The sequence below is a fragment of the Dermacentor silvarum genome, chromosome 3 (assembly GCF_013339745.2).
Source record: "Dermacentor silvarum isolate Dsil-2018 chromosome 3, BIME_Dsil_1.4, whole genome shotgun sequence".
Taxonomy (NCBI): domain Eukaryota; kingdom Metazoa; phylum Arthropoda; class Arachnida; order Ixodida; family Ixodidae; genus Dermacentor; species Dermacentor silvarum.
This window is the reverse complement of record NC_051156.1, coordinates 158,395,288-158,467,042: the sequence shown is the minus strand read 5'-3', so window position 1 is coordinate 158,467,042 and position 71,755 is coordinate 158,395,288. Positions and strand designations below refer to the sequence as shown.

Here is a 71,755-nt window from a genome sequence, read left to right as displayed (position 1 = left end):
TCTGCGCAATAGGGCTGCGCAAAACGCAAACGCGCAGCCTTGGAGAAACCGAGTCATCACCGAGCGCTGGCGCTCGATGTTGACTCGCCGCTGCAGCTGCTCTTGAGCAAGTGGCGTAGACCGTTCGGGACTCCCGCGACACCATATGGACGTGGCACTCTCTGCTACTTGTCGTTTGCGTGAGTTTTGCGAGCCAGAAAAACCAGCTCAGCACTGCGCGATAACGAAACTAGTGAAACGCGAAAGCGCGCGCGACGCATGGTGAAGAAAACGAATCTTCACCATGCGAAATCTTCACAAAAACGAAACCCGCGGCGTTGTCAGGGGTAACGTGAATGAGTTGCAAAAGCGAAGCTTTTCATTGCGAACCTTACCGCGTTTCGTCACCGAGGCTGCGGCCTGGCTGTTCTGTTACCGAATAGGCCAACCAATAGAAATCTCCTGGGGTACGTGACCCCGCGCCGGCGATGTCAAAGAGTGACGTCCCCCGATCACGTGCAGTGACCCTTGTTGGAAAAAAGTTGTCGCAGTTTCACCTGAAAGGCGAAGCATCAATTGCGATAGCAAATTTGTAGAGAGATAGAGAGGTGTTTATTATACAAATGGAAGAGACGCTTAATTCTGCAGCCCATCAGGGAGCACGGCGCAGCGTCCTGTAGAGAGCTATACGGAGTAATTATATTAGCTTTATCAGCTGTATGAACTTGGACATGCAGGATCACCGGCAACACGCAGAACTGTTGTCGACGCCGTCGGCGTTTTGTCCGCGTTCGCTCGAAATGCGTGCGGCGTTGGTGACTGTTGCCGGAGCCTCTGATATAAATAGGCACTTGGTGCCGCAGCTAAACGTCGCCTCCCTTCCCTAAAACGTCGCCTCCCTTCCCTAAAACGTCGCCTCCCTTCCCTAAACGTCGCCCCCAACGCCATCTCCGTCGCCGTGAGGTTCCGTATGACGTCAATGGAGATGAAATCGTCGCCGTGCGCCGCCGAACGCTGTATGTGCGAGTGAAAGGGCGCGAGGGACGCGCGCTTTCACGGGGAGTGAACGCACGGCGGAGAACAAACGAGCGTTCTGTGCCGTGCTCCCTTAAGGGCTGCAGAAGTAGGCGTCTCTTTCCTCCTTTACAATCACCATATATGTAGAGCAAACGCGCCTTCTTCTGACGCACGAAAGGCCGTGGAGGGGGGGGGGAGAGGGAGGGAAGGGAGGGGACGTTTAGCTGCGGCACCAAGTGCCTATTTATATCAGAGGCTCCGGCAACAGTCACCAACGCCGCACGCATTTTGTGCGAACGCGGGCAAAACGCCGGCGGCGTCGACAACAGTTCTGCGTGTTGCCGGTGCTGCTGCATGTCCAAGTTTATACAGTTGATAAAGCTACTATCATTACTCCGTATAGCTCTCTACAAATTTGCTATCGCAATTGATGCTTCGCCTTTCAGGTGAAACTGCGACAACATTTATTTATTGCGATAGCAATTATATGGACACTCAAAGTGGATTTCTGCCATCGCCGTCGCCGTGAGGTTCCGCATGACGTCAAACGGCGATGAAATCGTCGCCGCGCTCCGTATGCTTTATGTGCGAGTGAAAGCGCGCGAGGGACGCGCGCTTTCACGGGGAGCGCACGCACGGCGGAGAGCAAAGGCGCGTTCTGCGCCGTGCTCCTGAAGGGCGGCAGAATTAAGCGTCTTTCCTCCTTTACAATCATCATATAGAGCAAACGCGACTTCTTCCGTCGCGCGAAAGGCCGTGGGGAGACGGGAGGGAGCTTCCGGAGGGGAGGCGACGTTTAGCTGCGGCATCAAATACGTATTTATGTAAAAACGTTGCGAGGCGAGAAGGTGGTAAAGACTTCCGACGCTGCTCGACGAGTGTCCCGTTCTGATCTTGTCGAAAACCTCCGAGCCGCCCCCAGAGGCACCGGCAACAGTCACCTACGGCGCGCGCCGTCGGAGCGAACACGGGCAAAACGCCGACGGCGTCGACAAGAGTTGTGCGCGTTGCTCTGACTGCTTGCATGTCCAAGTTTATGCAGCTGATAAAACTACTACCATTACTCCGTATACTCCGTACAAAGAAATTGTAGCAGCACCAACGATGCAACGCGAAGAGCTGCTGCCGATGCCGTCCGCGTTTCCTAGCCGCGCATGCGCCGAAGCAGTAGCGATGACGTCACCTCGCGTTGCCCAGTAACCGCCGGCGCAGGTGCGCGCTCGCTTCGCCCGATACAGACACGGCTCCACCGAGTGCCCGCCATCTGCGCGCTACTTCGCTGCGCGCCGCCCGTACACTGTGCATAGCTTTCGCCCAGTGTGCATGCGCTTGGCCTCGGTGTTTGCCATAAAAGGGGCTGCACCTTGTCGTGTCAACTTTCCCTAGATATGGAGCGGCTAGCCTCCAACGCGTTCGGCGTCGGCAAGCAAAAGCGTTCTTGGCACTGTGCCAACTTTGGTTAGCCTGCCTGCGTTTGTGACATGCCAGGAACGCGGTCGCTCGTAGGCGCCGACGCGTCCAGCGCTAGTCAAGCGAAATGCCGCGAAGGGGAAGGTACCTCCGAAAACGATCGCTCGAGAATACCTTTCCTACATGGGTTGTTCAGGGCCGGTATTTTGTAGCGATGCCTTATCACTTATTCTATACTAGTTTTATCATCCACCGCTCACGGTCAGCTGACTCCGTTGATAACGCGAGCGGACCGTTACTCTGACCAATGACAAAGCGCGACAAGCGCGAAAAGGCATTAGCACCGGAAAGGCATCGCTACAAAATACCTGCCCAACTAACCCAAATTAAGACCTAGCAGTAGCAGCCAGTAAGACTTGAGGATCGACAGTTTCGCTGTGCCTAAGCTTTGCACGACGGAGTGCAAATTTGCCCGTATTTTAAGCGAAGATTTATAGGCTCAGAAGTGTCGGCGGTGGTGGTGGTGGTGGCGGTGGCGGTGTCACGCTGAAAGTGGGCCGATCCTGGCGATTGTGCAGGAAGGGTCCAAGCTCAATGGCACAAACCAGGGACAAAAAGGAAATAGAGAAAGAGAGCAAAAGAAATAAAGAGAGAAAGAAGGACCAAGAGGAAGAGAGAGGGAGAAAGACAGACTGGACTGGACAAAATCACCACGAAGGTCAAAGAAAGAAAGAGAAAGAAATATAGAAAGAGAGAGAGAGAGAGAAAGAAAGAAGCTAGGCAACCCAGGTGACTCATCACTTAGCGATGTTTTTTGGCTAGCGGCACAACTTACGGCTGGCAGAAACAGCTGCGCTGTCAAAAAGTGATGAATGACTTTTCTGCGCTATATGAAAAAACAACAGCACATCACATGAACACAATAGCGTTTACCCTGATATTTAAGTAATGCATGTTGTAAATATGTTTGACGCTTCCTGCATGCAGGCAGCTCTCACCCAGTTTACAATTTGTGGTTTTTGGCATGCAAATACTAAAAACTCCCAATGCACGTATGCAAAGGCTAACTTTACCGCTGGCTCTTAAATATGGGTTCATCTTGTCTGTTACCGTCTACGTCCTAAGCGCAGTTATCATTAAAAGAAAAAAAAATGGCAGCATATCCACGGGGTGAATGATGATGAGCGGGCGAAGCTCCGGAGGGAATCATCGGATCTCCCGCTTAAGGGGACGCTAGCACAAACGCGTTAGAAACGTGCAGTACTCTCTAGTAAGGGGGAGCGGCCACAGCGTCTTACGCAGCCATTTACACATGCCGGAACGTGCACCGCGTTTGCCGACGCCATCACATGACTGCTGAGAGAGTATACTCCCCCGTATTCATAAACGCTCCTCGACTATAAACGCTCCTCGAAGGGACCCCGACGTGCGCGCCCGCACGTCGGGGTCCCTTCTTCGCCCGCACGTCGGGGTCCCTTCTTCGAGCGCGAGCCGCCGCCGCCCTGCGCGCACGCCGCTCAGCAGCCTTGTCCATCTTCCGCAGACCCTCTGAACGCGCGCGCGCCAAAACGGCGCGTTTATTGTATTATAGAGCACCCCCTGGCGTACGGCGCCGCCGAAGAACACGCGATCGTCTCTCTCCTTCCGTAGAACACGCGATCGTCTCTCTCCTTCCGTACGTGTGACGTCATTCCTGTTTTCATAAAACTAACCTTTTATTTTTTCATACTACAAGTAACGCCCTCTAGTATCGTACCATCTTGCATTTTTCAGCGTATATACATTCGTTATATAGTACAAGTACCGCCCTCTACGGCCAGTTCAAGCACGCGTTCGCTACGCGGACGCTGGCGTTCACTCCATTTATATATACGTGCGAGCGAGCGAACGGGAGAGTGGGGCGCAGGGAGGAGAGAGAGGGAACGGCGAGAGAAGGAGCGGCGAAGCATTGCACCTACCCTCTCCTACACTCTCTCCACAGAACGCGGGAGCTCCGCCGAGCTCCCGCGATGCGAGCCCCCTCACACGCCAGAGCGCGCTCTTCCTCTCCACTCACTCTCCGCTACTCCGGAGGCGGTTACCTACGACGGGACGCTCGGGCCACGCCATAAGGAGCTTCGCCCCTAAAAAACGTTTCGAGCTTGCTCTACTAATCATCTCGCAAGGCGCAGCTTAGTGTTCGAAGGGCTCGCATTTCACTTCACTGCCCTGATGTTCAGTAATACTTGGCTGTTGTAAGCCACGTGTCCCTTTTGTCCAGGTGATTTTCAGATGACATCAATGATCCTTTAAAAAATGCAGGAATGAGCGTGTCAACCGTTTTTTTTTCTCTGCTCTGAACACGGAAGCTTCCTCACACAGGATACCGACATTACTTTAAACAACTGATGTCTGTAGATCGTCACCAATACTTCTCCCTGAGATTACTTAAAACCGTCCATGGGCAAAACATGACCGGCATGATGTTCAGGATGGCCTGTTTTCGTTGTAGTAGACGTCGAGCAGATTCACAGTGCTTGCAGAGCGTTGACATGCATGAGCAAAAGTACACGGATAAGGGACTGCGCGATTAAACCGCTTTTCTCCTCCGCATTTGATTGTAACCTGAATTGAGGACTCCAGTCCAAAGTTGTCATTGGGAACGTTCCATTGTACTAGTCAAATTCAGTTCAGGCTGGTCATTACGAAGAACTTAAGTTTTTTCGGGGACCCTGCGGTTACTATACTTTTGCTCACTGGTCGACCAGTCATCCTGTCGTTGTTGGAAGCTCTGTAAAGATAGAAAGAATGATACTATGAGATATGTAGAAGCATGACGTACGAAGACAAAATTATGTTACGATTAGGTAGCCAATCAATAAACTGGACTTTAATATCCTTGTATGGAAGCATATCTTGTAAGGAATGTGGTGCTCGTGGTAACTTCTCTGGGAAGTCATGTCGTGCAGTGAGTACAATCGCGAGCAAAAGTTTAAAACATATTTAGCAAAAATTAAGATATATTCAAGCGCAGCTCCACGACCTGGAGTTGGTTTAATACATTGTGTTGGCCAAACACGTGCACGTGGGCGTGCCTCTTGATTTCATTCGGAATGCCCAAGTTGCGAAGAAAAAAAAATCGCGGCAGCTTTGGTCCCAAAACTTATGCTCGTGACTGTACATTTGTGTTGAGACGCATCCGCAGGAAGTATGTATCACAGGTTTTCACATTATAGGCCACAAGCATGTGGCGAAAAAAATGAGGATAGCCTTGATTATTATGCTAGATTCCTTGTTACACTAAGCAACTAACACAATTATTATAAATATGCCAAGCTGGTGTTACACTAAATGTTGTGAAACAATAGGACTGTTCCTAAAGAATACCTAAACATACGCCCACCAGAAAAAAACGCCCTTTGCCTTGATTCTCAAGTGAGGCTGTTATTAACTTATTAATTCATATGCACAGTAAGCCCTCGTAACTCGAACTCTGATATCTCGAATTATCGGATAAGTCGAACTCCATCGGTTTTTTACCCCTTATCTCGAAACGCCACTACGCCGAACTCCGGATATCTCGAAACCTAGACTGCGAAAATGCTGAAAAAAAAGGCAGTATCCGAAACATTTTTTTGTACTTTTTTTGCGCAGCTGTGGTATCGCCAAAAAGTGAAACCAAGGCCAGTATTTTGTAGCGATGCGTTTTGCGATACTAATGCCTTTTCGTGCTTTTCGCGCTTGGTCAGCGGTCGTAGCGACAGTCCGCTCACGTTATCAACAGGATCAGCCGGCTGTGAGCGGTGGATGATAAAACTAGCATAGAATAAAGCACAACGCATCGCCACAGAATACCGGCCCAGGCCCCCAATGCCTTTTGATTGATTCTACTTCACCCTCATCTATAGTTCCCGGCCGGCTGTTCCCACTGTTTACGGGGGCGGAGCAAGGCGGAGCGTCGCTACTGCAGCTGACGCGTGCAAAGAGTGTGAGAAAGGGTAGCGTCGGCCAGAGGCGAGCGCGTCGCCACTTGGTAAACACGCCAGCCACGCACGGCAGTGCCTCGATGCCCGGTGCTCGGAGGCTGCTGTTGTGCGCAAAAATACCTTCTAGAGTGGCAATGCTGTTTTAAAAGTGAAGCCAGGCCGCCGCCATCTTACTCAGGGCACGAGGAGACATCAGGGAATATTATAATAGTGAAACGCCTGCTTTTCGCCTCCTTCATGTTTGAGATGGCGAATTTTGCTGTAAAGATCCTATTAAGTGTACATCTTTGTTTCACGGTTTTAGGAGCAAACCTGAATGCCGTGGTGCATTTTTTATAGTTCTTTATATGAACACTTAGCTATATATAATATTTTAACTAAAACCTACTATCTTTTATTTTACAATTACCCTAGCGTTTTACATTCGCACAACAAAAGCACTTAGGGTATTCGCGGACTGCAGCCTGCGCAGCACTCTTTCAGAGGTGAAGTCAGGGTAAGCGCTGGCTTCACCCCTGCTGGTAAACATTAGCGGGCGCCGCCACTCCAAAAGTTTGTTTGTTCTTGTTTTTTTTTTCAACCTCCTTGGTTGTGCGTGACTGCGCTGGCGGTGGTCACGTTACTAAGCATGGTAAAACAGGGCGGTGGCGAGCACTTTCCCACGGTGTTTGCTCGCAACGCGCGGCATGGCGCTTTCGAGAGTTACAGATCTTGAGCCCATTGTTCAGCTGACTGCTGCAAACGGCGAAAATGATTTTGGAAGCCGCAAATACGTCGTCGACGTCAAACTTTGGACACCACCTATTGTACAAATCTTAGGACTAACGTTAAGAGACAGGAAGAGAGCGGTGTGGATCAGAGAACAAACGGGGATAGCCGATATTCTAGTTGACATTAAGCGGAAGAAATGGAGCTGGGCAGGACATGTAATGCGTAGGATAGATAACCGATTGACCATTAGGGCTACAGAATGGATACCAAGAGAAGGTAAGCGCAGTCAAGGTCGGCAGAAAACCAGATGGGGTGATGAAGTTAGTAAATTTGCAGGCGCAAGTTGGAATACGCTAGCGCAAGACAGGGGTAATTGGAGATCGCAGGGAGAGGCCTTCGTCCTGCAGTGGACATAAAATATAGGCTGATGATGATGATGATGATGATGATAGTGTCCAAAGGTACATTGAGCTTTTGTGAGGAAGTCGGCGTCCTGTTGGCTTTATGCGGTGGTTATGCTTACATTTCCGTGAATTCGGCTATCCTGCAAACTCCGCTTATCTCGAAATGTTTTCCAGTGTTTGCTACTTCGAGGTAACGGGGTAATACTGTATTTTGCACTGACATATCTGCTACAACATGCATGCAGAAAGCTAGATGTGTCAGTGAGTCAGTCAGTCAACAAACTTTATTAAGGTCCTAAGGAACTACTAAGACGTAGTTTCGGGCCGCTCCCACGTTGGGGCCGGAAGACCATGGTCCGCCGCCCGTTCGCGGGTCCTTTGTAAAGCCCTTAAATGGTCGTGGGGATCGCCGCTTTTAAGGGCTTCCCCCACAGTCCTCTTGTTTATTAAAAGAGGCGTTTTGTAACGCAGCTAGAACATTGCCAGAGCGTGTGTGCTAAGGAGCAATACTCTTCATTGCACTCAGGACAGTGTGGGTCGATGTTCGGAGCAAAGCGGCTAAACCTTCCTCTCGACGGGAACGATCCCGTTTGTAACATTCTCAATGTGGAAGATTGAGGTCTAGTTAGCTGTGGACGGGGAAGCGGGAATTGCCTGCGCTCAAGCTGATAGTGTTTGACTCTTTCATGAAAAGAGTGTAATGGATCAGAGTTATGCTTACAATCCGGACTCTCTAGCATATCAGGACCATTGCGGAATGTTAGACCTCGTGCTTTGTCATGAACTAGCGCATTAGGGTTGGGTTTGCTGGGATGTACATTGGTTCCCATGGGCGCCGGAACCATGCGATAGTGTGAAAAACATCAGGCGGTCTTTGTTTGATTATAGCCGCCGCCTCTTTCGAGATTAGGCCAGATAGAAAGGCTCGTATGGCTGATCTCGAGTCAGTGCAGATGTAAGGCCGCGAGGGGTTCTTCATAGCTAGCGCGATGGCAGCCTGTTCAGCCGTCGCTACCGTAGTGTGCCTTACCGAAGCTGCATTAAGGGTTTTGCCGTGAGGATCAGTTACAACAGCTACAAATGAATCTGTGTGCCCATACTGGGCAGCATCTACATAGGTAGTTAGTTGTAGGCTTTTTTGCGTAAAGTCAATGAGAGAGCAGGCTCGTGCCTTGCGTCTAGCCACAGTTATATTGTAGGTGTACATTCCTTGGGAAAGGGATAACGTGAAAGGTTTCCCTAACGGTCTGAGAGAGTATGGTGGCATTCCCGCCGATGGCCAAGGGGGCCAGACCTGCGCACTTTAATATGCTTCTGCCTGCCTTCGAAGACGAGAGGCGGACGGCTTGCGCCATTATCTGTGCTTCGATTACCTCCGTGAGGGTGTTGTGAACCCCTAATTGTCGGAGCTTCTCTGTGCTAGTGCTAGTGGGAATTCCCAGTATGAGTTTGATGCTTTTTCGCATCAGCGCATCAATTTTGGCCTCCTCCGAGCGGGACGATTTGAGTGTCGATGCTACGTATTTTATGTGGCTCATTAGGAACGCATGATGCAGCCTAAGGAGATTACTCTCACTTAGGCCGCCTCTGCGGTTCGAGGCTCTCGTGATTAATCGGAGCATGTTCTCCGTCTTTGCCTTGACGCGGGCAATGAATAGTTTGTTGCTTCCCTTTGCATTTAGTACCAGACCTAGAATCTTGATCGATTCGACTCTGGGGATCATCCGACCAGATTTCACATATAGGTTAATGGGAATCTGGTCGAAAAGGGTAGAGTGTCTCTTGCCCCTGCGATCTGGTCTGTACTGTTGTGTCTGGCGGTCCTTCGGGACACAGGAGGCCGGCGCCGACTCAGACGCGCCAACCTGGCGCCCCTTTCTCGCGGCCGAGAATTGTCACCTGGGACTGAGGGATTAGCAGTTGGTCTCCGGGCTACCTCATGCGTCGCTAAACGGCAGCGTCGCCCCTTGGTGCGGTCCCGTGAATTACCAGCGCCGCCCGAACCACGACGACGCTACGCCGACTGCTGCCTTTCGAGACAGCCACCGCCCTACCTGGTTCCGCGAACTGACCGCTATGGAGAGGCGAATCTTGAAAGGGGCCCGTGTCTGGCAATCCCGGGGGAACGACATCAACGTTCGGTTCCCAAGGTGTCAACCGCTGCCTGTGTTCGGGGGCGACCTAGCAAGATTGGAGGCGGAGCCCGGCGGGAAACGACGACACATCACGTGCGGGATATGGCCACCTGATCCAAAATGCTGATTGGCTAAAAGAACTACAGTGTATTCCCTCGTTGAGTGAAAGAGGGAAACGAAAGGGATAAAATAGGGAGCTTGAGGCTTGACCATGTAGAGCAGACTTGACCATGTAGAGCACGCTTGACCATGTAAAGAGGCTTGACCATGTAGAGCACGCTTGACGATGTAGAGCACGCTCGACCATGTAGAGAACGCTCGGAGATGTAAACGCTACCACATGCAAAGATGTTAGCACGTAGACGGCTCCAATATCGTGGAGCCCTTCTTGTAAAATACCATGTACAGTGTATATAAAACAGTTTTCTAATCTCCCTGGATATCTCCTCCTCTTGGCACCTGGCACGGCATCATACATGGAGCCTTCGTGGCCGCTCGGACCATCGACATTCGCAACAGTGGTGGCAGCGGTGGGAAGGCCAAGACAACAGTGGCTGGCAGCTTATGGGATCGGCCGGCGTTGGCTACATCGGTGTGGTGAGTGCTACGTGTTTGCTTAATTCTCTTTTCGCCAGACTCATTAGCGCAGGTGACTAAGTCGGTAATGGTGTTTTGGTGTTATTTGTAATTTTGTCTCGCAGACCAAGAATATAGTGTCTCGTGGGCTAAGTTACTAAGGAGAAGAAACACAGGGTGCACTGTAAATACGGATAAGTTTGAAATCCAGGAACTCCTCAAAAGTTGTGAGCCGATGGGCATTTTGGTTGGCCCCGCGGTAGGCAAAAGTCAACAGTTGGAGCTTTTACAGAATGAGGAAGTGAGTTGGGAGAAGGCCGGTGAGGCCATGAAAATAGTTTCATAAGGAAGGAACGAAGAGAGAAATTCTGCGATCTCCTGATAGTAGCGATAAGGACGGGCTTAGTGCCTGAGTTTGCACTTCATGTCGCCAGAACTCTCTAGTACAAGTAGGTAGTTGCTAGGAGAGTAACTTTGTGTTTTCTGGCGGGCACCATTTTGGGAAATTCACCTTCTTTAAATAGCGAATTTTAGGAAGGGGGAATTTTGAAGGCAAACGAGATCGCTATGGAGAAATTCAGAGTGCAGGACCTCCTTCTAATTTGCGAGGAGTTAGGCATTTCGGTCGACTCCGCAAAAACGAAAGAAGCGGTTCTCGACGTCATGAAGGTAGAAGAGGTGACGGTCGAGGAAGCTGATGAGGCTTGGGAGACAATTGAGGAAAGAAAGAAAAAGGCAGAGGAGTGCAGGAGGCGCGAGCTTGAAGCTGTAGAGAAGCGCGAGAGGCGCGAGCGTGAAGAAGCAGAAAGGCGCAGGCACGATGCCGAAATTCGCGAGAGGCGCGAGCAGGAGGCAGCGCAACGGCACGCTCTTAGGATGAAAGAGCTCGAACGGGAAAATCAGATGCTCAGATGGCGGACAGCGCGACGCCAGCTCCACACTTTCGATACAGACGAGGGTATTGTTAATTTCCTCGCCGGTTTTGAACGAGTGTGTGAGAAAGAGGGTGTCAGCCGGGACTGGTGGGCCGAGCGATTAGGAGCACTTCTCCCGTTTAGTGTCGGCGCGTGTTTTATGCATTGCTTGTCCGAGGAGAAAGCGCGCGACTACGACAGGGCTAAGAGGGCTTTGTTCAGGCGCTTTGGGGTAGCATGGCAGGCCGACTTCGAAGGCCCAAATGAGAGTGAAAAAGTCGAGCCTGTCGAAAGTAACAGTAGCACTGAGATGACTAGTGTAGAAAGCTCTGGAAAAGGTGTGAGGCAAGTGGCACACACACAAAGCGAAGAGAGCGGCGGTTTTCCCGCACCAGAAACGGAAGGCCCTTTAGGCCAAGTGTGTACGGCGGCGGTAATTTCGGCCAGCCTGCTAGACAAGGTCATGCATTGCTTCTCGAATATGTCGGAGCAAATGCTGAGGGAACCGGGAAAATCCACCACCAGCAAGGGAGCTTTCAGGGCGAAAGCACGTGAGGAGACTCAGAGACTGATAGGCGCATTCCCTATTGAGCAGCGGTCACAGGACCATGGAACGATTCCAGAGGCAGCTGTAAGCAGTGATGAGTTAGACGGGTTAGTAGCCGGAAGCGAGGTGAATGCGGTCACCGAAGAGAGCGGTGGTTTTCCCGCCCTAGAATTCGTGGCCGACTGCGAAGGCCAGGATGAGAACAACAAAGCTAGTTCAGACAGCGCTGAGAGGGCTGTGGTGCCAGTAGTTGACGGAAACAGTGACAAGCGCGAAGAAACGCTTGTTTCGCCATTTAGTAAGGCTGTTTTGAAAACAGAGGCCGACTTCGAAGGCCAGCGAGAAGTTTGGCATGCTATCGACGGCAGTTATGGAGCTAGGCCACCTGAAGATAGACTTAACGACGAGCTAACTTGCTCAAAGGTCAAATCTGGTCCTGCTCTATTAGAACGGCAGTCGCACTGTGAAATCCAAAGGGGCAAGGAAATTTCAAGCGCGTGTGCCGAAACTGCAGACTCTACGAAGCATGCCAAACAGAAAAGGCGTAGGCGCAAAACGAGAACGGCGGACGCGGTCGAGGCGCTTGGAATCAAACATGCGAAGCGCCAAAGCGACAGGGGCAAATTCGCTAGGGTCAGAGTCCAGACAGAGAGCGTGAAAAAGCGAAGGAGGGTAAACCCCAAGCTTAGGCGTTTGCTGCGGTCAGGGACCGGCGTGACGCACGTCGCGAAAAGGAGAGTTTTGCGAAGATTCAGGCGTGGTGAACGTCGCCTAACCGCATCTCGTACAACGCATAGTAGGCAGAGGGACAAAGGGAAGCGTCCTGTAGGCTGTTACAATGGCCGATCACTCGCAGGGGAAAAGAAAGGAGTCTGCCGAGCAGATAACTGGAAAGTTCGCGCACGGGTCTGTCAATGTATCTCCCTCCCCGTACTGGGAGGCGGTTGTCCTAAAGTCACAGCTACCGGATGTGTCAGGCGAATTAGTGGCTTTTGCCTTCTTCGCGACGGCGCCTTGCGAAATCCCCGGAATGCGCGACCCCCTCGAGTGCGTTTGAAAGAAAGGCGTGCGTTTGAGGCCCGAAAACAGAGAAAACAGGAAGACGGGTAGGATTTTTTCTTCTTTTGTATTCTGTCTGCCCGAGATTGAGTTCAGTTTTGAAAGTTTGACAGGCGTAAAGAATGCCGCAGTTTTTTTTGTTGTGTTGTTAACTTTCCGGCTCAGGTTAGACCCACGATTTAAAGGGGAGTGTGTACGCGGCGACAGATAAAGAATTGTATTGCAAACAGTGTCAGGGTTACAAAAAGTTTAGAAGGTCACGCGCAGGTTGCGCAAGTTGATGACCGGAGTTTTCGCGTGAGTTAGTGTCGCGTTATGTTTTGTTTGCTTTCATGAAAACGTGACAGCTGATTTTGGAAAGCGTCGGATGGTTGTTCCGGCACGCACGTGGAGAGAACCGCGCGTTAGAAACTGGTTGCGCGGATCGCCTTTAGCGATAGATTTATTTTGTCTTCAACGTCTTACAAAGGGGTATGTCATATGAATACGGCCACCTGCTCAGATGGAGCTTATAGCATTAAAGCAGCACAATTTCGAAGCGCGCAGGGGAAAATGCAGAATAAGTTAGGCCTTGTGAGCCACTTTGGGCACGGGATAGATGGTTTTCTTATTTGCTGATTTAGTATCTCGGCATTATGTAATGATTGTGTAGCTTTTTTGTGCTAAGTGTTACGGACTATGAATTACTGAAGGCCAGCTCTCCCTTCGCCTTCCTGATCTGTGGAAGCTCTAATTCATAATAACTTAGCTTCATTACATTAACCCAGATGGTGTCTTTTCCGAAGACACATCATCGGAAGTTTTTTTGGTACTTGTCCGGATCAACGAGCACCTTGTGTTTCAGGGTTTTCTTTAGATAGGGGGTTGTCAGATTTTTAGAATTGGTAGAGTCTGGCGATGAGAGTGGCTTGCAGTGGCGCTTGCAGCATTGTGTGTGGCTGACAAAGGTCGCTCCTTGGAGCTTGTCATCTTGCATTTCTGCAGCCCAGTCAGAGCCCACCTATGAAGAGGCCTTTGGCGGGAAGATCATCATTCCTGGAAGCAGCGGCCCCATGGCTTTGAGCGAAGCAGGCATCAAACCGGCCGAGCTGCATGGAACAACTCGACCTCCCGATGCATCATCTGGCGGCGGGGGTGCTGTTGTGTCTGGCGGTCCTTCGGGACACAGGAGGCCGGCGCCGACTCAGACGCGCCAACCTGGCGCCCCTTTCTCGCGGCCGAGAATTGTCACCTGGGACTGAGGGATTAGCAGTTGGTCTCCGGGCTACCTCATGCGTGGCTAAACGGCAGCGTCGCCCCTTGGTGCGGTCCCGTGAATTACCAGCGCCGCCCGAACCACGACGACGCTACGCCGACTGCTGCCTTTCGAGACAGCCACCGCCCTACCTGGTTCCGCGAACTGACCGCTATGGAGAGGCGAATCTTGAAAGGGGCCCGTGTCTGGCAATCCCGGGGGAACGACATCAACGTTCGGTTCCCAAGGTGTCAACCGCTGCCTGTGTTCGGGGGCGACCTAACAAGATTGGAGGCGGAGCCCGGCGGGAAACGACGACACATCACGTGCGGGATATGGCCACCTGATCCAAAATGCTGATTGGCTAAAAGAACTACAGTGTATTCCCTCGTTGAGTGAAAGAGGGAAACGAAAGGGATAAAATAGGGAGCTTGAGGCTTGACCATGTAGAGCAGACTTGACCATGTAGAGCACGCTTGACCATGTAAAGAGGCTTGACCATGTAGAGCACGCTTGACGATGTAGAGCACGCTCGACCATGTAGAGAACGCTCGGAGATGTAAACGCTACCACATGCAAAGATGTTAGCACGTAGACGGCTCCAATATCGTGGAGCCCTTCTTGTAAAATACCATGTACAGTGTATATAAAACAGTTTTCTAATCTCCCTGGATAACTCCTCCTCTTGGCACCTGGCACGGCACCATACATGGAGCCTTCGTGGCCGCTCGGACCATCGACATTCGCAACAGTACGCGCCACTTTTAACGAAGTGGCATAGTTTGGCCGGTATTTTTGCCAATGATTTAACAAGCAATAACTTTCGAGAATAGACGTTTATTGAATCAACAAAACGTTCTCATAGTAAAATCACGTTGCTGAAGAAAAGTTCGATTTTAGCCATGACTGACAGGGTTTGTTTGGCATGTTTGAAACTTGTTCACTGTAATGCAATGTCAGTGTTTTAAGCCAATTAGAGAGGCCGTATATAGCAAGTCTATGGATGAATCAAAGCTGACAGGATGGCGAATTTTACAAAATGCCGGAAACTCATAATTTCCAGAATACCCTCAGTCGCGACGGCCCTCATCTTCGTACGAATTTGTCGCTTCGGCTGCATCACACCACCAACTGCAGCATTTGTCATTTTTCAGTCTTAGTTACACCTAAGCACTTATGAGTTGTGAGTACGAAACCATTAATGTCAAATTGAACGCCGCTGAGCGACCCTTCGAGTAATGAACTCCTCGCGGGCAAGCGAGCAGGTTGAGACGCTTGGCGCGCCTTTTAATTTGGCCTCACCGAGGCGCAGTTAGAACGTAAGCGACACCTGCTTTCAAAATTATCAATTCTATTCAACCCCCGACCAGATCAATTCAACTCCTATGGGTACCTGCTCATGCGGGCAGCCCTGGGAATGAAGCAGCCCACAACACAGCTCGAGCACACGTCAACCCAGCAGGGCCTGCTACAGACCCAGGCAGTGCACTTGGACACATGGTTACCTACAACGAAATTACTCTGCACTATAGGGAGCAACGGCTGCAGTATCCACCCCCAGAAATCCCTCTCTAAACTCGAGCAGGTGGCCTGACGAAAGCTCCAATTCCGTACCTTTCTAACCCCAGCTCACCTGGCCCTTATCCACCCCGGCCTTTTCTCCCCTGAATGCACCCTCTGCGGTGCAGCCAGAGCAGACTTTCACCATATCCTCTACATTTGCTCTGAGCTCTAGCCACCATCCGAATGGCAACTCACTAACATAGAGCGATGGGAGGTCGCTGTGTCCAGTTCGGACCCGGCTGCACAAACGCAGCTGGTGGGCTGGACTCTAAAAGTCGCTGATAGCCATGAGCTCCCGGCCACCCTACGGGATATCGAGTCGACCCAACAATAGGCTGTAAACATAAGGCTCAAGAATTGATAAATGTTGTAACCACCAGAGCTTGCGCGGACAAGGAACGCGCCGAACCACAGGCTTCCGAGAGCGAGAGCGAAAGTGACGTAGTGTCGCGGCAATGCCCTTTCCCCTCACGCAACACCTGACGCGCTCGTGTCTATGCTGGAGTGGAAGGGACGCTCTTCAAGTGAAGCCAGCGCCGCCATATTGTGGTGGGCAGAAAACTCGGCGGCCGCTGGATAGGGAGTCTATCGCCGGAGATTGTGTAGCGACTGCAGTGCGCGGGGACCTTTTCTGAAAAACGATGCCTCTGTGGCACCTTCGTGTGCTAACAGCCCGATTGCAACGAGCATGGTTCAATCCTGCGTACTGGATGAACCATGCTTGCCACCTCCAAATTTATCTTGGCCCACGTCCAAATTTCAAGCTGGCCCACCCATAATTTCAAGTGGCCCACCCATAATTTCAAGTTGGCCCACCCACAAATTTTAAGTTGGCCCACGCCAATTTCAAGTAGGGTCTCCCCCAATTTCAAGTTGGCCCACCCTAAAATTTCAGTTGGTCTACCCCATAATTTTAGGTTGGCGCAACCCGAATATTGAAGTTGGCCACTCCCCTAATTTCATTTAGCCCAACCCCCAATTTCAAGTTGGCTTAACCCCAAATTTTCAGTTAGCCCACCCCAATCGGCAAGTATGGTCATCCCCAATTTCAGTTAGCCCAACCCCAAATTTCAAGTTGGCCCACCCCAAATCCTCAAGTATAGCCACACCCTATTTCAAGTTGGTCCTCCCCCAAATTTAAGTTGTGCAATGGTGATCATTTGCGAAAAAAAACGGCGGCAAAAGCGCACGATATGCTACTCGGCCGGCGTCGCAGCTGATGGAAATTTAGGCTGCTACAGACGCCGCACGCCGGCTTTTTCGCCCAATGAGCCATTTCACGCTTTCAAATCAAAACTTGTCGGTTGCAATGCATTGCTTTCGTGTCGCACGCAAAGAAAGTCAACGGTAACAAGCACAAGCTGAGCGTTATTACTCATCCGTGTGTACATCCTCAGCCTGCAAACCAAGGGTGAAAGATTTCGAATGTGGCTTCGTCCCGCTGAAGCAAGGCCACTGCACTCCTCCGAAGCATTTCAACAAGTCAAAACAGCCAGTTCATAACCTAGTCTCTCGGCAGCAGAAGCCATCGAAAGTCCAATGCCTAAATTAGCTGAGATATTTCCAACGAAACAAAACTACCGCCAGATTGCGTGACACTACGTGAAGGAACCGTAAACCATTGCGTAGTTCTACGGCCTTGTAAGTTGAATTGGCGAAACAAACCATGATGTCACGTAAGAGAGGGATGTCAGTAAGCTGCTGACGATGAGACTGAGCTGAAGCAAAAACCATTGATGAAATAGATGGACGGAGTATATATAAAAAAGGATTATATGATGAGAAACTTGATTAATTTATGCGGATACTACAGGAGAGATAAAGGGTATTACGTGTTGATATTACCTATTGGCCTGACTTCCCGTGCACGCCCAAGCGCGTTGTCCTTATTTCTATAAACACTCGTGGTGTACGTAAGTTATGCCACACTCTGACACAGAACGACTATCTATGTGCATTCAGTGCATGACCGACGATCGCAATATGGCAAACAGTGATATTTAATTAATCCGGGCTGCTTATATATCATGCCGAGGTGCAGCTTACCTCTGTGCCAGGCAGCTGCGAGCACCTGGACCAACAGTAATAAATTCTTGACAGCCCGCGTTTTTTATAGGCAATGCTGCTTTCGAACATGCGTGAATTAATAATATATATATATATACATATATATGTATATATATAGCATATTTACACAGGCACTTACTAATCAAACATAACAGCGCTTCCCGGCACGGCGAGCGGTTTCTGAAAGCCGAGAGCGCATTCTTCGCCAAAATGCATGCTAGAACATCCTCGAAAATGGGAAACCCGACGTACTTTTTGGTGCACTTTTCAGTCGTTATAATAGTAAGTGTTGCAGTGGCGATAGCTGCTCTCGACCGACGACATAATTTTCTGTGGTGTGGTGGACAACTAAGTAAGTACATCGCAGCTTTGTTTGCCTCCAAAATACTAATAGTTTTGAATGCAGTCACTGTGCTAGTCAGCTGTTCTATATGAACTGGCGAAATACGAGTATTCTCGTTTTCGTGATATCCCTCTTTTCGCGAAGTCCTACCTTTATTCTAAAGACAGATTTTTTTACAGATTAACCTCAGTTGCGGTGTTGGCGCGTTGCAACTGCCCTCCAGCTCTTTGGTTCCCCATGAGGAAGGCACTTCTCCCGGCACAATTGAAAAATACAGCGAAATAGTCACAGACGATTCATTCGATACGTCTCTAGTTCCTTATTACCCATATCCGCTTGGCCCTCCCTCCTGACTCCGCAACTCAGTGACGCAGCCACAATTTTTTTATGAGGGGGGGGGGCGCATTTGACCGGCGACGGGGAGGGATAAATGGAGGGGGGAGGGTGCTGAGCAGGCCGCCTACGGCTACGCCACTGCTACCACTTCATTGTCGAGTTCTTCCTTCGCATAGAGTTCGTGAATTCAAACTTTGCCTTCATCAGGACTTCCGACGAAGCCGTTCAGAGTGAATTCGTTGACTTAAATCTCAGCCGCTATCTCATTCAGCACTTGGTTTCGTTTCGCCACAACGTCGACATGCGTAATCAGGCCATTGAGGCGTGTTTCTTCCATGGTTACTTACATGGTTACCACAGGAAAAGAGGCGCAGATATTTTTTTTAAAGCTTGACAACGGCGCAAAAAAAAAATAATAACACGGACAGAGACATAACAGGAGCCTACTTGACGGACAGGCGTCCTTTTTGTCCGTGCTGTGCTTTACTGACTTCTTGAGCTTAAATATTGGACCAACTAGCCCAGCTGAACTTTTACTCAATTATTTTTCTTTATTGTCTGTGAGGGCCGTGAACTGGGAGGGGGGAGATCAGACATTTCCTAGCTGTTCTGTCGGACTTGCATCGCGCGAGCCCATTAGTAACGTCATAGTCCTTCCATGCAATACTATAGTCCATCCAACGTGAACGGACTATGGTAGCACTCAGATTTAATGTAATTAAGAAACTAGTGAGAACGAGAGAAGTGCAGTATGAAGTTGAGCGCGTAAGTGACGCCACGTAAATAAAACCGGTAAGGAGACGGCAGCAATCTCAATCGAAACCTGCGTTCCTATTTCACAAAGCTGCTTTGCTTCTGCACATCTTTGTTCGTGCCCTCAAATTGCTCTGTACGTCTGCAGATGGAATTGCATACATTTTGTTTAATTCATACTTCAATACACCGACATAAATAAACTGATTCCAGTTCTTATGGGTCAGACAGTGCTGGCCCACCAAGGTGCCGGCATCTCACGATGCCAGATAAAGTCACACGAAAGAATCATGAATTGCTTGCGAGCGCTGCTACTGGGGGATGGTTACTGGGAGATGGATGTTCGTGAGAATGATCGATGTGCATGAAAAGCAGCAGTTCAAACTCGCGAAGGTAGGAGTCCCGATCAAATCACATGAGGATGAACTCGACGCGTATACTAACGCTTCACTCGCTAAGTTCAATATATAAAATCAATGTTTCATGGCACAAAGATATTTACCACTCTTGCGTAAGAATTTTGAGGCAGAGATAGCTCCTTGGCAATTCCAAAAGAAATTATAATTGATTTCAGAAAAAAAGGTGAACATATGTAATAAAAGAACTCACGCTTCTGCACCAGCATTTATAAGCGATATCTTGCTGATAATGCGCACTCTTCCCAAACGCAAAGTTGTAGCCTATAGCGCTGGATGCTGAAATAATGTGGAATATCTTAAAATTGCCTTCTAATTTACGCACAGGTATTTACATTGAAGGTAAATAAAATGTATACCCATTCACATAATTTTGAACTCAGTCTGCACATGTATGGTAGTAATATTTTCTCTCCGGGAGTGGTCCCGAGAACGCGAACGTAGTTCTAATATTATTATTCCTGCTTGCTTTCTGTAGATCCTTTGGAAACTGCGAAAACTACTCGAGTGGCAACTGCAGTGTTCTGGTCCTGTAAGCAAGAAACTCTGCGACTCAACATCTCGCCATCTTTTATTCAGGTATCTCGAAGCCCACAACTATAGCCCGAGGTATAACCTATCCGAAACGGCTTTCAACGGCACGTAAAACTGTCACGAATTCACCGTTTCAAAAATCTGTAGCGACCTCTAGCGTCAGAATCGAGTATCTCACGCTTCGCCGCGGGTTGCTGAACAGTCTCTCCTGGACGCATGCTCGCTAAGTTCCTGCGAGTCGTCTGGTGCGTTTACTCTATCGTTTGCGCAGGTTTGCTTCCTGAAGTTAAGCAATATCTGTAGTCGATATTAGAGGGTAACTGCTATCTCCATATATATATATATATATATATATATATATATATATATATATATATATTTCAAAGCGTTCGAATAGATGCTTACTCAGGTGCCCTGCGGTGCGAGGCTATTCCTGCCAAAGAACTCTTCCACCGACTACATTTCTCTCTCTCACTGTGGCCAGGAAGCGGGCGAACAACGCCTGCCCGATATTTATTCTGAACATTTTATGTGGTCATAGTTCACGTACGCCTAGCCACCGAGAGGGAACGAATTGCTGCCATTCAATAGCTTTTACCACCACCGAACACGCTCAAAATACAACGGTGTGGGAAGAGTTCGGCGATGCTAAAGGCGAAGCTGCTGAATAGAAACGATACTTAGTTCTGCTCACTTGTCGTCGAAAGTATCTTGGTTGGAGAATACATTTCTCGGTCACGCTCAGAAACATTTTTGCCAATGTAATGCCACAGTGGTCATAAGAAATACACAAGCTGTCATGTCAGGCTCCTTTTCTTTACCTTCTGGCATCTATCTCAAACAATGTGTACGCTGGTATACAAATTGTTATATGCACTAGCTTATATGTTGATAGTAATACATGCATAAACATTGTGAGCGTGACTGCGGAAAACCTATGCGCTCGTTTTCTCTCGCGCAAAATGTGACTGGCACTGGGGCGCTATATATAACGTAAAGTTATTCCAAACTGTTTTTATTCCATTTCTATGATCAGCACTCCACGATTCGTTTTGGGCCACCTCCACTTCGCCTGTCTGTCAGGTGACGTCATGACATCTGCCATGACCTGTACACACTGATTATGCGCAATCAGATCGAACAACAGAAAATATTTATTTGCCGTTCCACGCCTTTTTGCCGTAAGCCCTCCGCTATTGGTCAAAAGATTTCAGGCTACGCCCACTTTGTCTGTTATTCGGGGTCACAAAACCGCGAGAGCTCACCGCGTCAGAGTGATGTGTACGCATCGAAAATGCAGTAATATGCCGAACAAGACTGAACTCTTTTACAGTGAAGCTGTCTATGGCTCGGGTTCTATGGTCTTTACGTGTCCGTCAAAATATCTGAATGCGCAAAAATTCAGCTCCCGAATTTGATGCAAAATCGCTTCATTATGTGCAAAAGCTTTTACGTCTCATCACTTGGATATGCATTTTCAGTGGATTAATTATCAATAGGCACCATTTTCGAAATCAGTGGACTCTCAGGTCGATAATAAGGGTTTCTCAAAGAATTGCTGCTTCGCGACCCACGTCGGTGATGTGTACGCTCGCACCGCCCTCCTTTGTCGTCGTTCCAAGTGCTTGCGTGCCTAGTTTGCTTCCACTCTCTTGGCGTGGCGGTCCCATTGCGCGTGTCTACTTTGCACCAGGTGGCGGTCTCGTTACGCGTGTCTAGTTTCCTGCGGCTCTCTGAGGTGGCGGTAGTCTTACACGCAAATGTATGCCGCCGATCAAAATAAAAGTGTGTGTGTGTTTGTCTTTCTGCGGGATGACCAGCGTCGCCGCTTAAGAGATATAAAAGTTACTCAAAACTTTGATCTAAATTCTGTTTCACCTCTACGTCATGTGCTTAACTGCTTCGCTGGTAATCCACCTTCGCATCAGTTGAATGGCACGTGATTTTTTCGGTATAGCCGAAGACTCCCCGTTCTGAAAGGAAAAGAACATAACTGCGCGCTGATCACTCTGGCACTGGCCACTTAGAGCTGCCCGGGAGAAATGGGCTTATTTGCGCATAATAAAACATTTTTCGTAGCAGTTAAATCTTGTCGATCCCTTACGACACGCATACGAGATCGCTCTGCAAACTGTTCTTCGCTGAGGATCTGTTTTAGCAGCATTTTTAATATTTGGTTAAATGTGGCCGAGGGTTTATGAATAGCTACCGCAGCTAAGCAAGGGGAAGTATGGCCATCGTAGACCCCGGCACCACCCTCCTCACCCGGTTATCTACTTTCACTGCGCTAGCCCGGCCACAGTGAACCCCTTTCCACTTCTGAGCGCTCCTCGCCACTTTTCAGCCAATAAGATAATAAAAAAGCTGTCAAGGCAGGCAATACTATTCGCTTTAAAATGAAACAAAAATGACGTTTGATTCGGCTGCTCAAACAATGCTGTGGATCTCCACCCGGTGTTTGCGTCGGTGGTTACGTAAATTTTACGCCATAAGATTGAAATAAAACAGATTGGAAAAGTGTCACGTTATAAGACCCCTGATTCAGCGTTGATTGCTTCCAGTGACAGCTGCTTCCTCGAAATAAAGTGTAGAGTGCTTAATCCATGATAAATAAAGCTATAAAATCTCAATAGGTGTTTGAATCTAGTACCATATGCGACAGTGTGGACAGGTACTTGGTAATTATTCTCGCATCGCTTGTAAAAGTATCAATGTACCTCCGCAATGAATAGCACATCCAGATTAGATTTCCATTCTCACATGGTGTGTTAACAATTGCCTTTCTTTTAAGCCTATACTTTTCTTTTTTCCCTTTTGCTACAGGAAGCTGACCGGCTCTGCGCTGTGTGGCGTCTTTGCTACGCATTGGCGGAGGAGGCAAACAACGTGAGTGATGAACGATGACTGTTGCATTAATATTGGCGATTTAATAATGACAGGCATATGAATTGCTTATGTTTTCGACTGAACGTGTTTCACCAGGCAACCATTGTTACAAGACGCGCGTTGAAGTATCAGAACCGTCTCGTATGTTGTCTCCAATTCTATACCGAGGGAACCTTAACTAATCAGATTTCATGCGCGTCGCTAAGAGTGTTGCACATTCTGGAACTCACGCGAGCACTAGCGATAACGCTGGGACGGGCGATGAGTCATGCGTAAGTAGCCGACGCGTTTGACGCGTAGATGCCTCTTCGACAATTGACAACCATGCTCGCCGCTATCGTTGTTCTTGAGCGTTCTTTTGCGTTTCGACACATGTTCGCCCATTCTGTAACCCTAATGGTCCACCGGTTATCCATCCTACGCATTACATGGCCTGCCCAGCTCCATTTCTTCCGCTTAATGTCAACTAGAATATCGGCTATCCCCGTTTGTTCTCTGATCCACACCGCTCTCTTCCTGTCTCTTAACGTTAGTCCTAAAATTTTTCGTTCCATCACTCTTTGTGCCATTAGGGTTACAGAATGGATACCAAGAGAAGGGAAGCGCAGTCGAGGTCGGCAGAAAACCAGATGGGATGATGAAGTGAGGAAATTTGCAGGCGCAAGTTGGAATACGCTAGCGCAAGACAAGGGTAATTGGAGATCGCAGGGAGAGGCCTTCGTCCTGCAGTGGACATAAAATATAGGCTGATGATGATGATGATGATGATGACATGTACGCCCAGTAAAGAGTTAGTTGTTGTGACTCACAGTTGTGTCACTAACTGGTTCTTCACCGTCACTATACAACGTGGCATCTGGTGGAGGTGCTTCTTGTTGTACCAGACATGCTCTGCAAGCCAAAGCCCAGATCGTGAAGACAACGTCAACAACGCATGGACCAGCAAGCTAGACGCTGCCTGCAAGGACTCCTGCCAAAGTGCTGACTCCTATCCGAGAAGACCAGGATGATGATGACCAAATAAATAGCCACAATGACAGCCCCGTGCAGTGTCGCCCATCCAGCTGCAACAACCCAGGGAGCCCCCGACCTTGATTGCCATCTTTTGGCGTTGAGACAGGGTTGCCTATGCGCTTTTCTACGCCAGCGGTCCGTGAGTTCCGCGGCGCGGATGTTGCTCCGGAGCGCCACGGATGGTTGTTTGGCCGAGACGAGACCTGCAGCGAGGTTCAGTTCAAAATAGGCTCATTTCGGCGCAGCAAACTTTCAGGCCTGCGTCGCAGCACCAATCTGCTTTGCCGGTAGCCATTTCATGCTTACATCTACTCTTAATTATATGTTGATTAGCTTGCTTTCATTATTATTTAAAATAATTACCAAGATAATTTCCAGTAGCCTCAGGGCAACCGTCGACTTCAATCAGCAAAGAGGACAAGCTGGCTTCAGGAAGGTGTATTCGATGGATCACGTCGATGTCATCAATCAGATAAATGAGAAACCTGCCGAGTACAATCAGCGTATGGTATATGGCTCTCGTAGACTATGAAATTTGATTCAGTAGAGATGCCAGCAGTCATGAGGCATACGTGAATATCTTGGGAAATATCTAAAAAGATTCCACAGCAACCTTGTTTTGCCACAAGAAAAGTCGGAAATTACCTTTCAAGAAAGGGATCCGGCAAGGAGAGACAATCTCTCCAATGCTATTCACTGCATGCTTAGAAGTATTCAAGCCATTAAACTGGGAGGGCTTAGCAGTCAGGATCAGTGGCTAATATCTAAGCAACCTTTTTCTTACAGAGGACAGTGTCCTGTTCAGGAACACAGGCGATCAAATGGAACAAGTGGTTGAGTACCTTAACCGAAAAAGTGTAAGAGTGTGGTTGAAGATTATTATGCTGAAGACGAAGACAATGTTCAGTAGCCTGACAGGGGAGGAATAATTCATGACCGTAATTAAGTCTCTAGAATCTATAAAGCACTACGCTTACTGAAGCAGGAAATTTACAGAATAATAAAATTGGGTACTCATTTATTCATCAAGATTATAGATTTTCTAAATTTATTCACTTAGCACATATGTAAAATCTGCCAGACTCTTGGCCAATCCCTGTGAGCGGGTATGTGCCGATGGCGTTAAGGTCATCATCACCATCAGCTGTCGGCCTCTCCCGCATGCTGGATAAGGGTAAGGGTCGACACTCTCTATATCTGCACGTTGGTGAGTATCACTGTCCCAGGTCTAAATTCTAGCGCTCCGGCCGTCGATCCTTAATAGTGCTTTCATTTTCCGGCTGATGATACTAACATACTCGTTTTTACTTAGCTTTCTGTTGCACAGATTCGCATGAGCACTTGCGCTTACGTTTGTCACGCAGGCAACCACGAAGCTCTCCATGGTCGCTGGCGAGTGCACCTCCAAGGTCGTCCACGCAGCCGAGATGTTGTTCCCTGTGAGCGAAAAAAAAAGAAGAAAACATTCACCGACGATTACGTTACTCCTAAAGCGAATTTTGACCGCAGATGCTTAGGTGTTTTGAATCCTCGATATACGTATTGTGGCAACGAATCTGATTCTGAATGGCAGGGTCCTCTCGGCGGCGGCGCAGAGCCTCTGCTCAGGCAGCTTGTTTAGCAGCTGCGGCAGACGAAGCACTTCCACCGGTTGTGTCGCTCATTGTTCAGAAAGAACTGGCTTACATTTTTATTATTATTATATTGTCAAGTGGTACTGAGAGTGAAGAACGACACAGTGTCGAAACTGTGAGGTACAAATTTAACTCTTTATGGGGCGAACTTATGCACAGCAAAACACTCAACTAACACTCAAGCACAACGATAGCGGCGAGCAGAGTCGGCGATCGTCGAAAATCTGTTCTGCGGGTCAAGTGCGTCTGCTTTTACACATGACTCGTCGAAGATTCCATTGCATTCGCTGGTGCCCGCGCGGCTTCCAGAAAGTACTACACAATTCGCGTGCGCATACAATCAGATTACAAAAACGTTTGGTGACAACAGCCAACAGATAGAACTATCGATAACATTCGAGAAACTTCTGATATATGCAGACGGGTCGTGCATCGATAAATACATGCAGACGGGTCGGCGTTTAACATTTGTTAGGCGGTGAAAAGCAGTGACAGAAGAAAGAAGTGAACAGATGATGCGCAGTGCTTTGGCGCCATCTCGTAGCGATCGTAACAGAACACTTCTTGCGCTGCACAACACTTTTCTTCTCACGCTTTCGCCATACCCTCCTCCTCCTAGCGCTCTCTTCGCTATCACTGCCTTTCATTACCCGCTGCGTTTCGCGTTGCTCTTGCTTTCATCCTTCGCTGCTGCGGTCGTTCGCTCGGTTACACCGACGCTGGCCGCAGGAACAGGCGTCTAAGAGCTGCGCTGTGAAACAAAACGCTTTTACTTCCTGGAAGCTATAGATACCCCTTGAGAATATAGTTCTCAACTTGGAACCTTGAACTACAGGCTTCTATAATGGCGCGATTGCGCGTGTTGGCACATTTCTAGCACTATAGGAGTTCTATATATGATGTGCACTAAAACCGCGCACGCACGCAGACTATCAAACAAGAACGACAGAGAGCTGAGCTGCAGCGTTCGCACACTACGCTGACACCATTGATCGCGGACATATATTTTTGTCGTACTTTACACTTTTCTACACATTCCCCCTTCCCCAACGCCCACTGCTAGGGCCTATATATTTGAACGCACAAACCGCATTTGCCGTCCTGCCCCCCCCCCCCCCCCCCAGTCGTTTCTTTCTTTCTTTTTGTTCATTTCTTGTTTACTCGATGTTTTCCGAGGCAAACCTATTAATACCGTGTCCTACCTTCCCCTAGTCGTTTCTTTCTTTCTTTTTTGTTCATTTCTTGTTTACTCGATGTTTTCCGAGGCAAACCTATTTAATACCGTGTCTACCTTCCACTCTCGTGTTGCATAAGGCGGCGTTTATTGAGTGACGTTGGCTCTCACGCAAGCTAACACGAGCAAAACAAAAATAAAAAAAGAAACCTATAAATTTTTTATATGTTTCAACGTTGCATCTGATAACGCATAGTTGGCTGTGATAGGCTGAGTGTTGTGGTGCGTACTGTGTATGTTGTGTATGTGTAAAGTGCTCTGTGCATGTCATTTCATTTTCCATCGTAGAGAATCGCATAGTAGCGTGCTAGGCCTGCTCTCTTTCTTTCTCTGCTCAGTGCTTGCTGAAGCGCTGCTCGCTGTGGTGGTTAACCAGCAGAGAATTGACCACATACAAGGTGTTTCACTTAACTTGATCCAAACTTCGAAAATGTGCAAATGCTACGTAGCTGGACAGAACCAAGGTAATGTTGTTTGCCGTCGCTTGGAGATACTCATATTGTCTTTTGCATTCCGCCTAATTACATAATTAGTCTTAATTAGTTAATCAACTTATCAAATATTTATAATTTGATGAAAAGTGTAAATGAGAAAATTGTAGATCAACATGAAAAACTCCCGATACAGCTTTCTGTTGCTCAATACGTGCTACGTAAAAGTTTTTTCCGAGCGTGAAAGAAGACCGCGAATACACGCAAAGTACTTCGAGCGGCCAGTGGCCTATCCGTCCGTCCATCTGTCCGTACGCCCGTCCGTCCTCTTACCCTGATGTAGTGGCCAAAGTTGTCTAATTGCTTGGGCCACTACACATGTGCTGCTGGTCGCGATACCGTCGTGGTCGTTCTTTCGTCGTCGTTCCAGCTTGATGGTCTTATGGCGAATTCCATTGGGAGAACAGGAGCAGGGCGCCACGCATTGCGGAGTCGGGTGACAGCGCAGTGAGAGCAGGGACACTCGACCCGCCACTGGAATACGGCGTGCATTCGGAGAGCAGGTGGGAGGGGGACGTGTGAGGGGAAATGTACCATGTGACTAAAGCAATCGACGTCCCTCTATACTCTGCAGGAGAGCGGCAAAACGCGCGTGATCGTCTTGTAATCTGTCGGGCGTAACGCTGTCACCGTTTGCAGCCACATACTACATGCTTTTGTGCAGCGCCGACGCATCCCACAATGTTTCGGCCTGCGAAGATAATCTAAAACTGCAACTTGAATCTGAAGTTGAGCGCTCCAGCAGCTTTCGCTGCTGTCACCGTCGAGCGTCTCAAGCACTTCAGCAAGGCGAAGTCCGCTGTCCCCCGCGCATCCAACGAGAAGCAAGGCGGACTAGAAATGCCAGGATCTGTCGCTAAATCGCTGCGAAGCTCGCTCGCATCACCGACGTCAAAAACAGCGGTGCCAAAACGCCAACTACGCTTGGCTGCCGCCATTGCCGCCGCGCGCGCCGGCTGAAGCAAAATAAAAAGAAATGAGGAGGATATGACGGTTTAAGTCACGTGACTTCCTCCGTACTCCGCTTTTCAGGCGAGAGCAGTCCGGACTGCTCCCGGCTGCTCTCGGCGCAGCGAAACTGCTCTTGTTCTACCACTGGATGACGGCTCTCCCACTCCTGTTCGACCACTGAAACACGTCGTCTCTGGAACGAGCACTTTCAGCGTGCTTCTGAGTGCTCCTGTTCTCCCAATGGAATTCGCCATTACTATCGTCATGACGTCGTCGTCAGGTCTTGTACCCCAACCCAGTGGCCAAAGTTGTCCAATAGCTTGGGCCATTAAGTATGGGCTCGTGGTCCTGATGCCGTCGTGCACAACGCATCGTCTTGATTCCAGCTTTGTCATCGGACTCTCGTCATACCTTCGTCATCACGCCATCGTACGTCGCCACACATTTGCCACGAGCGACGCGCTATCAACTCGGCTGCAAAACGACGAAGAGGCCAAGTAGAGACGCTGTCACGCTCCGCTCAGTCGGTTTTGTAGCGGAGCGAGGGATGCGGTCTTCGTTCCGCTGCCGGTATGAGCGCTGTGCGCAAGCGCAATAGCGTTCGCGCTAAGCGGTTGTGTGGCATTTGCTAGCATATGCCGGTCTGAGCGGAGCGGACCGCAAGCGCTCAGCTAAAACACTCTATTGTTGGAGAGGCTTTGTAATATTGTAATCGGTGTGCAGTATGTCGTACCCTCATTGTGACTTGATTAAAACAGCGCAAAGCAATGAGAATCAAGGGAAGAAACGACACAATTGATCACCGAGTTCTTTCTTTACTTCGTCTTCAGCGCTGATTTAATTGTCGCCAGAACACCTCCCCAGGCTGTCCTTACCTATAAATTATGGTATGCTGAGCGATGATCTGTACTTTGTTTTGTCGTGCGTAACCTACAAGAAATACCGCTCATCTGGCTTGTCTCAAGGGTTTATATTTTTTTTGAGCCCGTTTACATGTTGCCGCGTTGTGGTGGCACGAAAACATTGACGCTCACGCTTACCATAGGGATTTGGCGAAGAGTCGATTGAACGACGCAAAGTGATCCGTAAAATTGTAGCTATGATAAAAATTCATGCTTTTCCAAGAAAATGTTTTCACCTTTCCTCCTGTTACGCATGAGTCATGCACCCAAATGAGGGTAGGGGGTTAATGCAAACTGTCTTGGTGAAACGAATTTGAGAACAGAGCACTTTCAAAGCCGTTTATTGATATTTAGAGAAAGTTCGTATTATGCTCAACAATTCTTCAAAGGATTCTTGTGTTTCATGTGCTTGCTCATGTAAACGGATAGTTACGTCTTCTTCGGCTTTCCAGGAATGGAAAGAAAAGTATAATTTCAAATATGATTCCTTCAAGGGTGCCTTGCAGGTGAGCTCAATTGAATCCCTGTCAATCTGATACGGCTTCGAAGTTTGTCGACTTAATTTACCTTTTTATCGCAGAGATGTGCTTTCCCGTACTTGCCGAAAGGTGTCAATTACGGCCTGAAATGCGTCGACTACTTTAGGTACTTTGTTTCCGGATAAAGTGCGCCGTAGACCTTCAGCAAGAGGAAAACTGTCAGAATACAATGCAGGCGTTCCGAACAGTACGAACAACTGAAGAAATAAATTTATGTTCCCAAGCAGTTTGTCTCTCTCCTTTTTTATCGTTCTTGATTTGTACTGATCACATTGGTAATGTGGCATTGGGCTGAGCTCGAGTTGCCAAGGGTTGATCCCTGCACCAGCCACAACATTCCTGTGGGAACGAATTTCAAGAAACCTCGTGCACATAGATATAGATGAACGTTAAGAAACCGCCGGTGTTCAAATATAATCTGGAGTCCCCCTCTAAGACGTGCTTCATAATCAAATCATGGTTTCGCTCCGTAAGTCACCAGCATTTAATTTATTTCTAAATACAGTTTTTTAACACAAAGAACCCGGAAAAAATAGAGGAGCAACAAAAACAACAAAATAAATCATTTTAAAGGGGCCCTGAATCACTTTTTATCAAAGTGGAGAAAGACATTTGAAGTGAAAATAGGGAATTGCAGAAATACTTTGCCGCAAAAAGTACTTCAATACGTTCAGCAGAAGCAGAGTTACTGGCAATCAAACACGGCTTCCGCTGTGCTCTCCTTCCTCCTTCAATGTCTTGCACTGAGAGGGCTACGGCGGAGTGGGGCGGGTCCACAACGCTCCACCTTCGAAATGTCACCGTGACGCGCAGTTCAAATTTCATTTTGGATGTTAACGTGAACGCCACGACTTCCGATTTTGGTGCCTACGACGCACTAAGCGTACGCCAACTGCAATTGCCCACAGCGAGCTAACGTAGACGTGGCCAGGATTTCCGAATTTGATGCCTACGGCGCGCTAAACGTAAGGCAAACGCGGTCGTCCACAGCGATCAGCCAGTGGACTCATGGCAGCACCCTGCGGCGGCCGCGGTGTAGCCGACCGCAGCAAATAATGTCCTACCACTTCTTGGAACCTACTGTGCTAATTTGTCGTGGCGTGGCCAGTCTGTCAAGTAAAAGCTTTACGTCTTGGCAGCACAAACTACATCAATATCTGCCGCTACGAGTGCGCATCGCCGGATCTCGAAGGCCCTGCTTTCGCCACAATGTATGTGGCCAAAATGTATCGTTAGAGCTCCAGTGGCATTGCGCGTGTCCGACTCTCATGTTGAAAGGTGTGCAGACACGCGAAAATGGCCTGAGCCGCCTCGGCGCCACCGAACGGTGACGGTTGTTGAGGTTAGGTTGTCGAGGTCACGCGTATCAAGTCGACCCAGTGAATCAACTAGTGTAATAGCTTGGGCCAGTGGGTATGTACTCCTCATTCTGATGCCGTCGGGGTCGTTGGATCGTCGTCATTCGAGCTCCGTCATCCGACTCTCGTCATAGCGGCTTCGTCAAGCCATCTCGCCCTATATACAATAAACATTTTAACACTCTTAAAGGTCTAAATCAATTTGTCGCCAGACGAGCACCTCTAGGGTGTTAATACAAGCACCCTTATTTGATTAACACCACCAAGGAAGGGTGTTAGGCTGAAGTAGAAGCGAAATGGAAAGAAAATGACGACCTCAGTTCGTCATATTTTGCAGTGTTTGCGAGTTGTTTATTAGCATTAGTACACAAACGCCAAACAACTCATCCTTAAATAGGTTGCGAAAGAAATGCATGGAGGTCCATTTGAACCGAGGAACGTCACGTGGAAACCATACACACCAACCATTGCGCCATACCGAAGCCTCGTTTCAGCTCTTTAAATATTGTGATCTATCTGTATTAATTGTCCAGAAACTCTAACTGCTTCATTTCATAAGAAACCTTGCACAAGGTCGCATCTTACATCAAAGAAAATGGGTTTGTTACGCTTGAAACCTTACATTCCTATAGCTATACAAGGACAGTTTTCAACGGTAGCGAACGTGTGAACACTACGCGTATCCGAACAAATTTATATTTAATTTTTTTTCTTGTGCACACCCTTACTATACTGGGTTTCTTGAGCCAAATGGGTGCCAAATGGGTATAACGATGGATGTAAAGCGAGAACACGCCCTTTTAACACTCTTAGAAGTGTTAAACCATTGTCATACCATCATCATCATTGCGTCGTTGCCATGTATTCGTTGCCATACCGTCGTCCTAATGACGTCGTGGCCGTTGCATCATTGTCATGGTAACTTCGTCATCCCACTCTTCTCCTGCCATCGCCTTCCCACAGTATAGTCACGCCATTTTTAAGGCCATCGTCGTCATTTCATTGTCGTAATGCCATCACTGTCAAACCGCTTTCGCCGTTCCATTGACGTCATTCCTTCTTCGTCATTGTACCATTGCGTCATCGAAATGTAGTCATGCTGTCTTGCTCATGGCCACCCTTGGAAAACGAGTGCCACAGCAACGTGGGCGGATATCAGATAACAGCACGCGCCGTGGTCGCTCAGTGGCTTTGGCGTTTCCCTGCTAAGCACAAGGTAGCGGGATCAAATCGCGGCCGCATTTCGGTGGGGTCAAATGCAAAAAACACCCGTGTACCGTGCATTGTGTCAACGTTAGAGAACCACAGGTGGTCTAAATTAACCCGGAGTTCGCCACTACGGCGTGTCTCGTAATCAGATCGTGTTCTGGCACGTAAAGCTCCACACTAATTTTAACCAGAGGTTAGTGTATGTGCATACAGCCGCAGATACAAAAGATACATAGGTACATACATGTCTCAGAAGAACCACTACAGGTTTTAATTAAACGTGTCTGCAGCAATATCTTGTGCGCTACATGGCATGAATACCAATCGTATTCCGCTCGACAGCCCTCGTGACATAGGTTCTGCCAGGATGTACATACATTCTTTTTGTGCTTTTACGCTAACCAAGAAGCGGTGCTTAGTCAGGAGGGGCCCGGGGGAGGGGGGGGGGAGAGACTCTTCATTCTTTAAGGACACCCTACTTTAAACTTTGTGTGCAGTAAATAATTGAACAGTAAAGATGCTTGCAAGCAAAATTTATTTTGAATTGTTTCCCCGACGCGCCAACCACGATTTCTTTAGTGCTCCAGGCACTGCGCCTACTCCTTTATTTTGAATAATTAAACCAATTTATTCCATATTAGACCGTAAAAATCGCGATTTTGGATGAACATTCTAAAATTGGACCAAAAATGAAAACGCATTATTGGAAAAGCAGAGTCTCGTCGTCGACTTCGATTTGACTCGCCTATATCTCTGCTGCTCGACGACGAATGGCTACAACGGGCGTTGCGGCGCCTTTTCTTGCCACCCTTGGCGCTCGAGCTCGCTGCAGACGTGCTGCTCTTGGAGCGGCGACGTCGGATCTTTCTCCTACCCGTCTTTCTTCCGTGGCTGCTCTCCAAGTTGGTGGTTGACTTTCCTCGTTGGCTGCCTTTGCGCTTGTGGCCACCAGGGCCGCTGCGGGACGAGTGCCCAGATCAACCACGGCTCCTTCCCCTCTTGGCACGGTGACTGCTGCTGCTATGGGAGTTAGTTCACGAGCAGTGTCGACGTGTGGTAGCCTTGGCAGTGGCAGAGGTGGCTTTGCTCGGGGAGGAGCTCCGCGATCGCGTCTTGCGGATCACCCTCTGCGCCTTCCGTGAAAGTCCTTCGCTGGTGGACGGAACGTTCACATCGGCGTCTGATGCCGGTTGATCTGAGGCCTCTCTCACCTTGGCAGAAGCCGTGGTGGCGATGGCTTTCGGCGCTGCCGACTTCTCGGACCGGGACCTCGTCGTTGGTGGAGACGGGTCTTTATCGGCAGGCCTCTTGCATGCGGCCGCTTGAAGGCGGTGGCGTCTTGAGATGGACTGCCGCCAACGACGGGAGTAGCTCCGCGATCGCGTCTTGTGGCTCACCCTCTGCGCCTTCCGTGAAAGTCCTTCGCTGGTGGACGGAACGTTCACATTAGTGTCTGATGCCGGTTGATCTGAGGCCTCTCTCATCTTGGCAGAAGCCGTGGTGGCGATAGATCTCGGCGCTGCCGACTTCTCGGACCGGGACCTCGTCGTTGGTGGAGACGGGTCTTTATCGGCAGGCCTCTTGCATGCGGCCGCTTGAAGGCGGTGGCGTCTTGAGATGGACTGCTGCCATATTCGAGAGGAGCTCCGCGATCGCGTCTTGTGGCTCACCCTCTGCGCCTTCCGTGAAAGTCCTTCGCTGGTGGACGGAACGTTCGCATCGGCGTCAGGTGCCGGTTGATCTGAGGCCTCTCTCACCTTGGCAGAAGCCGTGGTGGCGATGGTTTTCGGCGCTGCCGGCTTCTCGGACCGGGACCTCGTTGTTGGTGGAGACGGGTCCTTATTGGCAGGCCTTGGATGCAGCCGCTTTGCGGTGGTGGCCTCTTGAGATGGACTGCTGCCATAGTCGGCCGCAGCCGGCTTCCGCTTCGCCCGAGTCTTTTTGGGCGGGGCCGCTTCCTTCTTGCCTGTATCCTCATCCTGGGTCATGGCGGCAAAAGCTCGGCGCATTCCCTCGGCCTCAGGCCTCCGTCCCGCACTCGCTGCCGCAGTCTCCCCGCCGTTGTCGTCAGCCTTTGGACTGACGGTGAATGTGGTCCAACGCTGGGCTTCAGAAGGAGTCGCGCACACAGTGCAAGGACGGCCCAATCCAAGGCTGTTCTGACCAGTCGAACAGCGTTCGCGAGTCCCGTGGAACGGCGCGTGGAGTGGCGGGCTTCTTTCTCCTTCATCATGCAAATCTTCTCGCGAGTGACGTGGTTGCCACCTTTTTTTCTCCAGCTATCTGGTGGCTACACCTGCGTTCCCTCGTGTATTCCGGCACACGCCAAAAGTGTACAGGTACGGCCACTGTATAAAAATTCTGAGCCCTTCCACTACTGTGAAGTTGCAAGCCAGCGAAGCTGTGATTATGGTGGGTCTGCTATAGTGAAAATTGCTAGAGTGAATTTATATACTATTATTATTGACTACGTTGAGCGTGTTCGGCTTGGTCTGCGCGATGGCCAAGTAGTGCGTAGCTGCACCAAGTCCGCCCCATCGCAGAATCGTCGTGAACTGTGGCAAAATGTCGTGAAATGTGCGGCCCCGCTATGAGTCACACGTGATTTCTTCCTTTCCTTTCTTCTTTCTTTCTTTCTTTCTTTCTTGTCCCCGGCTAACACCCCATACCCCTTGCTCGTACGCGCAAATTGAATGCGGGTGTGTGCCACACGTGATTTTATTATCGTTAATCCTGACGCTACGGAACAGCACGTGATGTTATTGATTACATCACCTATCAGTCATGTTATTAATACATTCGTACCCTTCCACGGAAATTTCGGTATATGCCAAGTGAACGAGATGCTAGTATCCGCGGCCTAAAGTTGCTCTATGCGTCATTTTGTACGCGGACGCGATCCGCCAGAACCTAGCCATTTTTATATTTCTTGCTATCTAAATTTCCTGCTGCCTATAGTTGTTACTAATTAAAGTAAAATGACAGCATCATTTTGTGCCATTAAAATGTGGAATTCTCTTCCCTGCCCATCGAAACATCATCATCTCTTTACTGCATTAAAAAAACAAAAATAAAACACTTTAAGCTATCTTTAAAAAAATAATTCTCTTATGAATTCTTTATTGTATGTACTCTGTTCTTTTGTTGTTCTTTTTTCTCTCTCTAATTTAGCTTTGTGGTTATTTCACATGTTATCGATGCACTGTTACTGTTCCTTATTGACTTTCCTTGCATATTTTCAGCGTTAGTGTGAATTTGTATTTCTCTATCAAATACTTCTGCCATCACGAAACAGATTTATGTATTTATAAACTTTCATTAATAATGTCATTTATCAATGTAACATTCTTGTAACTTATGTACCCGTTTCTTCTGTTGGTTTAGTTATTTCTATATTTCTCTGCTAATTTCGTAATTTGTATTCAATAATCATGTACAGAGGGTCCCGGTACGTTCTTGTGATCTTGGGACCCTATTCTGCATATCCTTCTTTTTCTAATCTTACATTGAAAACAATAAATAAATGTCTGATTGATTGATTGATTGATTGATTGACTGATTGATTGGAGAAAAGAGGTGCGGTTCCTTGGAGCGGCTTGGTCGAACGGGAAGCAAGATGGCCAACGAGCAACATGCGTCCAACTTGAAGTGACTTTGCGTCTCCCTATACGGCAACCCGACGCGTTCGACTTCAACAACGTTGCGTCCTAACCGTCCTGGAAAACCCTTCATGAAGATTATGGTGCCGCCTCTGGTTTTGCCACACTTCTGCAGAAGTGCTAGTACACTCACTTCTATAATGTATGAGTCCTGAAAGTCATCCCCTTTTTTGAAACCTTTTCGCTTTCTGTGGAAGAACTGCGCTGCTACGAGACTGTCCTAAAGCATTTCACCGAGCCCTCTGTAAACCAAACAAACGAAGGTTACGCAGGCTGGTCAAGACTATTCTTCGAAGAGGTGGCAGTGGTGCATACTCAAACGGGCATCAAAAGTCAGTTCTAGAGTTGTGTACCCAAGAAATATGGGCTGCGGCACTACGCGCACGAAGAACTCAATGTGTCCTGGTTCCTTGGAGCGGCCTGGTAAGAAGAAACATCGCTGCCTCGAAGAGGTCTCGTTATTCCCGTCGTGAAACAGAATTTCTGGAAAGCGGACTGAAATGTGGGCGGATGAGGGTAGCCAAGACATTCTTTCAGAAAACGGGGTTGAACAAGCAAGCGCCGTCCTACTCGTCAATCCCCCGACAGCTTTCCTCTTCCGGGAAGTGAAGGCGAACAACCACCGATCACAATGGATCCGTTCAATATGCACTTCAGCTGCAGACTTGTCAAACCAGACGTCAGAATTTAGAGCATTGTGCAATGTTTCGGTTCTGCTTTAATCACAACTGATACATCTAACCATCGTTTGCTTCGTGTCAACAGATATCTTTGGCGTGTAAATTAACTATCTTTCATGAAAAGTTATTTATTTTATTTGTCATTTGATTGTCAGCTTTATATTTTAGGAGTTCGAAACACCGCATGAACAGCTCTAGAACATGTTGTGAGCACGTGCGATTCGCGTTTACGGAAGAACGATTTCTGCTTGGGTACGTAACCGCAGACGTACCCAAGCGCTAGGAGTACCCAGCGTTAGGGTACCCTAATGTAAATCTCTCTAAACAGTTTCATTGAAGAGCAGCAGGTACCCACTGTCACATACTCAGTGACCCAAGTTGAGCCAATGGTTGGTTTTGAACTGGGTCCCCTCTGCACAGAAGCCCGATGCTCTACCCATTAGACCACGGACTAGGCAGTCACTCATGCTGGCGGGAAAACGATTAGAGACAAAAAACATTCCGGAAAGGGCGTGATGCATATCTCATTAAAAGCTCCGAGCCTAGACGTTGCGACGAACACTGGAGCCCAGCCCAAAACAAAAACAGTGTGTGCCGCGAACGACTTTCCAATTTCAAACAATGCCATGTCAACAATGAAAGACAAGGAAAACCGGGTAATGGCATGAAGCCACTGGCCTCGCAGCCAGCCGCCGTTCAGTTAAGTTATCGGAAAGATACGTAAGTAATAAACAAAATATTTAACGAAGCGCTTTATACCATGCAGTCCACGCGGGAAGTTTGAGTGCACCCCCAACTGCATGTGGCATACAGCGCACCACACATACATTTGTAGGTTCTGATTAGGCGGGCTACAGGGTGGTGGGCAGTCAACAGGCTCTATAGCATTTACGGCATACTTTCACCGAATTCTGCTGCGGCCTGTCGAAAAAATACGTGCAGACATTGTATCTTACGGAAAGCCAGATTGATATATGTGCACTGAACCTGCATCATTGAATGCGCCTGCATCATCGCGTTAAAATTACTAAGACTGATATACCAAATAACTATGTCTTTAACATCTAATTAACCGTATGAATTGCGCACACAAATATTATGAACCAATAAAGGAAGGTTTTATATTTACAAAGACTTGAAACCATTAAAAAAATCACGAATCTTTTGTTTTTACTTGCTCTTCGCCATTTACCAGCCGCCTTTCCTTATGGTACGTCCAGCATCAAGTTTCACTGATATTTTCTCTTAGGAACGCTTCTGATGTCTTTGTGAATGCGGGCCAAAGTTTTACATAGCATTCACCCAGGTACGTTAAGTACCTGGGTCAATTTTACTCCTGCTATCCCTCTTGACAGCGTTGCCAGTCATCATCCACTCGGCCGGCAGAGGCGCCGATGAGGAGCTGCTTGAAGCCCTCCTCGATTTCATCCGGCTTCCTGTGCGTACTAATGTCACCTATTTTCTTAAGTTTGACCAATTAAAGCATACTAATAAAGATCAGTAGCCAGTCCCCTGTCGAGAATATGGGGATAAGCGAAGCTTGGTCGTGTGTTGCTTTGGTGTACCTCCGAACGAATTGCACTGACGAGTACCACGTCGTGCTCGAACCACAACCGGTCACCCGCACTGCAGCTGGCTCCGAAGTTCCGGCTGAGACACTCGCGTTGAAACTTGGCCGTGGCACCGGGCAAGTTGGCGCTAGCGTTGCCGAGGTGTGCACCACCGTTGTCGGGTTCCTGGAAGGCTAGACGACGCTAACGTTTGGCTTCAACATCGCTCTCCCGCAACTAGGGGTCGGCGGCTCTTTTCTAACGTTTGGCCTCAAAATTGCACTCCCTAAACTCGGGGTCCGCGGTATCTGAACGATGGCATGATGAGCAGCATCGGCGCCAGCTGTGAAGACGACGACGACGAACGCATGAGCAGTGGCACGAGTGCAGAGAGGCCGACGCTCAACCCAGGAACGGGCGCCTAAGGGCTGTGCTCTTAAAACCATGCCTGAAAACCTTTTTTTGCAGGCAATAATTGAACAACAGTAAAGATCTTTGAAAGCAAACTTTATATTTATATAAATTGTTTCCAAAACGCGCAAAGCACAATTTCTTGCAATGCCCAGGCACTGCACCTACTTATTTATTTAAATTGCTGTAAATTTAGAATGTAGCATTAAAAATCGTGATTGTGGATAACAACAGTTTAAAATTGCAGATGCTTGTCGTCGTCTTCGATTTGACTCGCACATCTATGCTGCTCGATGACGAATGAGTACTACGGGCGTGGCGGCTCCTTTTCTTGCCACCCTTGGCACTTGTGCTCGCTGCAGGCTCTTGCTTCGTCCCGTCTTTCTTCCGTGGCTGCTCTCGGAGTCGGCGATGGACTTTCCTAGGCGGCTGCGTTTGCGCTTGTGGCCACCGCGGCCGCTGCGGGACGAGTGCCTAATTAATCATCCACGGCTCCTTCCCCTCTTGGCACGGCGACTGCTGCTGCCAGGGGAGTGACTTCGCGAGCGGTGTCGACGCAGGGCAGCCTTGGCACCAGCAGAGGTGCCATCGCTCGGGGATGAGCTCCGTGATGGCGTCTTGAGGATCACCCTCTGCGCCTTCCGTGGAAGTGCCTTGCTGGTGGACGGAATGTTCACATCGGCGTCGGGTGCCGGTTCATCTGACACCTTTCTCACTTTGGCAGTAGCCGTGGTGGTGATGGCTTTCGGCACGGCCGGCTTCTCGGACCGGGACCTCGTCGTTGGTGGAGACGGGTCCTTATTGGCAGGTCTCTTGCACGCGGCCGCATGAAGGTGGTGGCCTCTTGAGATGGACTGCCGCCATCGTCGGGAGAAGCTCCGCGATCGCGTCTTGCGGCTCGCACTCTGCGCTTTCCGTGAAAGTTCCTTGCTGGTGGACGGAACGTTCACATCGGCGTCTGGTGCTGGTTCATCTGAGGCTTTTCTCATCTTGGCCGAAGCTCTGGTGGCGAAAGGTGTCGGCGCTGCCGGCTTCTCGGGCCGGGAGCTCAGCGTTGGTGGAGACGGGTCCTGATTGGCAGGCCTTGCGCGCGGCCGCTTGACAATGGTGGCCTCTTGAGCTTGACTGCCGCCATTGTCGGCAGCAGGCAGCTTCCGCTTCACTGGCGTCGTCTTGGCCGGGGCCGCTTCCTTCTTGGTTGGATTCTCCTCCTGCGTCATGGTGGCAATAGCTCAGTGCACACCCTCGGCCTCGGTCCTCCGTCGGCACTCCCTCCCGGAGTCTGCCCGCCGTCGTCGTCAGCCTTTCGACTGAAAGTGAATGTGGACCAACCTGGGCTTCAGGAGGAGTCGCGCCCGCAGTGGAAGGACAGCCCAAGCCAAGGCTGTGCTGGCCAGTCGAGCAGTGTTCGCGAACCCCTTGGAACGGCGCGTGGAGTGGCGGGCTTCTTTCTCCTTCGTCTTGCCAATCTTCTCGCGAGGGTAGCGGTCGCCACCTGTGTTTCTCTAGCTATCTGGTGGCGACACCTGCATTCCCTCCTGTATTCCGGAACGACTAAACGCCACTTGCTATGGTGACGCCAGAGTGTGCAGGTGTGTCTCCAGTCCGAGCGCGTCCATGCGGCCCCTCTCAATAGGCGGTGTCGTTATCACCTCGATATTCGAAACCCAACATTCGACGTGGTATCAGAAGTGGCCGGTTGAACGCCTTCAAAGGCTTTCTTCTACCGAACGCGAAGCTAGATGACCAACGAGCAATGCGTCTGATTTGAAGCGGCTCGGCAACTCCTTATATATGGCAACCCGACGCGTTCGACTTCAACAAGGTGGTGTCCTTACCGACGTGGAAAACCCGTTACGAGGTTTACGCAGCCGGCTCTGGAGTTTGCCACACTTCTACAGAAATGCTAGTACGCTCACTTCCATATTTTATGAGCCCTGAATGTCGTCCCCTTTTTGAATCATGTTCGCTTTCCATGGAGGCACGTCTCACCGAGCACTTTGTACATCAAACAAACGAAGTTTACGGATATTCTCGGTTTCACAAGAGTATTCAGGAACCGGGCGAAGGCGTCGATGCTTATTACGCCGAATTATACAGGCTGGTCAAGCGTTGCAGCTACCACGCTCCTGAAGTCGAAGGGCGTCTCGTACGTGACAGATTCGTGAATGGCCTAAGAGACGCACGCCTAAGTGACCAACGATGGAGTCAAAGGACACCCTTCGTTCACTCCAAGCTGAACTTCCGCAATTTCATTGCATTTGCGGCCTTCCTATACCATATGTACTCGGTGCTCTCTATCAGCCCCACAAAATTGTCGTCTATGGCCTCTTGTTTGTGAGCCTCACATAACAATTCCATGTCTACGTGTCCGTAGGCTCCCTAATATCTAGAAATGCTACCCATAAAGGTCTATTCTGAGCTCTGTATGCACTGCGTAAGTACGAATATATTATCCTATAAGCGTCTGCCTCGTCCGAACCCATTCTGTAGTTCCCCGAGTACATCGTTTCTCTCCACCCACTTCGACAGCTGCACGTAATTCTATGGGTTGCATTGCCCTTCTTTATATCACCGGTGTTACTGTAACTGGGCTGTCCGAGCTCGTCTTATCTTTGTCACCTTTGCCCTTACTGAAAAGGTTGCTACTGCTTTCACGCCACCCGAACGGAATTTTCTTCGTTTTAATCACTTGCTCCACGGCATTAGACAGCAGTGCCTTGCTCCTTGGACCCAGGAGTTTGTTTAGCTGTATTGGGATTTCATTGGATCCCGCGACCGTTTCTTCTGCTTTTTTTTCCAGTAAAAGCTTTCTATGATAAATTTTGATCACTCAGCCTCAATCTGTTTGAACCTGGAACGTTCTCTTTCTAGCCGAAGTTATGCCTAATAACGTCTCTGATGTATTGCAGTGCGTCGTCTCCTTCGAAGATGTTACCGCCTTCATCTCTTTAAGCCGTTTGCGAATTTTTAGTTTCATTATTGCAGCATTCCGCTTCCCCTTTAAGATTATTTTGGTGGGTGCTAGAGTCTTTCCTACGTATGTGTATACGCAGAGGTACTTATATTGCTTGACTATGCGTATGATATGCGGTTGAATTACCACCACCTAATTACCTGTCTCATCAATAAAGATCATAATTGCCGAACTGGACACGCTGAGCAATCTAGCGGCGCCTCTTTCTATAGTCAACGCGTGGTACGTGTGTCCATACATATTCAGACAAGAATGTCTCATTATATGACGTGCATTGACGTCACTGTTTGGAAGGGGAGGGGGGGGGGCAGTGCTTAAAGTAAGGAAGGGCCCACGGGGGTCCGGCGCGTTTCCATTTATTGAGGGGCTAGCCCCCGCCCCTCCGCCTCGGCAGGTCAACTGTAGCACTGCGGCAACCATTCGACGAGCACTGGAGGTGATTTAATTACCAAGAGTGCCTTGTGCGGGGCAATTCTATCTCTCCAATTTTTAGATTAATCATTGAACCACAATTAATCTGCTGATGTGGCATTCAGGAAAAACGGGAAACCTGGTATCGTCGAACTGCTGCATGCTTTGCTTAGAAGCACTGCATATGACACAGACCACCTTGGTGGACAGAGTCTGTGGCCTCTTTTACTGCCGGATCCTACGCTTCAACGGTGCACTGATATATATATATATATATATATATATATATATATATAAATCAGCCTGTGTGACTGTGCGCACGCTGTACTGGTTGCGGCCCTATCCCTATGCCGCCTCCCCCCCCCCCCCCCCCTCTCTACTGACGGGCGACTTTAAGCCCTGGGGGTAGGGTTAGGGGAGCAGACCGTCCCGGGTGCAACCTAATGAGAGTGTGCAACCCACTGAGCGGCGGCTGTGCTGGGGTCACCACTGCAATTTTTTTTCCCGCGCGTTAGGAACGTGCTTTAAGAAATAGCAGGGAGTGGCAAGAGAAAGAGAAGAGGGAAGGGGGGCCGAGGTTGCGCACAGGGTGCCGGGAAACCGAGTGACTTCCTGATGACGCGGTTTCTGATTCCGACCAGCATCAAAGAAACTTTAAAGGATTTTATTTTGTTTGTCATTGAAGAGGCGGTACATACCCAGTGGTACGTACCCAGTGATCCAAGTTGGCATCAAAAGCCAGCTTTAGATTACGGGACGCAAGCGGCTTGCGTACCCAAGAAATATGGGCGGCGGCACTGTACACGCGACGAACTAAACATACCCTGATGGAGCAGCATGCTCAGAAGAAGCATCGCCGCCCAAAAGAGGTCTCGTCATTCTCGTCTTGCAAGTCAATTTGCGGGAAGCGAACTGAAACGCGGGCAGACGAGGGCAGACAAGACATGTTTTCAGAAAACGACAATAGGTGTTGAACATGCAAGCGCCGTCCCACTCTTCAATCCTCCGCCAGATTTCCTCTCGGGAAGTGAAGGCGGAGAACCGCCGATCGCAATGGATCCGGTCAAAATACACTTCCGCTGCGAACCTGCTGTACCAGACGGCAGAATTTTAAGCATTGTGGATTGCTTCGGCTCGGCTTTAATCACGTCTTATACACGTAAACATTGTTTGCTTCGTGTCAGCAGATATACCTTTGGCGTGTGAATTAGCTATCTTTCATGAAAAGCCATTTATTTTGTTTGTCACTCGATGGTCAGCTTTATAATTTAGGAATTGAAAGCGCCGCACCAATAGCTCTACAACATGTTGCGAGCACGTGCGATTTGCGTTTAAGGAAGAACATTTTCTGCTTGGGTACGTAACCGCAGACGCACCCAAGAGCTAGGGGACGCCAGCGTTAGGGTACCCCAATCTAAATCTCTCTGAAGAAGTTCATTGAAGAGCGGCACATACATATAGTGGCACTTTCCCAGTGACCCAAGTTGGCGTGAAAAAGCTTTAAGGCGAAAGCTTTATATGTCTCATGGTGAGGAGCTCTTTGAAGGCTGTTTCAAAACTGCGTCGTCGACACGAAATGTTCCCCTTAGGATAAGAGGCGAACTGAGCGCAAAACTGCCATTGAGGGTGGAAGAATGATTAAGCAAGTGAACTGAAGTGATAAGGGGTATACAGAGAGGTGAATGACGTGAATTAAGAGTGAATTGATAAGAGAATAAAGGGGTTTAGTTGGGTGATAGGAGTCAAACGAAAGGTAATGATGAGATAGAGTGAGCTAAGGTAATGAAGAGTAAATGAGAGTGAATTAAGAGCGAATGATTGTGAATCAAGTGGTGATAGGGTGAATCAAGAGTGATGAAAATTGGCAAATTGGAGGGATAGAGCAAACGAAGTGTGAGGGAAGTACAACCGAGATTATAGAGTGAATAAAAGTGAACCAAGCAGTGATAGGGTGAATGAAGTGTGGATTAAGAGCGAATAAAGGTGTTATGGAATGGGAGAGTAACTCGCAAAAATATATGTGAGATTTAGGATCCAAGTGAGAGTGAATCAGCAAAAAAAGTGCTTAGTCACACTTCGAAGTTTGGTTAATCATAGGAAGGGTGACTTGCAAAAAAACATGATCAGTTGCAAAAATGACTGTAAATAGTGGTTTTAGAGTGATGGTGGCTAAGCAAAAAAGTGCTGAGTCACGGACAGAGTTTGGTGCATAAAGGGTGACTGACAAAATGGTTACGAAATATGGGTTCAGAGTGACGATGACTCCGCAAAAAGAAAGTTCTGAGTAACCGTGGATGGATGGATGGATGAATAACTTTATTCAGAACGGTGGAAGTTTGGTGGAATAAGGGCCCATTCACACTTGCGACTAGGCGAGGTCGCGCGACCAAGTTGGTCGCAAAGCGACCAGTTGCAAGTAGTCGCAAATGGTCGCTTTTCTCGAAATGCGACCGTTTCGGGCCAGTCGCTCACTGCTCGATTTTTCAGTCGCGGGACCGCAGTCGCAGAACAGCTGAACCAATCAGATGCGAAGGAACAGGACGTCCGTATACGCTGACGCTTATTTTGCGCGGCGATGACATTTCAAGCAGACGTGAACGGCATATCGTGAGACATTTCGGTTTAGCGACTCGTCGGTCGCATTTGTAAGTGTGAACATCGTTCGTCTTGAGTAGTTTTCTGGTCACCAGTCGCAATCGGTCGCGCGACCTCGCCTAGTCGCAAGTGTGAATGGGCCCTAAGGATGACTTGCAAAAATGACTGCGCGAAATGTCTAAAAACTGTGAATAAAGAAAATGTCAAAAGAAATTTGACAAAGCGTAAAAAAGCGCTCATCATGTCATTGAGTTTGCAGTGCTCAAGCTTTCGCCATCAAGTCGTCTTAGTTGTAGCATAAAGCACCCCTAGTAATTTTTTGAAGAGAGGCACATACCCACTATCACATACTGAGTGACCCAAGTTGGGCCAATAATTGGTTTCGAACTGAGTCAGCGCAGCAACCCGACGCTCCACCCATTAGACCACGGACTACGCGCAGTGACTCACGTTGGCAGGAAAGCGATTAGATACATAGATAGAAACATGTCGGAAAGAGCGTGATGCATACTAAGAATGCTAATCTCATTAAAAGCTCCGAGCCCAGACGCTGCGACGAACACTAGAGCCCCGTCCAATAACAGAATACAGTGTGTGCCGCGAACGACATTACAATTTCAAAAAACGCCATGTTAAGATTGAAAGCAAAGGAAAACCGCTTAACAGCATGAAGCCCCTGGCGTCGCAATCTGCCGCCTTTCAAGTTATCGGAAAAATACGTAATTAATAAACAAAATATTTAATAAAGCGCTCTATATCATAGTCTCAGTGCAGCTCCAACTGCATGTGGCATCCAGCACACCACACATATATTTGTAGGTTCTGAATATGCAGGCTACAGGGTGGTGGTAGTTACCTGGTTCTACAATTTGCGGCAGTACTTTCATTGTATTCTGCTGCAGCCTGTCGAAAAAGGACGTGCAAACATTATACCTTAGGGAAAACCAGATATATGCACATTGCGCCTGCTTCATTGAATGCGCGCCTTCACCATCACGTTAATGAAATCACTCTAACCAATATATCAAATAACTATGGCGTTAACATTTAGTTAACTGAATAAATTGCGCACACGAATATCAGGGCACGATAGAGGAATGTGTAGTGTAGGCCAGTACCACGAGATGGCAGCACTGCATCCTCGGCTATATAAGCGTTTAATAAATGCGGTCCGGCACTTGCCCGCCCGGAGAGTTGGCTGCTGTGTCACTCGCCCGCTCGACAGAAGGTTTGATGCTTACAAAGACTCAAAAACATTAAAAAATTCACGAAGCTTTTAGTTTCTAAGAGTTCTTCGCCATTTACCGGCCGCCATCTCTAACGGTATGTCCAGCATCAAGTTTCGCTGACAGTTCTTAATACGGGCCCAAATTTTGCATGGCATTGATCTAGGTACTTTACGTGCTTACTGTTGTGTTGTTGTGCAGTGCAGTTTCGATTTCAGTTCTGCTAGCCAGTCTGTTACGTCCATAGAGTTTCAGACTACAACACCTAGAGGGTATATGTGGCGCTACCGTCTATGCGAGTTTCCTTAAAGGGCTATGTGCCGTCATGGGAATGATGTCTGCGAGGCTTTTATTGGCTGGTGTTGTACGAGCCTTCGTCTAAAACGTAGATATGGCTACACAAATAACGCGTTCCTTAAAATAAAATCTACATAAAAGACTTTCATTCACCCATACTACATCTCTCAATAAAGTTTATTCACCTACAATGCAGGATCAAGCGAAGAAAAGCAAGAACAGACAAGTTGTTCCAAAGCGAACGAGAATCTTGTCGTCTGTCCGCCAACTTTAGCGGCCAGCTGATACTTTTTACGCTTCATATAGTTGTACACCCAATAATATGCCTTAATAATAAAACAAAACACGCTTTTGTGTAATAATAAAGCTAAAACAGCTTTTTACGTGCTGTTTTAGCAGAAAATAAATCATTGTGACAGACGGAACGGTGCTAGCCAGGCGCGTCTTCAAGGCTTTCTGGCTCTCCGAGAACGATGGCAATCCGAAGTCACAATATACCAGCATCCCCATGGATACCACAGCGCAGCAGCGCCAGTTTTCCCTCTAGGATATAGTGAGAAACTCTATGGTTACGTCATGCATGACGTCAAAGAACACGAATAAAACGGCTCGTGCTGAGAAGGCAGCAGCATGTGATCGGAGACGCTCGGAGTCGTTGCTTCCTCTGGCACGGAGTGGCCGCTTTTACTTACCTACGATACAACATATTTGGCGACGAACTAAACCTTACAATGAGTTTCGCGGGACTTACGCCTCCGTCCTGCATTTCTGGAAACCCCTGGGCAGCCACCCAGACCAGGGAAACAGTGAAATGAACTGTTTTCTACCTACGTGGAAGCGTGGGGTGCCACCGAGTTTGCTGCGTCTCGGCGGATCGAGAGCCATACTTTTGCATTCGCTTGGCGTCGAGGGGCAACGTAAATTCCGCAACGCGTTGACGAACGACCTTGATACTACTACCACGCTGCCAGTCTCAAGTCCGAGTACTACTTCTACAAGTCAAATTACAACGACAGAAGGTGCGTTCCAAGCCGCACTGCGCATTTGTGACCACCTGTTCTCAACCATGACGAACTTGCTTGACGAACGCGACCGCTTCAAAAAGAGGGTACAAAATCCGGGTGAGCCTACGGATGCCTAAATTTCCAATTTACGCGAACTAGCAAAGAAGTGTGAGTTTGAGGGGCCCTCTGACATAGCTGTCCACGACCAGCTCATTTCCGGTATCGCATCGGATAGGCTTCGTGAACGCTTCCTTTTCGAAGGCGCAAATTAACGCTGACCTTGGACAGGGCATTTACGATAGCAGAGCATTATGAAGCAACCTTGAAGAGCCTTCGAGAGTTCGGCGCAGCGGAGCAAGTAAAATACGTACGACATTCAAGCCAATTCGCGGCCAATTCGCGTGACGGTCGCCGTAAAGAGTCTGCGCCTTCGCCGCAGAAGTGTCAACAGACGCAGCCGGCAGTCTGCACAGCGCCGTTGCTACCACTGCGGGTCTACTCGGCATTAAGCAAATTCGCCGAATTGCAAGGCCCAAAATTAGAAATGCTCAAAGTGCAGAAAAGTAGACCACTTTCTGAATATGTGCCGCAGTTCGCAATTTAAAGAGAGCGTGCGGGAACTGCAAGAGGACACCGAGCAACGCGTACCGCCACTGCAAGAGGATGCTGAGAATCGGGTGACGCTGCTACATGTCTCGACCGGCGTTTCGCGCTGCAGTATTCACATCGAACTGCAAGTTGAAGGCGTTCCTGTGAACATTTTAGTGGATACAGGGTCGTCAGTATCCATAATAACTGAGGACATTTACATGAAGCATTTTCAAGGTATGAAGGCGTTGCTACCACCTGTTGTCGCTTTATTGGATTGCTCTAACAGCAAGATCACGGTGAAGGGCTGTTTTCCTGATACCGTTGCTTACAAGCAGAGCACTGTCTCTGTCCTCTTGTATGTTGTACAGCAGGGAACTGCAGTACTTGGATTGGACGCCATCAGCAGCCTGGACTTGAACATACATGCGGCTGAGTTGAAATGCCTGCAAACGAAAAGTACCGCCTCTGATCTTCTACCTGTGTAATTTCGCGAGCAATTCAGCCACTTGTTCTCGGACGAGACGGGACTAGTAAAATGTTTTTCCCATCACAAACCGAGGGGCACCAACGAGCACGCTGCGAAAGAAGGCGACGACGCTCGAGCCAATGCTGATGCTCATAAATTTCTGAGTAGGTGGACGCCACAGAAATCTGTGAGTTATAACAAGCTTCGGTAGAAAAATTACCGCACATGCACCCTGCACATATGGTAAACCAGCGAAGCTGAAGCGTGCGGCCCCAGTATGAGTCACACGTGATTTCTTTCTTTCCTTCTTTTTTTCTTTCTTTCCTTCTCTGTTATTTCATTCGTTCTTTCTTTCTTTCTTCTCCCTGGCTCATACCCGCATATCAAATTCGGGTATATGCGACACACGTGCTTTTGTTACCGTTAATCGTGACGTAACTGACGAACATTACATGTTATTGATGTCATTACCTATCATTTTAGTCATACATTCGCACCCATCCATGCCAATTTTGGTATATACCGAGTGAACTACACGCGAGTTTTCGATAGGTTTATTTCCGCCGGAGGAATTCTGTGGTCGGATCACGAGTGTTTCAGCCTAAGCATATACAGCTTTATAGTAAACAATGTTCGATGATTACGATACCCCCTAACGCCAAATTTGGGCGCAGCTGTATACATGTTTTCATTTCGCGATATATTCAGGCAAAGAATTTGAGACCGAAATCAACGCACCGACTGGCAGTGGGCCAGTGCCGTCAGGGCCTTCGCAGACTGAGGGGCAGTTTGGGGACGCTGCCTTGATGAGCGGCATCGGAGCCAGCTGTGGAAGAAGGCGACGACGAAGGCGCGAGCAGTGGCGCGAGAGCGAGGGGCAATATGGGAACGGTGGCATGATAAGCGGAATCGGAAGCAGCTATGGAAGATGACGAAGAAAGGCGCGAGCAGCAGCGCGTTCGCGCGGTTACGCCAAGAGACACCGACCAAGGCGGATCACACCGTTTTCGATGCACGTGGCAGACCGCACCTTTCTTTTGTTTTTGTTTTTTTATCCAGCGCCGTGCACCGACACTCAACCCAGGAACCGGCGCTTAGGAGCTGCGCTGTAAAACCACACTTGGAAACATTTTGCGAATGCAGGCAATAATTGAACAACATTAAAAATAATTGAAAGCAATATTTATTTTGAATTGTTTCCCAAGCGCGCAAACCACGATTTCTTCAATGCCCCAGGCACTGCGCCTACTAATTTATTTATTTAAACTATTTATTAATGGAACATAAAAATTGCAATTGTCTATCACAACATTTTAAAAGCGCAACAGTGCAACACCAGATGTTTGTCATCGTCTTGGATTTAAATCGCGTATCTGTACTGCTCGACGCCGAATCTCTACTACGGGCGTGGCGGCGCCTTCTTTTGCCACCCTTGGCGTTCGTTCTCGATGCAGAGGTGCTGCTTTTGGAGCGGTGGCGTCGGCTATTGCATCTTCGTCTTCCGTGGCTGCTCTCGGAGTCGGCGGTGGACATCCATTCCTCGGTAGCTGCGTTTGCGCTTGTGGCCACCGCGGCCGCTGCGGGACGACTGCCTAGATCAGCCACGGCTCCTTCCCCTCTTGGCATGATGACTGCTGCTGCCAGGGGAGTGACTTCGCGAGCGGTGTCGACGTGGGACAGCCTTGGCACCTGCAGAGGTGCCATCGCTCGGGTATGAGCTCCACGATCGCGACTTGCGGCTTAACCTCTGCGCCTTCCCTGAAAGTCCCTTGCTGGTGGGCGGAACGTTCGCATCGGCGTCTGGTGCCGGTTCATCTGAGGCCTTTCTCACCTTGGCAGAAGCCGTGGTGGCGAAAGTTTTCAGCGCTGCCGGCTTCTCAGACCGGGACCTCGTCGTTGGTGCAGACGGGTCCTTATTGGCAGGCCTTGCATGCAGCCGCTTTATGGCGGTGGCCTCTTGAGATGGACTGCCGCCATAGTCGGCAGAAGCCGGCTTCCGCTTCGCCCGGGTCGTTTTGGGTGGGGACGCTTCCCTCTTGGATGGATCCTCCTCTTGCGTCATGGCGGCAATAGCTCGGCGCACTCCTGCGGCCTTGGTCCTCCGTCGGCGCTCGCTGCCGCAGTCTCCCCACCGTCGTCGTCAGCCTTTGCACTGTCGGGGAATGTAGTCCACGTCAAGGCTTCAGGAGGAGTTGCGCCCGCAGTGGAACTACGGCGCAAGCCAAGGCTGTTCTGACCAGTCGAGCAGCGTTCGCGAGCCCCGTGGAACGGCGCGTGGAGTGGCGGGCTTCTTTCTCCTTCGTCGTGCCAATCTTCTCGCGTGTGTAGCGGTCGCCAGCTATATTTCTCTAGCTGTCTGGTGGCGACACCTGCGTTCCGTCCTCTATTCCGGCTCCCGATTAAACGGCACTTGCTATTGCGACGCCGAGCCAACACCACCTAGATGGGCTTGGCCGAGCCCGTCCCTGCGACACGCGGTGTCGCTACCGCCTTGATATTCGAAACCCAACAATTGACATGGTGTCAGAAATGCCCGTTTGAACGCCTTCGCTTGCTTTCGTCAACCGAACGCGAAGCACAGTGAGAGATAAAATTATTTACAGAAAAGCAGAGAGGTCGGCCTGAGCTGCAACTTGCTCAGGCCTGCTACTCTACACTGGGGAAAAGAGACGGGGAGAAAAAAACGTGGCCAGCTTGCACTAGTGGTAAGGCTGGAGTAAACAGCGGAGCTGGGGATCGACCTAGCTTTTCTTCCAGGTTTATTTCTAAGCTTGGCCAAGTTTTCCATATGCTGAGTGCTGCTAGGCACGGTATTCCGAATCGTCTCGCCGCCAACGCGCAGATTCTCGCTTGGCCGTGTAGTGGTCGCAACATATCAGCTGACCAGTGGTGCCCTCTGGCCATGAGCAAGATGGCGCGTGCTAAATAAAACACTTGCATTTGGTTCTGAAGGAGTGTGGTTGTCGTCTCACATGATGATGATGATAAAAATGTATTTATTGTAGGATGGCTCGAAGGCCTATTATGTGGAATAGGAAGGCGAGAGGGAAGGAGAAATTAGAGCCGTCCTAGAAGCTGCGTGTCCTTGGCGAAACCCAAGAGCGAGCAGTGTTGCCAGGTTTGGCTATATATAGCCAAATTGGGCTACAGGAAAAAAAATTGGCGTCGAATTGGACAAGTAGGCTATGTGGCTATATTTGGGCTACTGAAAATCTGCGACTTGGCTTTGTTTGGGCTACAAGTGCATCGGCTTTATCAAGCAGGCATAATCGAGAAGGTGGATGCTGCTCAATGGATATCTCCAGTGGTAGTGGTCTGAAAGACGACCGGCAGCATTCGGCTTTGCGTGGACCTCCGTTAAGCCAACAAAGCTATCGTCGTTGACGGATTCACACTTCCACATAGTGACGACCTTCTACACCTACTAGCAGAGGCAACACACTTTTCAAAATTGAGTTGGCATCAGCTTACCATCAACTGGGACTAACAACTGAAAGCCGTGATATGACCACATTCATTACGCACGATGGCCTTTTTCAATTCCGTCGAGTGTGCTTCGGCCTCGCCTCTGCACCAGCCGCTCTTCAGAAGACGAGGACTTCAATCCAAAGGGGCTGCAGGGGCGTACTTTGCTACATAGGCGATATCATCGTCTACGGTAAAACTGCGGCAGAGCACACTGCGAACCTTCAGGATGTTCTTCAGCGCATCTCAGCGGCTGGCCTGCGGCGTAATGACAAGTGCTTGTTCAAAGTGCAAGAACTGATATTCTTGGGTCATGTCGTCAGCCACAGCGGCTTGTCACCCTTGAAATCGAAGGTTCAAGCTGTTGTTCATGCTCCAAGGCCCACGAACATAACAGAACTACGTTCGCTCCTGGTACTTGTCAGTTATTATGCCAAGTTCATTTCCCATTTTTCTGACCTCGTAGAGCCTCTTCGCCAGTTACTTCGTCAAGGAGCTTCTTTTTCCTCGAACGACAAGGCTGCTCAAAGCTTCCGTGCGGTGAAGGAACATGCAACATGCAAGGCCGTGCAGATGTTCAACCCCTCCCTACTTCCGGTAGTGACGACAGATGCTTCCGACTGCGGTCTGGGAGCAGTGCTACAACAAAGGTACGGAAATCATCTCCGAACCGTTGCCTTCGCCTCTCGAATGCTGTCGCAAGCGGAGCGCAAGTACTCAGTAGGAGAAAGGGAGGTTCTCGCATGCGTATTTCCGTGGGGAAGGACGTTCGAGCTACGAACTGACCATCAGGCTCTGGTTATTCTGCTCTCATCACGGGGCACAGGTCGCCGATCTACTCGAATTGCAAGATGGTCAGCACGTCTTCTGTACTATAATTTTGAGGTGCTATATCACCGTGGAAGTGATAACAAGGTGGTGGATGCGCTATCACGATTGCCTGTGTCAGACATACAGGAACAAGAGGAAGAAGTTGTGTCGCTTGTTAACACCTGCATGACAAAGGCAAAACTTCAGGAACCTGTTCAATCCGACTTGCTGCTACAGCAGGTGATGACTTACGTCACAACTAGGTGGCCGGAGAAATGTAGTGTTCAGCTCGAGTTGCGGCCCTTCTTCTACGTGCGGGATGAGCTGGCAGTTATGGAGAACCTTCTATTGTGGGATGAGCGCCTGGTAATACCAGTTGCATTGACAGCAACGCTCGTGGAGATGGCGCATGAAGGTCACCAAGGAATTGTGCACACAAAGCAGAGGCTTCGCAACCAGTATTGGTGGCCAGGACTCGACAAACAAGTAGAGCAGCAGTGTCTGTCAAGCAGCAAATAAGTCAGCGAAGCCCACGGTAACACCACTGGAATCCATTACGCTACCTGAGCGTGCTTGGCAGAAACTAGCGCTGGACATTGTCGGTCCTTTTACAAGGGCTAAGGAGAGCTGCAAGTTTGCAATAAGGCTAGTTGACCTTTAATCGAAGTGGCCCGAGGTATCCTTCGTTTCAAGTGTGACATCTAATACTGTCATCGGATTTTTGACAGCAGTCTTCAGCAGAAAGGGTTACCCATGTGAGATATTAACAGATCATGGACCACAACTGAAGTCCACCCTTTCCGAGGATTTTCTTTGAAAGCGCGGAATTAAGCACTCCTGCTCATCAATTTATCATCCTCAAAGTAACGGACAGGTGGAACGTTTCTATAGGGTCTTGAAAGACTACGTGCAGCTTGCAGTTTTGGAACATCGACCTGTTGAGACAGCCGTATTGGATTACCTTGCTGTTTATCGCAGCAAGGTACGGGCGTTCCACCAGCTGTACTGTTGCATGGACGCGCTCCACGCACCATGTTGGACATAGTGGGCTTATCACCAAGCCCAGCTTTTTTCTACAAGCCAGCACCAGAAATTGGCCAGTTACGGAAGAGGGTGAGAGATAAACAAATGAGCAGCAAGGAGTATACAGATCGAAAGAGAGGGGCGAAGGTGTCAACGTTCCGTACGGGTGACTTCGTGAGGGTGAAAAATCCTCATGTTTCCAGGACAGGTCATTTGTCCTACAGCGAAGCCCTGAAGATAGCGGGTAAAAAGGGAAGTACTGCTTTTACCCTGGAAGACAATAACACATGGAATGCTGCGAGACTGTCTAAAGTACCTTACACAGGTCATCAAGGCGGCTCAACGTTGCCAACAACAGCTTCTGTGGTTGGTGATAGGTATGCATGCATTGATGTTCTTCCCGAGCCTCGAACTATGCCAGCCGAGCACCCTGGCCTTCCCGACACCGCAGAACGTGCAGAGCAAGCAGAGAACAAGCATCATGTAGAGTCTCCATTGACATCACGGGGTGCAACAGCACAGTCAGAGCCTAGAACTAGAGTTCGCCTGACCTCCCGCGTGGCTTAGAGACTGTGACCTCTTAGACTCTCTCTGTGAAGTGTTCGTCTCTTTTTTTTAGGGAATGTGTTTGTTGTGTTGTTCTGCAGTGCAGATTCGATTTCGGTTCTGCTAGCCAGTCTGTTACGTCATGCATGACGTCAAAGAGCACGAATAAAAACGGCTGGTGCTGGCAAGGCAGCAGCACGTGATGGGAGACGCTCGGAGCCATTGCTTCCTCTGGCACGGAGTGGCATCTTTTACTTACCTACGATACATCCCCACTTACATCCCCGTCTGAGGCCATGACCTGGTCTGCTTTCGTTTTACACCCGCTGTGTCCCTCTTGACAAGCGTTGCCAGCCGTCATCCGCTCGGCCGACCGAGGCGCCCATGAGGAGCTGCTTGAAACCCTTGTCGATTTCATCTGGCTTCCTGTGCGTGTTTCATAATACTAATTCCGCCTATTTTCTTAAGTTTGCCCGATTAGAGAACACCAAAAAAGTTGCAGTGGCTTAGCTCGGCTATGCCAGGATATACGTAGTGTTAGCAAAGGTTCAGCTGATTATTCTTAGCTTTCCTGGTTGTCTAGATTGTCAAGGATTAGCTTGATTGTCATGCTTACTGCTGCTCCAATGACACACAGGCGGTATACGTTTTATGGGGCACATGTAATTATTCCTCCTACGCTCAACCGCTAATTGCCAGGCAACTACTTCGGGATCCGATGAGTCAAGCTTCTCCGTTCTTCTGCGCTGTTGAGCAGCATTTGCGCTCTCCTTCTCCATGGCTATACCACACTGGCAAACGCCAGTCAGAAGCGCAGCGGCTCCAGCGCAGTGTCAGACAGGCGACTGCACAGCGAGCGCGCGCCGGCGCCAGTGCGTCTACCACGGCTACGACGTCACTCCTCTGGAATGCGCAGAGCGGCGGCGGTGAGTCGCGCGCGGCGGCGGCGGAGTGCGCGAGAGGTGCCGGCTCCGGTGGCTCCGGTGCGCAAGCCGTGTGACATCACTGATCCTTGCGCATGCGCAGCACGGCTCTTGATGTGCCGCGCGAAACGGGCTTGGCTAGGCCAGTGTAGCTAACGCTACAAAAAATCAGTAACCAGTCCCCAGTCGAGGAAATGGTGGGAAGCGAAGCTTGTCGCGTGTTTCTTCGGTGTTCCTCCGAACGAATTGCACTGACAAGTACCACGTTGTGCTTGAACCACAACCGGTCACCCACGCTGCAGCTGGCTCCGACGTTCCGGTCCGGAAACTCGCGTTGAAACCTGGCCGTCGCACCAGGAAAGTTACTAGCGTAGCCGAGGCGTGCAGCACCGTTGTCGGGTTCCTGGATTGCAAGACGACGCTGCCGTTTGCCCTCAACATCGCGCTCCCGCAACTCGGGGTCGGCGGCTCTACGCTGACATTTCGCCTGGGCTTCGGAAGCCCTCACGCTAGAATCGGCACGTCGACAACGAGCCCTTTCCCGAGCGCGCTACATTCTGGATGGATTTGGCTGAAATTATTTCAAAATTAAATCTGCCCGTCACGTAAGACCATGAATGGCTCATACCCCCTTAAGCATTGGCTCATGCCCCCGTAAACTCGGCCTCCCCATTACGACAATAGAAGAGATGTGATTTCTACGCTGGAATGATTAGCGGCAACAGAACCAGCTTAGGAAGCAGACATCGACGACGAACGCGGGAGTTGTGGCACAAGAGCGTGCCACAGCTCTAACCGAGGGGCACCAACGAGCAAGCTGCGAAACAAGGCGACGACGCTCGAGCCAATACTGATGATGATAAATTTCTGAGTAGGTGGACGCCACCGAAATCTGTGAGTTATAACAAGCTTCGGTAGAAAAATTACCGCACATGCACCCCGCACATATGGTAAACCAGCGAAGCTGAAGCGTGCGGCCCCGGTATGAGTCACACGTGATTTCTTTCTTTCCTTCTTCTCTGTTTATTTCATTCGTTTTTTCTGTCTTTCTTCTCCCTGGCTCATACCCGCATATCAAATTCGGGTATATGCGACACACGTGATTTTGTTACCGTTGATCGTGACGTAACTGACGAACATTACATGTTATTGATGTCATTACCTATCATTTTAGTCATACATTCGCACCCATCCATGCCAATTTTGGTATATACCGAGTGAACTGGACGCGAGTTTTCGATAGGTTTATTTCCGCCGGAGGATTTCTGTGGTCGGACCGCGAGTGTTTCAGCCTAAGCATATACAGCTTTACAGTGAAAAATGTTCGATGATTACGATACCCCCAGCGCGTCGTAATTGCAGCCTCCGCGATCAACTTCAGAAACATTTTCAGAGCTAATTGCGGAGGCCACGCTCCGCTGTGCTGAGTACGGTGAACGCCACTACCAACGCCACCTAGGTGGCGTTGGTAGTGCTTCTTGATGCCAGCGTCCCTTCGAATGCTGGCATCGAGGCGTCGTAGTGCTGAGACCACCGAAGCGTTCACTGTCGGTGCGCGTTAGTGTCATAATGCAGTACTTCTCTTTTCTGCTCGTAGGCGGCGGCACCGCCCCGAGCAAGAGCGCGGGTACACGGAGGAGTGTTAGATATATAAGGCGCGTCTGTGTAGCTCTCTGCAAATGCGTTTGTGGCGCAATGGGTTAAACGCTCGGCGATCTATCGTCGCGGACCGAGAGGTCGTGGGTTCGATTCCCAAATTTTGCATGTTTGTGGAACTTTTTCTTCTGGTTTCTTTCTTTGTATTATGTTCTATGACGTATTTCCGTGACGGAAATACGTCAGTGAAGTCTTGGTGGACCCCGGCATAAAACACTTTCGTGTTAAAATGTTCGATGATTACGATACCCCCTAACGCCAAATTTGGGCACAGCTGTATACATGTTTTCATTTCGCGATATATTCAGGCAAAGAATTTTAGAGCGATATCACCGCACCGACTGGCAGTGCGACCGTGCCGTCTGGGCCTTCGCAGCCTGACGGACAGTTTGGGAACGCCGCCATGATGAGTGGCATCGGAGCCATCTGGGGAAGAAGACGACGACGAAGGCGCGAGCAACAAGTGGCCCGAGCTCGAGGGGCAGTATGGGAACGGTGGCATGATATGCGGAATCGGAAGCACCTATGGAAGATGACGAAGGAGGGCGCGAGCAGTAGCGCGTTCGCGCGGTTACGCCAAGAGACACCGACCAAGGCGGATCACACCGTTTTCGATGCACGTGGCAGACCGCACCTTTCTTTTGTTTTTGTTTTTTATCCAGCGCCGTGCACCGACACTCAACCCAGGAACGGGCGCCTAGGGGCTGCGCTGTAAAACCACACTTGGAAACTGTTTGTGCACGCAGGCAATAATTAAACATTCAAAATAATTGAAAGCAATATTTATTTTGAATTGTTTCCCAAGCGCGCAAACCACGATTTCTTCAATGCCCCAGGTACTGCGCCTATTAATTTATTTAAACTATTTATTAATGGAACATAAAAATTGCAATTGTGGATCACAACATTTTAAAAGCGCAACAATGCAACACCAGATGTTTGTCATCGTCTTGGATTTAAATCGCGTATCTGTACTGCTCGACGCCGAATCTCTGCTACGGGCGTGGCGGCGCCTTCTTTTGCCACCCTTGGCGTTCGTTCTCGATGCAGAGGTGCTGCTTTTGGAGCGGTGGCGTCGGCTATTGCTTCTTCCTCTTCCGTGGCTGCTCTCGGAGTCGGCGGTGGACATCCATTCCTCGGTGGCTGCGTTTGCGCTTGTGGCCACCGCGGCCGCTGCGGGACGAGTGCCTAGATCAGCCACGGCTCCTTCCCCTCTTGGCATGATGACTGCTGCTGCCAGGGGAGTGACTTCGCGAGCGGTGTCGACGTGGGACAGCCTTGGCACCTGCAGAGGTGCCATCGCTCGGGGATGAGCTCCGTGAGGGCGTCTCGTGGCTCACGATCTGTGCCTTCCGTGAAAGTCCCTTGATGGTGGACGGAACATTCACATCAGCGCCGGGTGCCGGTTCATCTGAAGCCTTTCTCACCTTGGCAGTAGCCGTGGTGGCGATGGCTTTCGGCGCTGTCAGCTTCTCGGACCGCGACCTCGTCGTTGGTGGAGACGGGTCCTTATTGGCAGGCCTTGCATGCAGCCGCTTTATGGTGGTGGCCTCTTGAGATGGACTGCCGCCATAGTCGGCAGCAGCCGGCTTCCGCTTCGCCCGGGTCGTTTTGGGCGGGGACGCTTCCCTCTTCGATGGATCCACCTCCTGCGTCATGGCGGCAATAGCTCGGCGCACTCCCGCGGCCTTGGTCCTCCGTCGGCGCTCGCTGCCGCAGTCTCCCCACTGTCGTCGTCAGCCTTTGCACTGTCAGGGAATGTAGTCCACGTCAAGGCTTCAGGAGGAGTCGCGCCCGCAGTGGAAGTACGGCGCAAGCCAAGGCTGTTCTGGCCAGTCGAGCAGCGTTCGCGAGCCCCGTGGAACGGCGCGTGGAGTGGCGGGCTTCTTTCTCCTTCGTCGTGCCAATCTTCTCGCGAGTGTAGCGGTCGCCAGCTATGTTTCTATAGCTGTCTGGTGGCGACACCTACGTTCCGTCCTCTATTCCGGCTCACGATTAAACGGCACTTACTATTGCGACGCCGAGCCAACACCACCTAGATGGTGTTGGCCGAGCCCGTCCCTGCGATCCCTCTCGATATGCGGTGTCGCTACCGCCTTGATATTCGAAACCCAACAATTGACATGGTGTCAGAAATGCCCGTTTGAACGCCTTCGCTTGCTTTCGTCTATACCGAACGAAAGCAAGCGAATTTTATTTACAGAAAGGCAGAGAGGTCGGCCTGAGCTGTAACTTGCTCAGGCCTGCTACGCTACAGAGGAGAAAATAGACGGGTAGAAAAAAAAAAACACCGCATATCCACGGGGTGAATGATGATGAGTGGGCGAAGCTCTGGAGGGAATCATCAGTAAACCGTGAATCTTCCGTGTAATTCGCCCAGTCTCGCCGCACTAAATCGAACGATTGACTTCCACCAATGACACGCGCCATATGTGACGTCATTCCTATTTTATAACAGCGCCCTTCATTATAATTGCACCATCTCCCGCTTAAGGGGACGCTAGCACAAACGCGTTAGAAACGTGCAGTACTCTCTAGTAAGGGGGAGAGGCCACAGCGTCTTACGCAGCCGTTTACACATGCCGGAACGTGCACCGCGTTTGCCGACGCCATCAACGTCGGCAGCTTGCACTGGTGGTGCAAGGCTGGAGTAAAGAGCGGAGCTGGTGATCGACCTAGCATTTCTTCCAGGTTTATTTCTAAGCTTGGCCAAGTTTTCCATATGCTAAGTGCTGCTAGGCACGGTATTCCGAATCGTCTCGCCGCCGACGCGCAGATTCTCGCTTGGCCGTGTAGTGGTCGCGACATATCAGCTGACCAGTGGTGCCCTCTGGCCATGAGCAAGGTGGCGCGTGCTAAATAAAACACTTGCATTTGGTTCTGAAGGAGTGTGGTTGTCGTCTCACAGGATGATGATGATAAAAATATATTTATTGTAGGATGGCTCGAAGGCCTATTATGTGGAACAGGAAGGCGAGAGGGAAGGAGAAATTAGAGCCGTCCTAGAAGCTGCGTGTCCTTGGCGAAACCCAAGAGCGAGTCCAGAAAGTCTCTGTCGGAATACGCCAATCCAGTTGCCGGCCTAATCCACTCCTCGTTGGACGACACTTGCACCGCCCTCAGGTGGTGGTACCGCTGCTTAGCGTAGCGCTGGCACTCCCCCAAAAAATGGGCTGCGGATGGTCGCGTGGCCACTCCGCAGTCAGGGCATCTGCGCGGCTCCTGGAGTTCTTCTTCGTCCTCAGAGGCTGTCGAGGGGCCAGGTTCCTGCGACGAAAGGTAGTCAGGAGAAGGGAAAGGAGGTCGTCTCTCCCGGCGTGGCCGGTACTGCCGCCACCGCTCCAGCACGTCCGGTGTGAGGACGAAGCCGGAACGGAGCCTATGCAGCAGCACCTACCCCGACCTGGGAAGACCCACGGGAAGTGGGTTTGGGTCTGGCGGGACACTCGCACGGAGTTCCCTCTTGCGTCGGTTGGCTGCTACTCTCAGCGCTCTGTCTGGGTCATGCGGTGGTCCTTTTGTCGTGCTAGTTGTGCTGGTGCTGAGGGTCTCTGACGGATCATGGGCGATGACATGGTTGGAAAGAAGGGCGCGCGCTGCCTCATGGGCTCTCTCATTTCCCTCGATGCCCTGGTGACCAGGGATCCAATGAAGTGATGCAGTGACCCCGTTGACCTCCGAACGCCTGAAGGCCTGCTTGACTAGAACTTCTGATGAGGCTGTGTGGCGAGACTTGCAAGCATGCAGCGCATATTGGGAGTCTGTGTATATATCGATGTGTTTTGCATGCATGTTGCTTGAGACCTGGTCTGCTGCCCAGCCTATCGCCCGGAGTTCAAGTTCCGTTGGGTTGCGGCATCAGCAGTTATGAAGGTAGAATGTGTCGCACAAGAACCGACTACGCGGTGGGCGACTGCTTCCTCACTATAGTGCGTGGGTCGAAAGCTGCGTCAGTGTACAGTTGTTCTTGGCTTGGTGGTGCATCTGGTAGACTCTGCGCGTGACGCGCAGCAAATGCTGCCCGACGGTGCGCATGTTGTGCGCAAATGTTTCGGGGCGTTGGCATAGTGTCGACGCCAGCAATGTCATCCCAAGGTGGGATTTCCGATGTCAGTTGGGGTAAAGTTGATATTTCATTTCCCAGTAGGCCAGTAGCGCACTGCCTTGTCTGGTGTGCTTCAGGCGCTCCTCGTGGCCTGCCTTCGATGCTTCGATGGTTACGCGGAGGGTAGGCAACTTCACGTATCGATGGAGCTCATCGACACGTGTGTGCTTCGGGAGCCCTATGATGACGCGGAGAGCTGCTCTGTCGAGTACCTCTAACTGTGTCCAGTGCCGAGTAAGCAGGTCATAACAGCGTGCTCCGTATGGCGCTCGGGATGTCAGAAAGTCACTCGCAAGTTTTCGGCATACGTCGGTATACCAGCACCACCCATGCGGAAGCAGCTCTGTTTTATGAGGTGCATAGTCTTGTGCCACGTCTGGCGAAGGTCAGCGAGCCACGCATCCGCTGCGCCTGTGTGGTCAATAGGTATCCCGAGAACGCGCACTGGTTTTTCCGATCGCTGCAGTGTTTCGCCTCCGAGAGTGAGCGCCTCGGATCACCACGTACGTTGTCTTCTCTAGAGATGGCCGCATACCAATTTGTGGCAGGTAGTGGTCAATAACGTCAAGTGCCGCCTGCAGGGTCTCTTGCTGATTGTGAGTCGGTCATGACGCAGTTCATAACGTGATTTCATCTGCGTAAATTGTGAAGCCCAGCTCGGAAATAGCCTCTATTCGATGAGCCAGGAATGTCATAGTCAAATTAAAGAGCAGGGGTGACAGTATGAAGCCCTGCGGGACTCCCACCATGTTTGGGTAAACCTTCCCAACGTCTCCGTCTACCCGTACAGAAAAAGTACGATCTTGAAGGAAATTGCCCACTAAGTTGACTGGGCGGCCTGTGATTCCGTGCCTCTCTGCTGCTTCGATGATGGGCTCACTGCGTCACAGTGTCAAAAGCTTTTAGGAGGTCCACCGGCCACGACGATGCTCGGAATGACGGTTTCCTCGACCGACCGTCTTTCGACGCAGCTACACCTTCCTTCACAAGCAGGAAGATGTCATGAGTGCCAAGGTTTGGTCGAAACCCTGTCTGTGCTGGATGGAAGTGACCCTCTGTTTCTAGAAAGTGAGATATGCGCGTCAGGGCCATTCGCTCCGCCAGCTTACACGAAGTAAGTGTGAGTGATACTGGGTGCATGTTCGACAGTACATCTGGCTGTTTGTTTGGTTTCGGTATGGGTGTGACGATCGAATGCTTCCATCCTGCTGGGATTTCACCGTTGATCCACACTGCATTAATCTCATCGAGAAGTTGCTTCTTTGCGTATTCTTCAAGATTCTGCAGAGCCGCCCACGTCACGCCGTCAAGGCCTGGTGAGCTGCGCGCGTTTATGGAAGAAAGTGCCTGTTAGAGCTCGAAGACCGAGAATGGTGCCTGGAGGCCCTCGTCGGTCACTGACGGCGTTTGCTGGTAAATGTCGGCATTCGGGGACCTCGACGGTTGGGGAAAACGTCTTCGCGGCATCATCTTGGAGCTGGATGACTGACTGGCCAGTTTTGAGCAAGACGTTTGAAATAGCACTGAGTCTTTTGCACTGACCTGTCATAGCCTTGAACGTGTACCTACACCTTATGGAGGCCAGTTCTTTCATTGAATGATGAACAGTGCTGGCTCCAATCGTTCCCGATACAGGCGCTTCTCGTATCTCCTAGCGACGGCAGTGCGACGTCGAAGTCGGACACGGTCGCGATGTCGTCGGCCATTGTCTACGTACGTCAACTGTGCTCTCTTGCGCGCATCCCAAAGGTTTAGCATGTGTATGTCCGGCGCCGGTGCATGAGCTCTTACCTCTGTCTCAGTAGTGGCCATTCGCAGGGCGTGCGACGCCCGCTCTCGTACGGATGCAGTCTTGGGTTGCTCCGCAAATGCTCTTCTGTAGGCATCCCACCTGATCGTACGCACAGTGCGGCCGGCCGCACATTTTCGTCCCATGTTCAAAGTAATCCACAGTGGATAGTGGTCGCTGCCCCAAGCGTCTGCATCGCATCGCCAGTCTTTCACGTAGTCTGGTGTGGTACAACGTCAGGTCCGGGGTCGTATTACTCTGTCTACTATGCAGCGCGGCTCGGGTGGGGTATTCGGTGCAATTTGCGAGCACTAAGTCAGTTGTCTCCGTGTCATCTACGAGTGCCGTTCCACGGGGCGTGTGATAATCATAGCCCCACTGCGGATGCTTGGCGTTGAAATCGCCACCTATCAGGAAGTCGTCGTTTGGGTAACATCCGCGCAAAGCCCGAATCCATATGAACGAACCGCGTGTGCGGGAGCTAACTTCCGGGCGCCTGTATACCGATACCAGTACTACATTACGCTTTGCGATCTTGCAACGGACAGCTACCACTTCCTGCACGGCAGTCGAATACTTAGACGTGTCAATCTGTGCTTGCGGAATGTCTGTGCGCACAAATACCGCCGCTTGTCCGCGTATCACAAATTCGTCGGCTGCACCGGCGATACCATTGGGCTGCGGGGTTCGGTGCCGTTTCCTGTTTCGATGCTCTATTGACGGTTGGTAATAACCATTGGACTTTCGTGGTGTCTGACCTGTGCCATTGGTCTGTTGAAGTAGAAGCGCAAGAGGGCGTCTGACACAGTCAAACAAGAGGTTCAGTTCCACCGCACAGGTTCCCAGCCCCCGACAGTTCAACTGTAGCACGTGCAGAGTGGGACCGTCGAGAGCTGTACGCGAAGCTGGGTGGCTACTAACGTGAGGCGAAGAGCTGCTGGAGCAAACCATATTGTCGCTGGAATTGCTGCTTCTGCGCTTGGAGGAGAGGATCCAAAATTTGTTGTACCAGCAGAGCCAGATCCGTCTTTGTGTTATGGTAGTAGAGGCTGGTTTTTGCGTTTTAGTTTGTTCCTGCGGATTACATGGCTGCTACTGCCGCTAGGAGCGAAGCCGTTCGAGTAGAGCTGCATGCCTTTTTTCATTCTCTTCTAACTTCGGCCGCAGTTCGACGTTCTGTCGTGCGAGTTCTGCGACCTCAGCTTCGGCACTATCTTTCGATGGGTCGACCAGCTGCGATGGTGAAGGTGGCATCGGGGTGGTATAATGCGAAACGTTCGCCGGCTTGGAAGCACTTGGTCGAGTTTGCTTGAGTGCTGCTGCGTAGCTGAGGTTGGAGCCACTTCCTCTCGCAGTCGGTTGTGCGCAGTTCTTTGAAACAATCTCGTTCACTGCTTCCTTTAAGGTACGTGGCTGCATTGAGACGTTCTCGTCCTCAAGTCGGTGCTGCGTCGATTTAACGTCATGGGGCTGGACAGTTGTGCAGAGGCTTCTCGATCGGCGCACGCCATGCCTTTTACGACGAGAGCGGGGCCGTGAGCGGATTTTCTTAGCGAGGTTTGCGTCAGACTTCAGTTTCGCTGGACACTTCGGCCAGTAGCCGTGTGACCTTCTTCACAGTTGCGGCTCTTGGGCGTTGTCTGTTTGCATTCATCGCCAGCACTGCTTCCTTCGTGTGTCTTGCCGCATGTAGGGCATACCGCTTCGTTCGGACAGACATCAATTTTATGACCAAAGCGATTACATCGTTTACACACAATGCTTTTAGGTTCGTAAATTAAAACCCGGGTGATGCGGCCGTAGTAAACGACGGTGTTAGGGGGGTGGCGTCCTTCGTATGTCAGCAAACATGTCCCACGCTTTCCCATTAGGGCGCGCGTCAAGGATACGTCGGTGCTCACAGGTCAGGGCTGCCCGGAGTTCAGTCTTCGTTTCATTGCAGTCGACGTTGTATATCATGCCTCGGCAGATGTCTCGGCCGGGTGCCTGCTAGATTTGTACTGGTATCTGCCCACGGTTCACGTCAAGTTGCGAAAGCTTGAAAAGCCCGTCAGCTTGCCTCTTGTCGTAAACGAGCAATCTTATGGTGTTAGATGCTGGTTGTAACGCGTATGTCAAAGATCTTGTGTTGACGGCAGCGGATGTGGCCGTCACGAAGTTGCGGTGGAGGTCCTTGCTTGATACAGTCGTGAGCGCCACATTTACCCGTGGTTTCACGACTAGCACGAAAGCTTCTGGTAGTGTTTCCTTCTCGGGCCATGTTTGGTTGCACTTTTCACGCTCCTCCGTCGCCGTAATTGTCGAACGCTTCCTGGGAGAAGCCTCCGGCATCTCGACTGGCCTCTAGCTTCTCAGCTGAGGATGCGTAAGAAAACAGTTCTTGAGACGCGGGCGGTTTAGTCTCTTTTTGTCGTGGCGTTGTCACATCAGATTGTTAGCTTGAAGACGTCGGTACTGCTTGCGTTTGCATGTTGTCTTCGTCGCTGGAAAGGGCGGACGCATCTTCGTAGACCGATGACGTGAAAGAGTCGCGCCGCGTTCGTTTCGATACCGTGCTGGTCGTCCTTGACAGGCTTGCAGAGTGGTCGCTTTCACGACGGTGGCGGCTGCGGCTGCGTTCGTTGAGTTCCCGATTGTTCTTTCGTCTCTGGCGTTCGCGTCTTTGTTGTTTGTCAGCGGTAGCATACTCACATCATTCTTCATCGCCCTCAGCAGAGCGTCCGATGGTAGACGCTCCTGGAACGCCTTCGGGACGCTGCGTAGTCGCTTCGTTGCGCAATTCTTGGGCTGGCGCCGTCAAAGGTGATGGTCCCGGTTATTGTTGTTCATGGTCAACAGATGGTGGTAACTTCGATGACCCGGGCTCGGCCATCAATGCCGCCGTAGCCATGCATTAGGCTTAGCAAGGCTCCCCGCCGGTGCGAGAAAGCGGCCGTAAAACGGCCAACAAGCAACGCACCTTTCCGAGGCTTGTCTCGACGCGTGGCCGATGCAACAGCGAAGAAGAGGATGTGCGACAGCAGGAGGTGAAAACGTGAACAGCTCGCGTAACAGTCCCTTCTAATAATAAAGTTGGCACTCACTCACTCGGAGGTACCTTCCCTTTCGCGACATCTCGCAGGACTAGCGCTGGACGCGTTGGCCCATAGCCTCCTCTATAATAGAGGAAAACGGGTGTGAGCCAAACGTGATTTCATTCTTTCTTTCTTTGTTTTTTTTTCTTTCTTCCTTTCCTTCTTTCTTCTCGCTTTATTTCATTCGTTCTTTCTTTCCTCTCCCTGGCTCATGCCCGCACATCGAATTCGCGTATATGCGACACGCGCTATTTTGTTACCGTTAATCGCGACGTAACTGACGAGCATTTGATGTTATTGATGTCATTACCTATCAGTCATGTTAGCCATACATTCGCACCCATCCATGCCAATTTTGGTATATACCATGTGAACTAGACGAGAGTTTTCGATATGTTTATTTCCGCCGGAGGTTTTCTGTAGTCGGACCACCAGTGTTTCAGCCTAAGCATATACATCTTTGCACTAAAAGATGTCCGACGATTACGACACTCCCGAACGCCAAATTTGGGCGCAGCTGAGTGTTTTCATTTCACGATATATTCAGGCATAGAATTTGAGACCGAAATCACCGCACCGACTGGCAGTGGGCCACTGCCGTCCGGGCCTTCGCAGCCTGAGGGGCAGTTTGGGAACGCTGCCATGATGAGTGGCATCGGAGCCAGCTGGAGAAGAAGACGACGACGAAGGCGCGAGCAACTAGTGGCCCGAGCCCGAGGGGCAGTATGGGCACGATGGCATGATAAGCGGAATCACAAGCAGCTATGGAAGATGACGACGGATGGCTCGAGCAGTGGCACGAGCGCTTTCGCGCGGTTACGCCAAGAGACACCGACCACGGCGGATCACACCGTTTTCGATGCACGCGGAAGGCCGCACTTTTTTTTTTTGTCCAGCGGCCTTGCACCGTCACTCAACCCAGGAAGGGGCGCCTAAGAGCTGCGCTCTAAATACCATACTTGGAAACCTTTTCTGCATGCAGGAAATAATTGAACAACAGTAAAGATCACTGAAAGCATATCACGGTCATAATTTTATACTATATATCGTTATACGTTTGTACAATAGCGATTGATTTTAGGCCACTTTACAGCAATGTTTCATCCTATCATCGCAACTAATCAATCAGCGCTTGACACTGCATTATCAGTCATGGCGCTCTTTGGCCATACCTGGCCCTTGCACCACAAAAAACCACATATCATCAATATTTATTTTGAATTGTTTCCCAAACCCGCAAACCACGATTTCTTCAATGCCCCAGGCACTGCGCCTGCTAATTTATTTATTTAAACTATTTAATAATGGAACATAAAAATCGCAAATGCGGATCACAACATTTTAAAACTGGAACAGTACAACACCAAATGTTTGTCATCGTCTACGTTTTAAATCGCCTATCTGTCCTGCTCGACGACGAACGGCTACTACGGGCGTGGCGGCGCCTTCTTTTGCAACCCTTGGTGTTCGTTCCCGCTGACGAGGTGCTGCTATTGGAGCGTCGGCGTCGGCTCTTCCTTCATCATCTTCCGTGGCTGCTCTCCGAGTCGACGGTTGACTTTCCTCGGCGGCTGCCTTTGCGCTTGTGGCCACCGCGGCCGCTGCGGGACGACTGCCTAGATCTGCCACGGCTTCTTCCCCTCTTGGCATGGTGACTGCTGCTGCCAGACATCGCGAGCGGTGTCGACGCATGCCAGCCTTGGCAACGGCTGAGGTGGCATCGCTCGAGGAGGAGCTGCGTGATCGCGTCTTGCGGCTCACCCTCTCCGCCTTCCATGAATGTCCCTTGCTGGTGAACGGAACGTTCACATCGTCGTCGCATGCCGGTTCATCTGACGCCTTTCTCACCTTAGCAGAAGCCGTGGTGGCGATGGCTTTCGGCGCTGCCGGCTTCTCGGACCGGGACCTCGTCGTTGGTGGAGACGGGTCCTTATTGGCAGGCCTATTGCACGTGGCTGCTTGAAGGTGGTGGCCTCTTGAGACAGACTGGCGCCATCGTCGGGAGGAGCTCCGCCATCTTTTCTTGCGGCTCAACCTCTCCGCCTCCCGTGAACGTCCCTTGCTGGTGGACGGAACGTTCACATCGGCGTCTGGTGCCGGTTCTTTAGTGGCCTTTCTCACCTTGGCAGTAGCCGTGGTGGTGATGGCTTTAGGCGCGTTCGGCGTCTCTGACCGGGACCTCGTCGTTGGTGGAGACGGGTCCTTATCGGCAGTCCTCTTGCACGCGGCTGCTTGAAGGTGGTGGCCTCTTGAGATGGACTGCCGCCATCGTCGGGAGGAGCTCCACGATCGCGTCTTGCGGCTCAACCTCTGCGCCTTCCCTGAAAGTCCCTTGCTGGTGGGCGGAACGTTCACATCGGCGGCTGGTGCCGGTTCATCTGAGGCCTTTCTCACCTTGGCAGAAGCCGTGGTGGCGATGGCTTTCGGCGCTGCCGGCTTCTCGGACCGGGACCTCGTCGTTGGTGGAAACGGGTCCTTATTGGCAGGCCTTGCATGCAGCCGCTTTACGCTGGTGGCCTCTAGAGATGGAATGCCGCCATCCTCGGCAGCATCCGGCTTCTGCTTCGCCCGGGTCCTCTTGGGCGGGACCGCTTGCCTCTTGGATGGATCCTCCTCCAGCGCCATGGCGGCAATAGCTCGGCGCAGTCCTGCGGCCTCGGTCCTCCGTCGGCACTCGCTGCCGCAGTCTCCCCGCCGTGGTCGTCAGCCTTTGCACTGTCGGGGAATGTAGTCCAAGTCAGGGCTTCAGGGGGAGTCGCGCCCGCAGTGGAAGTACGGCGCAAGCCAAGGCTCTTCTGGCCAGTCGAGCAGCGTTCGCGAGCCCCGTGGAACGGCGCGTGGAGTGGCGGGCTTCTTTCTCCTTCATCATGCAAATATTCTCGCGAGTCAGCTAAGTTTCTCTATAGCTGTCTTGTGGCGACACCTGCGTTCCCTGCTTTATTCCAGCACACGATTGAACGCCATTTGCTATAGCGATGCCGAGCCCGTCCCTGCGATCTCTCTCGACACGCGGTGTCGCTACCGCCTTGATATTCGAAACCCAACAATTGACATGGTGACAGAAATGCCCATTTGAACGCCTTCGCTTGCTTTCGTCTACCGAACGTGAAGCACAGTGAGAGATAAATTTATTTACAGAAAAGCAGAGAGGTCGGCCTGAGCTGTAACTTGCGCCTGCTACTCTACACTGGAGAAAAGGGACGGGGAGAAAAAAAAACGTAGGCAGCTTGCACTATAGTTGTGCAAGGCTCGAGTAAACAGCGGAGCTGGTGATCGATCTAACTTTTCTTCCAAGTTTTAATATAGGCTTGGGCAGTTTTGCTAGGAAATGCTAAGTGCTGCTAGGCACGGTATTCTGAGTCAGCTCGCCGCCGATGCGCAGATTCTCGCTTGGCCGCGCGCCGCGCTTCAAGATGAGCGGCTTCTTTTTCGGGTGTCCGGGTCTTCTTTGGTCGTTCCATGTCAAGGGCACATGTACTCGCCACAGAGTCAACGAGAGTTCTGCCACAGTCGCGGCGGCTCCGAGCTTTATCTCCCTGGAGACGCCACGGCCAAGCTGCGCCTCCACACTTGCCGGGGCGTGGCTGGTCGAAACCTGCCCAGCCGCCGCCAGAGGCGTCTGCTGCAGTCACGGACACCGCGCGCGTTCGGCACGAACGCGAGGAAACGGGGAAACGCGAACGGCGTCGGCTCTGCGCGTTGCCTCGTTGGTGCTGCAACAGTTTCTTTCTCTCTCGCTCTTATTTTCTCTTTCTCTCTCCCGAGCATACCGCGCGCCGCGCGCAGGCTCTCCTTGCCTCTCCTTAACGTCCCATGTCAAGGCAATATGTGCACGGTACGGAGAGGAGGTGAAGCACACGCAGATCCGCGAGGGGGATGCTCGGCAACGCAGGTACTTCTTTCTGGGGTTTTACTTGCCAAACACAGTTCTGATTATGAGGCACGCTGTATACTGGAGGGCTCCAGATTAATTTTGACCACCTGGGGTTCTTTACCGTGCCCTCCAACGGAAACACACGGGCGTTTTAGGGGCGAAGCTCCTTATGGCGGCACCCGTTCGTCCCCGTCGTCGTAGTAGTAGTGTGTAACCAGTCTGAGAAAAATGAGAAAAAAATTCCGAAGTTGTGTCCGTAGCGCGGAATCGAACCAGGGACCCCTCGCTTTCGAGCGCGCGGCGTTAGCCCACTACGCCACGAAGCGGACATGGACACACGCACCACGATGACAATAATTACCCAACATTAACGAAAGGCCGCGTTTCTAGCGCGTTTCTAACGCGTTTGTGCTAGCGCGTTACGGCCCGTGTAAGAAGCTGGTGTAAGACGCTGTGGCCTCTCCGCCTTACCTTCAACGTGTTTCGAACGCGCTGCCCAAAGCGGTGGCAAGTCAAGTTCAAGTCGAGGAGCGTTTATGAATACGGGAGGTATACTCTCTCAGCAGTCATGTGATGGCGTCGGCAAACGCGGTGCATGTTCCGGCATGTGTAAATGGCTGCGTAAGACGCTGTGGCCGCTCCCCCTTACTAGAGAGTACTGCACGTTTCTAACGCGTTTGTGCTAGCGTCCCCTTAAGCGGGAGATCCGATGATTCCCTCCGGAGCTTCGCCCACTCATCATCATTCACCCCGTGGATATGCTGTGATCTTTTTGCATTTCGCCTCCATCGAAATGCTGCCGCTGCTACCGGGATTCGATCCCGCGACCTCGTGCTCAGCAGCGCAACGCCTTAGCTAACTGAGCAACCACGGCGGGTACGGGAAGTTTCAAAAGAGATTTTGCGTGTGACCTGTGGTTATTAAAGTGTATCCTGAAAGGTGTCTCTGTCTGACCAATACAGTGTTGATTACAAATTGCACATTGAAGAAGGTCACATTGGCGGTGTCTCATGTTAAGTTTCATTTTATTTGAACACAGAAGTTGGACGCGGCACCGATTGCTTTCTGTGTAGTCCTCATGTGAAGACAAACCTGCCAACCTGATTAGTTGCAAGCCTGTATCACGGCTTGGATTGAGGGTTGACTTTGTCAATTAAAGTATCGCGTAAATTTTTATTTTTCCTATACACGATGCGGGGCGGTTTTACAAATACGCGCTGAAGGCGATCGCTTTATGAAAGGATATTGTGGTGCGTTTTAAGTACAGCTGAAACCTTCGGCACCGATGCAGAGTGGGCAAAGATTAAATTTGTGCATGGTTGACTATAAGGTAGTTTAGATTCAAGTACGTCGGCCCGGTTGAGATTGCCAGCTCTGGTTACAGCATCATCAATTATCTGCTCCATGTATTTTGGCTTCAGAAGGACGTCTTTCATTAGCGCACGATTAGCACCGAAACCTTCTTTGTTCGAACCTGTTCGAACAAATAAGATTTCAGTGCTATCTTAATTAACTCATTGCTACTTACCCAATGATCTATCTTTCAAGAAAAGGTATTTATTTTAATTGTCATTTGATGGTTATCTATAGCTTTAGGAATTGAAAACGCCACATGAATAGCTCTACAACATGTTGCGAGCATGTGCGATTTGCGTTCAAGGAAGAACGTTTCCTGCTTAGATACGTAGCCGCCGACGTACCATTCGCGAGGGGTACCCAGCGTTAGGGTACCCTAACCTAAATATCTCTAAACAGTTTCATTGAAGAGTGGCACGTACCCACTGTCACGTACTCAGTGACCCAAGTTGGGTCAATGGTTGGGTTTGAACTGGGTTCCCTCTGCACAGAAGCCCGATGCCCTACCCATTAGACCACGGACTACGCAGTGACTCATGGGGGCGGGAAAAACGGTTGCAGACATAAATAGAAACATTCCAGAAACGGCGCGATGCATATTAAGAATGCTAATTTCATTAAAAGCTCCGAGCCCAGACGTTGCGACGAACACTGGAGCCTCGCCCAAAACCAGAATAAAGCGTGTTGGCAGTTTCAAACAATGCCATGTCAAGAACGAAAGCAAAGGAGGACCGCATAATGGCATGAAGCCAGCCACTGGCTTTGCAGTCTGCCGCCGTTGAATTAAGTTATCGGAAAGACACGTAAGCAATAAACAAAAACGTTTAACGAAGCGCTCAATATCATGCAGTTCACGAGGGAAGTTTGAGTGCAGCCTCAGCTATATGTGGCATCCAGCACATCCCACGTATATTTCCAGGCGGTTCTGACTATATGCGGGCTATACGGTGGTGGGTAGTTAAATGGCTCTACCATTTACGGCACTACTTTCACAGTATTCTGCTGCGGCCCGTCGAAAAATGACGCGCAGACATTATACCTTACGGAAAGTCATATTGCTTTGCGCACATTGCTCCTGCTTCATTG

The 71,755-nt window shown here is 50.2% G+C and overlaps 1 protein-coding gene across 1 annotated transcript; it reads right to left on the bottom strand.

The window, feature by feature from the left end:
* Positions 1-32,796: 32,796 nt before the first annotated feature.
* Positions 32,797-68,249, bottom strand: LOC119444943 (nucleolar protein dao-5-like). Its single transcript, XM_049663764.1, has 4 exons — positions 67,619-68,249; positions 67,288-67,345; positions 39,256-39,470; positions 32,797-33,450 (listed from the first exon to the last, which is right to left on the bottom strand). The coding sequence occupies exons 1-4, from the start codon at positions 68,062-68,064 to the stop codon at positions 33,216-33,218; spliced, it is 954 nt and encodes a 317-aa protein (XP_049519721.1). The 5' UTR covers positions 68,065-68,249; the 3' UTR covers positions 32,797-33,215.
* Between the last annotated feature and the right edge of the window lie 3,506 nt (positions 68,250-71,755).

Bases quoted from the DNA above. Each gene is read 5' to 3' on its own strand.
- LOC119444943 (XM_049663764.1), bottom strand. From the start codon at position 68,064: ATGGCGCTGGAGGAGGATCCATCCAAGAGGCAAGCGGTCCCGCCCAAG. The intron at 67,346-67,618 runs GTCCCGGTCAGA...ACCAACGACGAG, and splicing joins CCGTCTCCACCAACGACGAG to GTCCCGGTCCGAGAAGCCGG. The intron at 39,471-67,287 runs GTGAGAAAGGCG...GCTTCGGCCAAG, and splicing joins CCACCACGGCTTCTGCTAAG to ATGAGAAAAGCCTCAGATGA.